Here is a 72,089-nt window from a genome sequence, read left to right as displayed (position 1 = left end):
TTAAGTGGGAGGTTGTTGGGGTATAAAGCCCAATGTGGTCGCCCAGGTAAGTGGGCGGGCCGCCAGGTATGTACACATATTCTTTGCAAAAACCTAGTAAGAACTCACTATGCTCTACACATTACAGTAGAGCGAGTTCACCATATCGTCGTGCTCTTCTTCTTGCACTCTCTCTCATGTCGCACTTCCACTCGTACTCCTTCACAGTCATCTACCACGGGACCCCTCCCCTAAACAAGCAATAGTGACCTCGCTATTGGGTGGGGGGGGGGGGGGGGGACTTTTTGACCTTGTTTTCAAAAGAGGGTGGGCGTGCGCAGGGCATTGCCCTTAGCCATGCCATGTCATCACTACAATCACTGCATGCACAGCAGGACGGCCGCTCAGATGTTGTCAACGGAAAGATCAACAAGCACCAACAGGCAACATGGCCGCCAGCGCCACAATCACCAATGCCATGGCGACAATGCCGTCACAAGCAACGCCAACCTCAAAGCCGCCATAGCCATGACCTGAAGAGCTTCTATCTTCCTCGTGATGCTAATGAAAGGCTCATGCCTTTGCCCAAATAGCCCTACCCGTAGGCCCTTGGTTCTGTCTGTGGTATAACTGCAAGCCACGTTGTCAAGAAGTAGGCGGTCTTGCCAGGAAGGCACTGGGCCTCTTGCTGTGAGAGTTTGTGAGGAAGCTCAAGGGTTATGAGAAAGAGCTAAGATGTAGATAACATAGCTTCTAGAGCCAATGAAGAAATGTAGCCAAAGAAGCCGCTCACTTGTGCACATAATTGTTTTCCGCAAGAAGGTTGTGCCCGTTACATTGACAAGATTGCTGCTTGAATACCTTCCAATGAAACAATTAGGACACAGCAAGAGAGATGAAAGGAGGAGTAAAGATAGAATTAGAGATAGATCTAAGTGTGGTGGTGGTATTAAAGATAAATAATGAGAGATAGAGAAGGAGTTAAAGACAAGTATTGGACTAGATATGCAAATGAAAGAAAAACTAGCAACATATATCTTACATAAGAGCAATCGCCACCACCTTAATGGAGAGAGAAGATGAGGCAAGACTTCAGCCTTTCTTCAAGAGAAAGTGTGGCACTAAGATGAGTGTGACACTATGGAATTGAGATATTCTCACTCACTCATAACTTGCCCCCAATGAAGAGAAGGTTGCCCTTTTTATAGGTGAGGGAGCCATGTTTTACATAATCACTTGATTAGGATAAAGAGTTAGCCCAAATCAAATGTTCTTTGGATATTTCTTAAAATGGGCAATATTAGGACTCAAAACATCATGAAATTCAGCATTTTTGGTCGTTGAGGCTCCATGTGGGTGCATGATGTATGTGGGCCCCACCTAGGCATCTTTTGTGTGGCTCCAGTAGGGGGTCCCAACTTGTGTGTCTTGTCCTTCAAGGCATCTTTGAGGTGTCACATTCACATGCTTGTGTCTTTTATCCTCCAAATATCTTATTTTATGGAAAAAGACAAAAATTACCTCTTTTCACTTGATTCACCTGTTTACCATCTCTTCTTGCAGTGAGTTGTGAGACGGTTTTTCACTGGTTTCCCTGTAACTTTTGACTTGTAACTCGGATTGACATGCTTCAAAAGGCAAAATTGGCCTACTAAAAGAGCTTGACTTGGTTTTGACCTTTTCTCCACGCCCTTAGGTAGGGATTTTCAAATTGGGATGGTCCAAGAAGCTTTGGATCTTCATTTTCATAAAGTCTTCTAGTAGGCCCTTCCCTCTTGTATGTATCCAAGAAGGTATGCATTATTGAAGGGTTATATTATTAAATAAATGTGAAAAGCAGAAAATAATTTATATATGGTAGGGTATAGCTGAGATATTAGAAGAAATATACAAATGTTTTTCCCCCAGACAAAAAGAGGCACAATCATTGATACTTCTCTTGCAGTACTTTCTGATAGTAATGTATATTTATATTACTTCAAAGGTAATACTAAGGTATGGTAGAAAGATTTTATTTATGCATATGAGTATTATATGAAGTATACTTATGCGTCAAAAAGTCACAAGATTAATCATTTAATGCCCGTTCCCACTATATACGTGCCACAACACGACATCCACCCCCTCTAAACCTGCAGATCCTCCGGTATGTGCCACATTGTCTCTTTGTAAGATCAGACCTCTTGTACGTCTTCTTGATTTCTTCTTCACTGGATAATTCCACAGCTTCATGTTCACTTTAATCTTCACCTGTGTTTTTCTTTTCTTCCTTATCAACATCTTCTAGATCATTGTCTCCTCTGCTCTTAAACATTTTAATCCTTTTTTCTTGCAATGGGAATCTTTATTTCTGTACCATCTAGTTGAGACAAGCTGTAAGTAGCATTTTCATGCACATGATTTACAACATAGATCCAAACCATCTTTTTGAGAACTTGCACATGACTGTGTGCTGGTTATCAAGGCTACTATCATACACTAGAACCCTGTCATCTTTGTCAATTGCTTTGCTCCTGAGTCGATGTCGCTTATCAAAGTAGTCCTTGTTTTTCAACCTTGCATTTTTGAGTCGTTCTTTTGCAGCTTCAATGTCTCCAGGTCTTCTCTCTAGTTGCCTTATACGCAGTGCAAGGAGATCTTCCCTGCTAAGCCCCTCTTGCAAAGGTAGTACATTCCATGTGGGAATTGTATCTTCAATCGGCATCACTGGCTTTTGACCATACATTAGCTCCGCAGGCATGTAGCCAGTTACTGAGCTATGTGTTGTACGATCAGCCCATAAAGCATATGGTAACAGTTTTGGCCACTCACCAACTCTTCCTTCACAAGCCTTGGCCAAAGCTTTGATGATAGGAGGATGCCCTCTTTCACTCTTTCCATTGCCTTCAGGGTTGTAAGCTGTAGTAAGAGAAAGCTTGATTCCTAATCTAGAAAAGAACTCCCTTGCTTCTTCGGCATCCAGCTCACCTCTATTTGCAGTGATCTTTCCCACACAACCATAACGGCAAATCACCTCATCAAGAAGGAATTTGCACACAGCTTTTGTAGTTTTAACTCTTAATGCTCTTCCTTCAACTTGGTTAGTTAGGTCCTCTCGTGCAAGAACCAAGTATCTCATCTGCCAGAGTCCTAAAGGCATTGTGACTAGATCCACAACCCATTTATAGTGCATGGCTAGTGGATATGTAGGGTGCAATCCATCACGATGTTGGACATTTGAATACATTTGACAAGCTACACACGACTGTACAAACTGAGATACATCTTTATACATACCCTTCCACCAGTATTTTTCTTTCAACTTGGAGAAGGTTGCCCACACACCTCTGTGTCCAGCCCATAGACTCTCATGAAACTCTTGCATGAGCTTTACTTGAGTCTCTTTTTTACATATAACCCGTTGTGGTGTAGCACCCTTTTGTTTAGGATGCTTCCACAAGTAACCATCCCTCAAAAAGTACCCATATGATTTCTTGCGTATCCTCTTGAATTCTTGTTCAGACAAATCATCCTGTTTTGCTAGAGTACTCAAGTAGCTTCCAATAAGAAGCCAATCACCTTCATTAAGCTCTTTCAAGAATGATTCAAGTAGATTAGTCATGCAGACATTGTTACCTTTGACATAAGAGATAGAATAAAACTTTGTGCCTACATCATCTCCCTCGTCAATCATTTGTGACTCATCTTCATACCTTGCCCTTGATAGCATATCTGCCAATGTATTGTCTTTACCTGCAATGTGCTTAAACTCAAGATTTAAGGACTTAATGTAGGCAATCCACCGCAACATAGCAATGTCTGGCATTGAGCAGCTTGTAATCATCCCAAGAAGTGGTAGACAATCTGTTTCTACGACCATACATGCACCAATTAGGTACTCTTTCCCACTTTTCAAGGCTGTAACCATACCCCGTAACTCTCTCTTTATTTGTGGATAGTTTCTTTGGCGAGCACTCAGTACCTTTGCTCCAAATCTTACCACATACCTGTGTCCTTCTTTGTCATCTTGCCCTATTGCCCATCCAATCCCTGTAGGACTGGTGTCTACTGTCACAATTAATCGCCTTTGACACTCATTATCTACCTTACTCAAAGTTGTTGCTGATTGGAGCAACTCCTTTAGCTTTTTCATGGATTCTACATGTGCTTCTGTCCATTTAAACTTCTGATTCTTTCTAAGAAGCTGATAAAGAGGATCAGCTACATGTGCATAATGTGGAATCCAAATAACATAGAAGACACATGCTCCCAGAAACCTTCTAACCTCAGTGATGCTAGTGCATGTTTCTTTCATTCTTTGGATGGTATCTACCTTTGATGGACAAGGTTTCCTACCATATGGCCCGCACATGTGCCCCACAATGAGCACTTCTTTGACACCAAACATAGACTTTTTCCCTGACAATGTAAGATTCACTTCTTCCAACCTAGACAAAATTTTATCACAATCATTTATGTGATTTACCACAAACCTGCGACATCCCTTGAGATCCAAAGCTTCATCTTTGTCACTTTCTTCACATCCTTTGATAGGAAAATCATCAATGAAAGGCATTTTGATTTGAGGAATAAAGTCACGTAAGACCTTATTCATCCCATTCATCATATGTGCAACCGAGTTGGTTGCTCCCTGTGGCAAGGCACACATCCTTACCAAACCCAAAGGTGTCCTCATGGTTGTCAAGTATCTGCTTTTGATTGCAAGCTGAAATTGATCATACCTTGAGTAGAGATCCCCCATTGAGTAGATTGCCCTCCCTGCAAACGCCTCTGCAAACTTATCCACAATTGGAACTGTACCTACATTTCTAATTGTCACCTTGTTCACTGGTTGCATATCTTGGATGAAGCGTAGAGAACCATTCTTCTTTGGAACTGTGAACCACCTGTTTGAGTATGGAGCACAAGAAGGCTCCAAGATTCCCATTTTGATTTTCTCATTCAGTAGCTCTACTAACTTTGGCAAATGAGCCTTTGGAATCGAAATAGGCCGCAGATTCCAAGGCACATGAGGTATTGTGAAAATTACCATAGGAGCTACAATAGAAGGATCAACACATCCTATCTCATGTGGCTCAAATGCAAAAGCATTACCATGCTTTGAAAGCATTTCTTTGAAGCACTTTGTCTCCTCTTGTGTTAGAAACTCCTCGCGACCAATCTGCAACTCTTGGAAAGACTTCTTTGTGAAGGTATGCCCAATCTTTTTAGGATTCCTCAAACTTGGTTGTAAAGAAGACTGCTCAATCTTTTCCCTATTGTTGGGTGGTAAGGGTGAAGCTACTGGTTTCACCTTCTTTGCTACACTCTTGTATTTAGTTTCAACATGGACTTCTGGGCCAACTGTTTGGTTTTCTTTAAAGGCTTCTATTACTTGATACATTTCCATAGAGCAAACTTCCACAATTTCATTTTCAATATGAAAACTTGACCCCATTATAGCATCAAGCTCACCCATAGTATCTACAAAAGAAACTTGTTCACACAAACCCAAAACATTTTCAGTAGGCTCTAGCAACCCACTCTTTATCATGCCTATTTGTGCATTATGCACATATTTGCCTCTCACATCTCTTCAAATCTTCAAGTTTTGTAAAACATACTGATCCATTCCTTGTTACCAAGGAGCTCATTGAGAAAGTTTCACCTATTTTTGGATCAGGCAAGACCCTTTTTCTTTCTGTACCACTGCAATCCCGCTTTACAATGGTACTTGGCCAAAACCCATCATTTCTCTATGATCATGAAACTCTTTGCTCACCTTTGGTAGAGGATGTTCTCTGAGGTTGTCATGGTTTCTTTCATGGTTTACACAAACTGTGAGAAATTGGACAACTCGTTTACCATCTTTGCTACGTATCCTAGCATATGCTGAGCCATCATCCATTACCTTTGTTTCCATTCGAACTCCCACAATGTAGGGTTGTCCAAGGATGAGATGATATGAAGATGTATCCTGTACAAAGAAGTTTTGGTCAATCTTTACATCACCTATTGTCACCTTCACACCTGGACATGCTGTATACAATTCATCGGATGAATTATTTGCCACTTTCACCATCCAACCATGATCCGTGTCCATCGGAAATTTGCACTTGTTGTAGAGACTCTTTGACATTATGTTTATTTCTGAACCATGGTCAATCAAGGCAACAAATGGCTCTTCAAGATCACCTACCTTGACCAAAGTTTCTATAGTAGCCCTTGCCCAGTGACTTCATGAATAGTAGCTCCTAGGAATAGCTTCAAATTCTTCATCATCATTTGAGAAATGCACTTGCTTCACTCTCCCACTAGATTGGTAGCATCCTACCATAGCTCCATCATCCTCCTTATTTTGCAGCTGCATTCCTTGTGTCTTCGAGGTTTCCCCTTCAACCTGTGGACGAGAAACTTCAGCAAGGGTTGCCTCTTCCTCTTGATGATGTCAATGATCTCCTCATAAGTTTATAAGTTTATAAGTTGGGCCTTTTGTCTTACCTTTTGTTGGCTCTTTCTTCTTTCCTGTTGTAGACTCCTCCATGAGTACTTCAGGTGGAGATGCTCCTTTTGTTGAGGGTGTTTGAGAAGGCATTGAGTCGCTTCTTCCCCCACTTCTAGAATCTCTTTTTGATGGTCCTTCATCAACATTCTCATGTCTGCGCTTCTCTTCTACAATTGCCTTATTTTGTTGGCATTTTGTAATGTAGGCATGCACTGACAATGAGTCCACTGGATCATTCCATCCTGTTTCTAGACATATACAATCACCTGCTTCATGTAGAATCTCTTTTGTAAGCTTTCCCTTTTTAGCTAATTGCATGACAATTGGCCAAATTTGACCATGATGGTCACTCACCTCTTCATCACAAAAATGTTTAATTTTTACTTCATAAGTAGCTGCCTCAACTGAAGAGGTGGCTTGCTTAGTTGCCATATCTTCAACTAAGGTTTGCATTCCCCCCTTCCCAAAGTTAGTTCTCAAGGGTAGACCTGTCTCTCTTAAGTGGATTTTACCATCCTTAAAAAAAACAACATCTTTTGACAAAGCATCACTAAAATCATCACAATCCCTTCTTACATGGTCTGTACTATCACACCAAATACATCTATTAACAAACCCTTCTTTGGGCTGTTGTCTTTGCCTAGGAAGTGGCCTTGATGGTTGGCCTTTTTCTTCAAGCTTTGCAAGCTTCACCTTCAAGTCACGCATTCCCTTCACAAGCTCATCTAGCATGGACTCATCAAACTTAGGAGCGATAAAAGTAGGCTTTACCATTTTGTCAGAAGTTGAGGTTGAAGGACTTGTAGTGTTTACTACCATCTTGTCCCTTCTTCTTTGTCATTTGGCAAGCAACGAGACAGCACCTTCAACTTCCTTCCAGTCGGTCTTTAGTCCCTGCTCAGCATCTTTATTTTCAAGGAGAAGCTCCAAATTTTCTTGAAACTCTTTACCTGTGGATTGTAAGAAAAGATCTGTCTACTCTGCATCTAGTGTGGCCCTTTCTGTCCTGGTGAGTTGTGCATAGCGCCGCTCAAATTCCCTAAGTAGCTCTGTTATTGATAGTCCTTGCTTTGGCTTGACTACCCATTCTAAGAATGTCCTTTTGGTCACTCTCTCCGAGTCCTCCATGAAATATTCCTCCTTTAAAGATACTTTGAGCTCTTCCCAATTTCTCCCATGCCCATCTTTAAGTGCCCTAACATGCTCCCTAATTTCTGGAGCAACAACTAGCTCAAAGCTTTGAATCATCTCACCTTCTGACACGCGATGCAGCTCCATCTCTTTCACATACTCGCGTAAGTACTTGGTTACATCTTTGCCATTGAACTCATCCATTCTGTTGACGACCACTTGTATGGTCTTCGTTACTGAAATCTCCCTTCTTTCAGAAGCATGTTGTTGTTGCATGAACATTGCAAATGCTTGAAACATTTGCATTGTTGCTGGGTCAAAATGTGTAATGGAATTTGCCTATTCAATTTGAGAGTAGCGGAATTTAATGAGAGTACTTTCAAGAAATGATTTTGTGAGCATAGCAGGTTGACATAATTGAAGATAGCAACATAATCATAGCAATTAGTTAACTTGGCATAGACAATACTTTTGCAAGAGAGAGAATTTAGAGAACATGACAACAGTTGAGGACCGGATTTATGTGGAGCCGGTCCCCCCTCCAATAGGCATTTGTATTATGATTCCTCCCATAAAGAGAGACTTGTTACAATACATTCTTTGTGTTCCTTGTGACCTAGGTGAAGCAATGAAGATGGAAAGCTTCATGCATCACCATCATAGCATAACCTAAACTTGAAGAAAGCTTTAACTATACCAAGCCTCAGTCCCAAGACCTCAAACACCTTCGAAGGTGGAGAGAGCTAGCAGGGAATGAGGGTAGGGAAGAGGAAGAAGAAACATTTCATACGAGAAAGAGCTAGTTCCTCACTTATCATAACTCTTGTGCTAGCATACATAATAGCATAGTAATGAACAAGAAATAGATGGCAAGCTCAAGCATTGAAGCATGGCTCTTGGATGGATTTGCACTCCATAGCCAAGAGTGTTGGTGTAGGCTCTCAACCTCTACTTGCTTGGAGAAAGAGAGGGAGCTCTTGCACTTTGCATAGTATACAATGAGAGTGTTTGTGAGTGTGTGTGGGTGAGTATACCCCCTAAGCACCCCCCTAGCTTGCTTGGGTCGACCCCCCCTTGTAGCTCATGCTTGAAGCTCATTGGACCCCTTCCAGGCCTATCCAATCACAAGAAGGAGCCATTACAAGCAACATGGATAGCCTTGGGACAAGTGTCCCCCTTTCCCCTTTGAGAGAGAGGACTTGATAAATGCAAAATCAATTAATTGAATATCCTTTATTATCATTGTACCCCTTGGGTGGCCAACAAATAGGTTTCAGGCACACCATGAGGGCAACATGAGGAGGAACTTGACAAGTGTCCTTGCTGCCTCTTCAAGCTGGGGCTTCCCTTGTGTGTGTGTGTGTGTTCTCTCTCATCCCCCCCCCCTTGTAGGCTCGCCCCCCTCCTTGTAGGGATCTTTTTGAATTTGGATGAGTAAGCCCCTTAGTCATCAAGCATGACTAAGCACTTGAAGTAGGGGGTGTTCCCACAAGCATCTCAGGCAAGCTTCTCAAGGCACTTCAAGCACCTTAATCATGCACCAAGTCAAGCACCTCAAGCATGGAGCCAGTCAATCACCTCAAGCATCTTAATCAATCACCTCAAGAATGACAAGCACCTCAATCAGGAAAAGCACCTCAAGCACGACAAGCACCTCGAGTTTGGGCCTGGTTCCCACCTCAAGCTCAACCCTAGCTTACCTAAGGTCAAAGGACTTTTACACACATTATTGGAGGTCTTCAATGAAGCTAACCCTAAGGTCTTATGCTCCATTGGTTAGCCTTGCTCTTGATAGACTATCTCCCATTTGGGCCCCTTTTCTATTGGCCCCGTGTTGAGATAGATCTATAAGCACATATCTATATCTTAACACTTGTTCCCGTTTATTCTCCCACATTAAGTAATCAATTTAATATGAGAAAATAATTTGGGTTGGTTAGATATTAGATTTTATGACATTACCTCTCTCTTGAAATCATAGTCGTCCTGGACTATGAGGTAGAAGAGATAAAGCCTTAGTCATTAGTCAATCGTACTTAGCGGGTAGAGGATCCCTTTTTTACCCTACGACATCTTTCCAAGATGGATGACTAATCCATTTGGTGCTTGGGAGACATAGTTGCCGCAAGCATGTCTGCTCTTTAGTCTGTTTCATTCTCCTAAAGTAGAGTGACAAATTCTACTTGGTGTTTGAGAGACGTCGTCATCACAAACATGATTCTAAGCATGCATACTAGTTAAATTTGTGCACAATTAAAAAGAGGACTAGTTTTATAAGACAAAAACATGAGTCATTTAAAAGAATTTTGTACATTTGCTTAGTGTAATGTAGCATTGTAAGCATTGACAAGGTTCATACTATCCTTAAGTTGTACTCCTTGCATCCATCTAGCATCTTCAAAAGGATAATTTTTGAACTTAATAAGATACCGTCGGATTATCTTACCATGTTGTAGTACCTTGTCTTCATGCCAAAGGATAGCTTCGGGTTGTAGCACCTCTTCTTGGTCTTCAAATTCGGGAGGGTCTTCAATAATTGGTTCAGTTGGTGGCTCTCCTTTGTAGGGCTTAAGTAGGCTTACATGAAAGGCATTGTGTATAAGCCAATGGTTGGGCAACTTGAGTTGATAAGCCGTCCCATTGATGGGCTTCAAGATTTGGAAAGGACCATAGTATCTTTTTGCTAGTTTAGCATAATACTTTTGATGGCCCGTAGGATTTTTGCCCGTCGTTTGCCTTAATCGAGCCTTAGGAAACTTGAGTAAGACCCAATCATTTTCTTTGAACATTAAGGCTCTTCTGTGCTTATCAGCAGTAGCTTTTTGCCTTTGTTGAGAGATGGCTATAGCCTCCCTAATCTTTTGAAAAGATTCTTGTAGGTCATGGCTATACTCATCGGCGGCGAAGATCTTCCCATGTACTTTGAGTAGCAAGGGACTTTTAGGTCTTCCCTCTATGATCTCGAAAGGTGCTTTCCCCGTAGAAGTATGGACAGTATTATTGTAGGCATACTCTACTAGAGGTAAATACTTTTCCCATTGTGAGCGTTGATCTACTTCGGTAACATAAGTCTTGAGTAGATCGAGTATCGTAAGATTGGCTATCTCACTTTGGCCATCCATTTGTGGGTGATAGGCCGAAGAGAAATTCAATCTTGTTCCTAGATTTTCAAAGAGACCTTTCCAGAAATTACTGGTCATTCTAGGATCTCTATCTGACACGATGGATGTGGGTAATCCATGGTGCTTGAAAATCTGAGATATGAAGAGAGTTGCCATTTGATGTGCCTTAATAGTCTTTTTGACAGGAATAAAATGTGCTTGCTTGCTAAACCTGTCGACTATTGTCCATATTCTTGTATTCCCATGGATAGACTTGGGTAATCCAAAGATGAAATCCATGGATATACTCTCCCATGGTGAATTTGGAATAGGCAATGGCTGGAGTAATCCAGGTTGCTTCCCTCTATCATACTTGGTCTTTTGGCATACTACACATTTTGAAACATACTCTTGTATGTCCACTTTCATGGTAGGCCAATAGAAATACGTCTCTACTCCTCAGAGAGTAGGTTGAATACCTCTATGCCCTGCATATGGAGGAGCATGGGATTCATACATAACCTTCTCACGAAGGGAATGGGTAACACATAGCCTATTTCCGTGGAGAAGATAACCATCCTGCAAGGTGAATGGTTCCTCTTTCTTCCCCAAAGCAAGGGCTGACATTATGTCTCTAAAGTCAGGGTCAGTAGCATACTCATCTATCATAGAGGATAGATCATTGTGAGTAGCTATAGACACCACATTAACTTTTGGTTGTCGTGAAAGTGCATCGGCAACTTGATTGTGCTTACCAGCTATGTGAGCAATATGGAAATTAAATTGCGAAAGAAAATTTTCCCACCTCATTTGTTTGTCGGAAAGCTTGGTTTGCGTCATGAAATACTTGAGACTTTGGTGGTCGGTTCGTAGGATAAATGGAGTCCCCAATAGGTAGTGCTTCCATGTGTCTAGGGCATGTAGAACAGCTAAAAGCTCTTTCTCATAAATGCCCAAGACTCGTTCATCACTATTGAGCCTTCGGCTCTCATATGCTATGGCATGTCCTTCTTGAAGCAAAACCGCTCCAAGGCAATCACCACAAGCATCACATTGGACCTCAAATGGCTTTGAGAGATCCGGAAGCACGAGGACTGGTTGGGAAGTAAGCTTCTCTTTGAGTTTTTCAAAAGCATTTTGCTCCTTAGCAGTCCATACAAACTTAACGTTCTTCTTTGTTAAGTCGTGTAGTGGTCCTGCTACTTGAGAGAATTTTGCTATGAAGCGTCTATAGTATGCACACATACCAATAAAGCTTCTTAGCTCATGTAGATTCCTTGGGTTAGGCCATGATTTTATTACCTCTAACTTTGATGGATCCATATGAATACCATCGTGAGAGATAATATGACCTAGATATTGAATCTCTTGAAGGAAGAATTCACTTTTCTTTTGGTTGAGAAAAAGTTTGTGCTCCCTCAAGGCTTGAAAAATCACTTGGAGATGTTGCTTATGTTCCTCCAAAGACTTGGAGTAGATGATGATATCATCAAAGAACACTCCAGTGAATTTACGATACGATCTAAAATTTTTCTCCATGAGACGATTGAAAGTAGCTGGTTTATTAGTCAAGCCAAAAGGCATGACTAGATATTCATAAAGACCAAATGTTGTGCGAAATGCGGACTTTAGGATATCTTCATCCACTATCCTTATTTGATGATAGCCACTCTTAAGGTCAATCCTATTGAAGTAGGTAGAGCCTTGTAGCTTATCAAACAGATCTTCTACCCGAGGCACGGGAAATCTGTTTTTGATAGTGATATGGTTTAGTGCTCGATAGTCCACACACATACTGTATGTACCATCTTTCTTTTGCACTATAAGGACTGGAGAACAAAAGGGAGAGGAACTAGGCCTCACCATCCCTTTGTCTACCAATTCCTATACTTGCCTCATAATCTCCTCTTGTTGAGCTTGTGAGACTCGATAAGGAGGTTTGTTAGGCGGTGAGCTTCCTGGAAGGAGCTCAATATGATGGTCATCATCCCCTTGTTTTGGAGGTAGGTCCATAGGGATATCATCGATGAACACATCTTGGAATCCTTTTATAAAAGTAGACAAGTCTAACTCTTCTTGATTCCTATCATTTTCATTTGATGAAACATTATTAGCTTTTAGAGACTCTTTGACATAAATCATGTACGCAGAAACTGAGCTCTTCATTGATTTATCAAAAGAAAGAGGATTTACAAGTGGAATAGTGCGACCACGCTCACTAGCATCTATATACATGTTCTTTCCCCTGTAGGTGAAGTAAATTCTCCTTTCAAGGAACTTCATGTTGGCAGCCATGCCATCAAACCATGGTGCCCCTAGGATAACATCGTGATGTTGGAGAGGAGAGATGAAGAAGTCTTTTTTGTCGACATAGCTTTGGACATGAAGCCTCAATTTCCCAATCAAGGGAGTAACGGAGGCTTGTTGTCCCTTGAAAGCTGCATCAGCTGTTACTATATCTCCCATCTCAAAAGCTTGAATGCCCAACTTGGTGGCCAACTCTATTGATATGAAGTTGAGAGTAGAGCCTGGGTCAAACAAGATGAAGGCATCCTGCTCTCTTACCTTTCCCCACGCATAGGAAAGTGATGATCTTTTGCAATGAGCATCCTCTTTTGGAGCTTCGATGGTGGAAGCCCTAGGAGTCTCATTGCGAGTATTCTTCTTGGGGCAAGAACGATAGCCATGTCCATGCTCCCCACACTTGAAACACTTATGGTCCTTGCGAAAAGCTTCAAGCTCTTCAGGAGAGAGTTTGTTTTTACCTTTGTAAACTCCCTTCTCATTGGACCGATTGTTGTTGTTGTTATTGTTGTTGTTGGAAGTGCCTTGGGAATTATTTTGAGCATTGGGTTTCCCCTTTGCATCATTTTTATCTTTGTTTTCCATGGGCTTGACATTACGTCTAGCCCCTTGATGGAAATTGATGCGTGAAGCAACCATGGTGTGGTGGATTACTTCGGTAATAGTACCGGGCCGTTGAGAGTTGATGTATTCGGCCATCTCTTCAGGTAATCCCGCACAGAATTGCTGTCTTTGCTCGGCAAAGTCTATCTTTTGAAAGATAGTAAGGCTCCCTAAAAAGAGCCATACATGCCTATACCCTAGCATCCCCTTGGTCCACCTGTCCCCAGCTGCCCTCTCCAGAAAGAATCTGCTACACACTGAACCTTCAACCTTCAATATCTTGGGCTCCATAGCTCTGTTTGATAAGCCATCTGGACCTACTCCTTTAGCACTTCAAGCTCTACATTTCTAAGCAAAACACCAACCCTTCTTGCTTTCTTTGCCTGTCAGCCCACTTAGTTCACTTTGGTCTACAAAAACCCACATAATACATACATTTATGCTAATCTGATGCCATAAACAATTCTGACATAGTGCATAGATTTGTCAAAGTTCATAAATACAAGAAAAACTCTGTTTTTAGCTTGTGCATGCAAAGCGGCACGACAACGTGTTAGTTTTTTTAACGTGAGAGCGTGTTTGGGATACTGATCATAGTGTTTCAGAGGTGTACCTCGCAAAAAACCACAAAGAGAGTTAGAGTTTTGTCAAGGTCAATGTTTGTAATCATAGAAGATGGCAATGTTAATATTTTTTTTGTTCCATTTTTTTTAAAAACATGCAAGTCTCCTTGCATGGGGGAGTTTGCACAGTCCTCCCCAATTTGTATAATACGAGGGAATGTGCCATTCCCACGCCTGTGTGCAATTTTTAGTGCGTTCATTAATTGCGTTCTTAGTGTCAAAAATAAAAAATGGTAATGCTTACTCACCTTCTGATTATCGTCTGCACATAGATTGCATTTAACCTTTCATATCACCTCACTGCTCTGAACAAACATGATAGTTGAGACAGAGTGGACATTGCAAAGCCTGAAGCTGCATCACCAAGTGTCATAAAAACTAATATCTAACCAATCTAAATGGTTTTCTCATATTAAATTGATCATTTAATGTGGGAGAATAAACAAGAACAGGGTTTAAAATATAAACATGTGGTTATGGATCTATCTCAGCACGGGGCCAAGGTTAAAGGGGTCCAAATGGGAGATGGTTTGTGGGTTGCTTCTTGCTACTCCATGGGATAACAAAACTCCCAAGGGAGAGCATGAATCTGCTGGTAGACCTGCAATTTTCTTTTTGAAGTGCACCACATTCAACATACGTATCCACCAAGGCATTGCTAAGCATGAGAATTTTTTGAAACGGCCCTTGCTGAAGTGTTCCACATTTGGCATGCATATCGACCAAGACAATGCCAAGCATGCCATCTCTTTTCGTGAGCAATTTGTATAGATCCACATGACTACAAGATGCACACGTAGGTGATAGCATCTGGAGAAAGATTGGAGAAAGGCCCTCGCTTTGCATCTTGTAACATTTAATGGCCTAATAACTTATGTGTAGCGGAAATTAGCATGAACATAGTGGGCATTTCATTAGAATATATTCCTAATGAGAATTACAAGATTGCTTGGGTGGAGAGAGCAACAAAAAGCATAACACCTAGTTAGATAGCATCGACAATACTTTCAAAAGAGAGAGCAATTAAGCTATTGACAACAGTTGAGGACCGGATTTTCATGGAGCCGGTCCCCCCTCCAAAAGGCTTTGTATTATGGTCTCTCCCATCAAGAGAGACATTGTACAATACAATTATTTGTGTTCCTTCAAGACTAGCTAGTGCAATGAAGATGGAAACTTCATGCACTAAGCAAAACACTTAACAAACACAACTTGAATTATCCCCGTTCTCAGACCCAAGACCTCACACACCTTCGAAGATGGTGAGAGCTAGCAGGGTATGAGAGTAGATTGAGAGGAAGAAGGAGTATCTTATGAGAAAAATGTACATCTCCTCACATAATCACTCATATGTAGCATAGCTTAGCTTAGTAATTAGCTTGGTAGAGGAGATGAGCATGCATTGAAGCTTGGCTCTTGGTTGGATTTGCATCCACATGCCAAGAGAGTGTTGATGTAGGCTTCTATCTCACAAGCTTGGAGTAGGTGATGAGTTCTCCATTAAAGCTTGGGAAGAGATAGTCTTCTCTTTCTTCACACATGAGCTTGTGTGAGTGTGTGTGTGATAATGCATTGCAAAAATCAGTCCCCCTCTCTCTCTTGGGCGAGCCCTCTTGCTGAAGCCTCATTGACCCTCCCCAAGTCAAGCCAATTACAATTAAGCAGCATAAGTGATAGCCTTCTGACATGTGTCCCCCTTTCCCCTTTTGTGAGAGCTTTAGGTAATTAAATAATTAAACTAAACTCTCATTGGACCCCTTTGCCTCTTGGCCAATAGGAATCAGGCAAGCCATGGGGCTCCTGAATGCTCATTGGACCCCTTGGGAGACTGCCCAATAGTCTTCTAGGAGACTTAAATCTCATTGGTTTCTTTTATTAAATGTTTTTAAATTAATTAAACTAGATTTAGTCTAGCTTAATTCTCATTGGTTCACTTCAAGGGTCATCCAATAGAAATTGGGCACACCTTGTGGGCATCTGGCCTAGGGAGCTGACATGTGTCCCTCATTCCCTTTGTGTAAAGGGAGCCTGTGTGTGTGTGTGTGGCTTTCTCTCTCATCCCCTACCTTTAGGGCTCGCCCCCTCCAATGTAGGGATGTGCAAAGACTTTTAGGTCACACACAAAGCATCTAATTTTCCCTAGGTTTGACCTTTGGACACAACCTTTAAATTTTGGAACCTTAGCATTTTGGAAGTCTTAATGGGCTGAACCTTAGGGTCTTTTTAGCCCATTGTTGCACATGGCTCTTTTGCAGATGGCCCTCCCTTTGGATCCCTATTTTCCCTCCTTTGGATCCCTACTGTGGCCGGTCTGCTAGCTTAACCAATATTCTAGCTTTTTCTCCCCTGGCCTTCCCCACATTAAATGATCAGTTTAATATGAGAAAATCATTTAGGAGAATTAGATATTGATTATTATGACACATCTACTAAAAAAGCCCAGACCTTGCTTGCCCAGCCATTGTTGGGCATACCTTGCAATTAGTGTGTTCCAAAACACATCTCACACAGAAGCACCACATCTTGCATACATATCGACCAAGGCATTGCCAAGCATGGCAATTATTTGAAACAACCCCTTACTAACAATATCAAAGTTTGCCAACCACAAAAACTTTTTGCTGAAGTGTCCCATAGTTGGCGTACATTACCACAGTCAATGCACTCGAAGAGATGGCAGTCAGGGCATGAAGCTCCTCAAGCACATTTTGTGCTTTCTGAAGTGCACCATATTCAGCACACATATCGACCAAGCCATTGCCAAGCACGATAATCTTATAAAAAAGCCCTTGTGAAAGTGTCCCACGTTTGGTGTACCTATCAACAAAGGCAGGTCCAAGCATGCCATCTCTTTTAGAGAGACTCTTGCATAGAGCCACCTGCCTGCAAGATGCACACGTAGGTGATAGCATTTGGAGAAGGTCCCCCGCTTTGCACTTGTTGAAAACAACCCATAGCTTCCTGGTCTGGCCGTTTTTGGGCATATCTTGCAATCAGTGCATTTCAAAAGACGACATGCCGCACAGGAGCACCACATTTGGCATACATATCAACCAAGGCATTGCCAGACACAATAGTTTTCTTGAGCAACCCATGACTAACAACATTAGAGTGAATTTTTAAGCCCATATCATCATCTTGCATACAAACACATGCCTTGTAGAGGAACGCGTATGTGATTGCATTTGGAGAGAGGCCCTCGCTTTGGATCCGATGAAAATAGCTAAGTGCTTTCTGTCCCTGCTCTGTCCCTGCTCTTGTTCCACATATCCTACAATCAATGCACTCCAAGAGATGGCATTGGGAATAGGAAGCTCCTCAAGCTCGTTTTGTGCTTTTTGAAGTGCACCACATTTAGCATACATATCAACTAAGGCATTGCCAAGCACGACAATTTTTATGAACAACCCTTGCTAAAGTGTCCCACATTTGGCATACATATCGACCGAGTCATTGCCAAGCGCGCCATCTCTTTTTGAGAAAAATTTGCATAGAGCCACATGCTTGCAAGATGCACACGTGGGTGATAGTGTCTATAGAAATGCCCTCGCTTTGCACTTGCTGAAAAAAGCCCAGAGCTTGTCGGCTCGGCTATTGTTGGGCATATCCTGTAGTTTGTACGTTCCAAAAGACGGCATACCGCACATGAGCACCACATCTAGCATAGATATCGACCAAGGCATTGCCAAGCATTGAAATTTTTTTCAACAGTCCCTTACTGCCAATATCGGAGTGAATTTTTAAGCCCACAACAACGTCTTGTGTGCCTTCAAGATGCGCTCTTATGTGATTGCATCTAGAGAGAGGCCCTTGCTCTGCATCCATTGAAAATAGCTGAGTGATTTCTGACCTTGCTCTTGTTCTACGTATCTAGTAATCGATGCACTCCAAGAGATGGCATTCGGGACCGAAAGATCCACAATCACATTTTGTGCTTTCTCAAGTGCACCACATTTAGCATATGTCTCAACCAAGGCATTGCCAAGCATGGAAATTTTTTGCAACAACCCTTGACTAACAATATAAGAGTGAATTTATAAGCCCATGTTGGCATCTTGCGTACAGCAACATGCCTACAAGATGCACGCTTATGTGATTGCATATGGAGAGAGGCCCTACCTTTGCATCCACTGCAAACAACCAAGAGATTTCTGGCCCTGCTCCTGTTGCGTGTATCTGACAATCAATAGACTCCAAGAGATGACACTTGGGATAGGAAGTTTTGGGCATATTATGCAGAAAACACATTCCAAGCGAAGAGCATGCCTTAAAGACATTTCATGTTTCCATGATGGCACCACATTTGACATACATATGGACCAACGCGTTACTAAGCTGCGCTAGTTGATTGTGAATTGTCTTACCCATATGAGAGTCTTGCGTAAGAACATAAGCCAAATACGACAATTTTTTGAAACAACCATATTGAAAGTGCCCTAGAGTTGGTGTACATTCCCGCAATCAATGAACTATAGGAGACGACATTCGGGAGTAGAAGCTCCGCAAGCATGTTTTGTGCTTTTTGAAGTGCAGTACATTTAGCATATGTATCGACCAAGGCATTTCCAAGCATGACAACTTTTTGAAAAATCCCCAACTGAAGTGTCCCACATTTGGTGTACGTATCGACGAAGGCAGTGCCAAGCACGCCATCTCTTTTACAGAGCATCTTGCATCAAGCCACATGCCTACAAGATGCATATATAGGTGATAGCATCTGGAGAGAGGCCCTCGCTTTGCACTTGTTCAAAACAACCCATAGCTTCCTGTCCCGGACGTTGTCGGGCATATCTTGCAGTCAATGCATTCCAAAAGACAACATCCGACACACGAGCACCACATTGGGTGTACATATCAACCAAGGCATTTCCAGGCCCGATAGGTTTCTGCCACAACCCTTGACTAACAATATCAGAGCAAAATTTTAAGCCCATATCGGCATCAAGATACACACGTATGTGCTTCTGGAGAGAGGCCCTCGCTTTGGATCCTCTGAAAATAGCCGAGAGATTTTTGGACCGGATCCTGATGCGCTTATCCCGCAATCAATGCACTAGGGCAAGAAGCTCCTCAAGCTGATTTTGTGCTTTCTAAAGTGCACCACATTCAGCATACATATCGACCAAGGCATTCCCAAACACGACAAGTTTTATAAAAACCCTTGTTGAAGTGTCCCACATTTGTCATACATATTGACCAAGACAGTGCCAAGCATGCCATCTCTTTTAAGAGCAATTTGCATTGGATTGTTTTCAGCAGGTGCAAAGCGAAGGCCTTTCTCCAAACGCTGTCACCTATGTGTGCATGTTGCAAGAATGTCGCTCTGAGCTTGCTGGCCCTGCTATTGTTGGGCATAATCTGCAATCAGTACGTTCCAACAGACAACATCCCGCACAGGAGCACCACATATGGCATACATATCCACCAAGGCATTGCCAAGCATGGCAGTTTTTTGCAACAGCCCCTTACTAACAATATCAGAGTGAATTTTTAAGTGCAAACCATCGTCTTGTGTGCTTTCAAGATGCACGTGTATGTGATTGCATCTAGAGAGAGTCCCTTGCTCTGCATCCACTAAAAACAGCTGAGAGCTTTCCGGCCCTTCTCCTGTTGTGAGTATCCTATAATCAATGTACTCCAAGGGACAACATTTGGGATAGGAAGCTCCATAGACATGCTTTGTGATTTCTGAAGTGCACCACATTTAGCATACGTCTCGAGCAAGTAATTCCTAAGCATGTCAATTTTTTGCAACAGCCCTTGACTAACAATATCAGAGTAAATTTAACCACCAACTAACAATTCGGGACAGGAAGCTCCACAAACACGTTTTGTGCTTTTTGAAGTGCACCACATGTAGCGTACTTCTCGACCAAGGCATTGCCAAGCATGGCAATTTTTTTGCAACAGTCCCTGACTAACAATATGATTGTGAAATTCATAAGCCCATGTCGGCATCTTGCATACAGCCACATGCTTTCAAGATGCACGCTTATGTGGTTGCATCTGGAGAGAGGCCCTGACTTTGCACGCTTATTTGGAGAGAGGCCCTCACTTCACATCCATTGAAAACAACCAAGAGCTTTTTGGCCCTACTCTTGTTGCATTTTTCCCGCAATCAGTGCATTCCAAGAGATGACATTCTGGATAGGAAGCTCCTCAAGAACTTTTGGTGCTTTCTCAAGCACATCACAGTTGGCATACATATTGACCAAGACAATTCCAGGCATTGCATCTTGAACTTTTTGAAAAACCTCTGACTATAGAACTCTCATCATGAATTATCTCATCCAGGGGGAGGCTTTCAAATTCCTTACACTTTGCTTTGAATCTTGTGAAAAGAACCCAAAGATTCCTTTCCACAGAATCCGGGGGATTCACCATGGAAAACTTATCATATCACGTAAGTGTAGGGGAGGGGGGTTTTTTTACGAGTTACATAAGCGTATAAGTTAGGGGTAGGACCCCAATATTTTATCTCTCAAGCTTAAAAATAAGGGAAGGGGTATCATATTTAGCGGGGGGGGGGGGGGTTGAGAAAAGGGAAAAATGAGAGAAAGTTTTTTTGTTTCAAAATCATGGCTTCCCAAAAGAGTCTTCCCTCTAACTTGTGAGTCAATAGCTACCAAGATACATGCAAGAACCAACACTGCTTTGTATCAATTGCTTGTTTTGTTATTATAGTTGATTTATTGAGGAATGAAAGCTATAAAGAGTTTGTATAGATGCAAATTTACACGGAGAACCTAACACAACTTTATAACCATGTTTTTTAAGTGATTTAGATGGGTCAGAATTGGATGAGTAGCTAGAGTGCAGGTTGAACGGGCACATAGTTTGAAAGTCAAACTAAGACACATTAAGGGTACATCTAGTTATCAACAAAAGTGGTTCCTTGGTACATTGCCAATCACTATGCTACACGCTCTTTGACTAGTTTTACTTATTTAGATCACATGAGACCTAAATTTTATATGTAAGATAGGGGTATGATAGTTTTCTGCATTGACTTTTGTATAAGTGTAGAAAGGGGGGTCATATTCCTTAATATGAGTCGTATATAGGGGTTTTATCAAAGTTGTCCACTCGCAGGTGGCGTCTTGTTTGGTATATAGAGTGAATCCCCCGGGCCACAACCATGCTGAATATACCCTGCAATCAAAGCACTACAAGAGACATCCCAAAAAGGATGCCCATCAAGAACTTAGGTGCTTTGGTGAGGGCATCACATTCGACATACATATCGAGCATACATACTCTCATCCATGTCAACGTCTTGTGAAAGGGTATAGGCCTTCAAGATGCAAGATGCATCTGGAGACTTGCCTTCCCATTCGGCAAAGTAGTATGAAAACTATTCCTTTGTGGACTCATAACCGGTGACGCTTACAAGATATTTTATCCACCCTGCAAAAATAATTTTGGAAAGGATACCCATGAATAACTTTTTGTGCTTTGGTGAGGGTCCCAAATTTGACATACATATTTGCTCAAAGCAGTGTGGAGGAATTCATGATCTCATCATGAATTCTCTCTTGAGTTGTTGATGCCCTACCTGGGATAGGTGCCTTAATTCAAGAGTTGCACCCTGCAATAGAGAGCTGCTTAGATTCAAGCAGCTTTTTAGCAGCATGAGGACCATCGCACTTGAGTCGTGAGCATTTAGCAGTTGTATGTGCACTTTCTTGTTGTCATATTAAACGACATAATAAGCAACATTGCCTATTAAAAAGCTTTGACCACGTGGACGCTTGAGAGCTCAAGAATTCAAAAGAGGCTGCTACGCTAACGAAGTAAAAGAAACTCCGGTATTAACCAAGGTGGTGCTCAAAGGACATGTAGCTTGCACCCTTCACCGTGCGACGTAATCGACCCCTTTTTTTCATAAACCTATATATATTTTTTTCATATTTTCATTTTTAAACCCCTCTCACAAGCATAATTATGTAACTATCTTGAATCAACACATAACCCCTCCTTCTTGTAATTACATATTATGCTTACATATTTAAAGTGGAGCCCTCGAGTGACCACTGCTCTTGGATAGATCTAGAAGTAAGATACATAACCTACCCAACAACATGTGGGTCCGGGGATGATGTTTGGGTTGTTGCACATGTACATGATGCCATTGTAGATCATGCTTCTCAACTAGCAATTGACGTAGAGTATGTCTTTTATCCAACCCAAAAGAGTGGGGTGGGGGGGGGGGGGGGGGGGGGGGGGGGCAATGAATTTAAATCATAAAATTGAATGGATTGAATGACTTATCCTTCATTTCATTTATAGGGGAAATTAAGGTCTCAAGATAAAGGGCAGGTGACACAAACAAGGAGAGCGACGCAGACAAGAAGAGCGTGAGCAAGTATTGAGTGAAGTGGGATGGACGAGAAGGGAGCGCACAGAGGCAAGGGGCAACAAGTCATTGCAATAGTCCTACTTTGTGTGAGGAGACATGTAATATTTTTTAATGTACACGGCTTCACATTGATAGCAGCTCATATGGTTGCTCGAGTGGTTACGGGAGCTCCTTGTAAATCTTAGTCAAGTGTGTACGGGTTCGAGTCCTTGTCCCTCCTTTTGTAAGGGTGAGAGAGAAATTTCTGAGTGGGCAAGGTTGGGATCATCTCTATGATAAATGAATAAAAATATACAACGAGCCAATAGTGTGATTAGGCACCTTTATAAAAATTGTTTTCATCTTTGCCTATACAAAGTGTAATCAAGAAATCAAATTCATCTCTCTCTCTCTCTCTCTCTCTCTCTCTCTCTCTCTCTCTCTCTCTCTCTCTCTCTCTCTCTCTCTCTCTCTCTCTCTCTCTCTCAGGGAGTTTGGAGAATCGCATGAGTGCGAAGTTTTTGGTTAAATTCAACCTGCAAGGCCGGGTTGCTCATAGCTTTTTGCAACCCAGTAAAAAGATAGTTCACAAACATGGGGGCATCATTAGTAGCACATCCATGTGCAAATCAAATCTGTCAATATTCATTCTATTCTCTTTATTATTGTCGGCCATGCTAACTAATTTTATATTATGCTACTTTTTGCTTTGGCAACTTAAAAAATTTCCTTGCTACTCTTCTTAACTTATGAAAATTAGCTCTCAAGCAGCCACACCAATGGTTTAGAGATTGCTGATTGCAAAGAGTAGTGGAGAGGGTCTAACAATGCTCAAATGATTATAGTTCTTGTTGAGCTTGCTAGTAGCTCAATTATGGTTAAGCCAAAAGCAAGCCTCAAAAGACTCCATTATTAAGTCTATAGTTCCCAACGGTGTACCTCGAACTAAGTTCATTCCAACCGGGATAATCAATCCTTGTCCCTCTTACCCTCTTGCAATGAACAGGTCCAACCTTTCATAGACAACTTAAGGACCTATCTTCTTTAGCAAGAAAAGAGAAATCAATAGCTCTAATACCAATGTAACAGAATATGGCTATAACATTGATTGTAGCAAAATTAAAGTAACAATAGTGAGCATTTCCTTAAGAGAATTCCTAAAGAGCATAAGGAGAGCACTTGATTAAAGGTAGCAAAATGAACATTATAAGTAGTTAGCTTGGCATGAACAACACTTGCAAAAGAGAGAGTGAATTAGAGAAATTGACAACAGTTGAGGAATGGGTTTACTTGGAGCCGCCGGTCCCCCCTCCAAAAGGCCTTTGTATTATAGATTCTCCCATGAAAAGAGACTTGGTACAATACATGCTTTCTGTTCCTGAGACCTTTTTGATGCAATGAAGATGGTAAACTTCATGCACCAAATTTATGCCCGTAACTACCTTGCAAAAACATTAACTTGTCCCCAGCCTCAATCCCAAGACCTCAAACACCTTCAAAGGTGGAGACAGCTAGCAGGGAGTGAGGGAAGAGGAAGAAGATGTAGCATACAGGAAAGAAGTAGTTTCCTTACATTTCATCACTCATAGAGCATAGCATAGCATAGTAATGAAGATGAAGAAGATGGTAAGCATTGCTTTGAAGCATGACTCTTGGTTGGATTTGCATTCCATAGCCAAGAGGTGTTGGTGTAGGCTCTCTACTTCTCAAGCTTGGAGAAGGAGATGGAGTTCTTGCTCAACACAATAAGAGAATGTGTGTGAGTGTGTGTGGTAGTGACGTGTATGCCAAAATCTACCCCCCTACTTGCCTTGGTTGACCCCTCCTTCTAGCTCATCCTTTTACTTCATTGGACCTTGCCAAGATCAGCCAATCACATTCTTTAGTCATAGTTAGTAATATTGGTAGCATTTGGACAAGTGTTCTCATTTCCCCTTTGAGAGAGAGGACTTCAATAATTTTTGAATAATCAATTAATTAATTTAAATTCTCATTGGACCCCCTTAAAGGCCATCCAATAGGCTTTAGGCACACTATGAGGGCAACCTTGCTAGGGGCTTGACATGTGTCCTATATGCCTCTTGTGGGAAGGGTGCCCCTTGGGTGAGTGGTAGTGTGTTCTCTCTCATCCCCTACTCTTGGGGCTCGCCCCCTCCTTTTAGGCAACATGTTGACTTCGAGAAACTCAAGCTCCTTGGTCATCAAGCATCTCAAGAATCTTAGTCATCAAGCACCTCAAGCACCTTAGTCAGTTCAAGCACGACAAGCACCTCAAGCACATGCCTAGCTTGCCTAAGGTCTAAACTACCTAAAGGTCCTAGGCCTAAGGACTTTAAACACTAACCTTTGGAGGTCTTTAATGAAGCTAACCCTAAGGTCTTTTAAACTCCATTACCTGCGCATTGCTCTTCGGTAGACCATATCTCTTTTGATGCTTCATGAGATGTAGCCTTCTCTCCCTTTGGTCCCGTGTTGAGATAGGGCTAGCAAATCATTTGGGATAGTTAGATATTAGATTTTATGATAGAGAGAGAGAGAGAGAGAGAGAGAGAGAGAGAGAGAGAGAGAGAGAGAGAGAGAGAGAGAGAGAGAGAGAGAGAGAGAGAGAGAGTGTCTACAATACAACAAAGAGAGAGTTTTTGCTATGGTGTACTATTTTCCAAGCAACTGTAGATGTTGTAGATGACATTGATCTCAGCAGCTTGCAGACGTTGTAGAGGACGATGCTATTCTCAGCAGCTTGCCTGAGAAATTGCAGATGACGATAAAGCAGTTGGAAATGATAACATTGATGTTATTACCTGGTAATCCCTCCCTCTCTCTCTCACATCCATCAATGAAGGGTTGCAGTCATTAGCACCTCACTCATCCTCAGCACACGAGTGTCATCTACATGAAAAATCACCACCTCAGATCTGCAATTGTGTCCTCTCTACTATGTACCCATGTCCAATTTCTTTCTCATAGGCGATAATGCTTCCCTTGAAGTAGAATGTCAACAAATTGGAGTACAATTTACATCCTCATCGACAAGCTAATCTTACACCTTTCCTTCAACTTCAAGTTTACGCAGGTCGATCAGCTCATGTCCTCTATTGACTTAATCATGCAATAACATCCATTCTTTGGGTCATGCAAAATAACCCTAACCCTAACTATGTTTAAGTGAAGCCGCAGTCCAACAAAATCTAAATTGTGGGTCCAAAGCCCAATATTTAGCTCCTTCCATTGTAGAGTACTAAAATTGAAAGGAAAAACAAAAAAGGAGCATTGACCCTTCCATGCCAAAGCTCTGTAGGAGAAACCCCTAACTAACGGCCATGCATGTACAAGATTTCCAAAGGAGCAACAAGCAAAAGCACTTGCTTATATTTCATTGGAGGGGTTCACATCTTGGACAAATAATATTGGAGAATAGTGCCGCATACGCATCTTTGTGACCCCAACTTTTGATCCATTTCGGTTCTCCCACTTTTGAGAGTGCACATATGCACAATGCATGTACTTTGTAGGATAATTGAAAAACTAATATTTCTCTACATCTGTTTTGCTTGGACCACTCAACCTCTCCTTGCAAAGCAAAGGAAAATCTCATCTTTGGAGACAGTCTTCTCAGAGATGGGTTTGCAAGAAGGACATGTTAAGATAGTGCACGATGAAAAGAGGTCTAAGATTGGTCCAGATGTTCCAAAGAAGTTGTCTATCGGTGGTGTAAATCTTGACTCTTTCTTTCAATGCCCAAAAATGGACCACAATGCAAAATCCATAGTCCACAAGAAAGACAAGTGTTGAGATACGTGGAAAAATTTTCACAATGCTATAGTTGATCATGTAGACAATGGTGCAGCAAGGACTCATAAGGCAAAGGTATGGAAAACCTTGGATGAAATATTCAAGTTTTGTAAATTGAACTTATAGACTGAAACCAAGTATGCCAATTTACAAGAAGCTGTGGGGCCATTCCACAAGATATTCATAAGTGCATGGAAAAATCAGCATATCACTCACTACATGGTAATGTAATTGGTTTGATGATATGTTACCCTTGTGAATTGAAAATATGTATCCTTATAATGTTTGTGCTTGTTATGTGCGGAGTACATTATCTGTAATCACATGCCTTGGTTTGCAAGGGAATATGACAGCTTGGGAATCTAGTCTACATAGGGCATGGAGAAAATATACTACCAAGCTTGTACTGGATATTTCAGCCACACTCAACATAGAGGTGGTGTAGACAAAGCCAATAGCTTAGAGGAGCTACATCAATGGACATATCAAAAATGTATCCATAGGTCATATCACAAGCAACAAGTCAAAGATAGTTAGATTGGCTATGCATTGAGGCTAGCTTAAAAAGACAAAGGAGGGAGATATGGGAGTGATCCTTTGCTGCAAGATGACATGCAGATTGGCGGCTATAGAAACAATGCAAGGGAACGGTTTGGAAAACACTGCTGCAAGTTGTGACATAAATCCATTCACAGACCTTAATGTATCTAGAAGACCTTATGTAATTTCAACTCTCCATAAAGTGAATGATGGTTGCAAGAAAATAAAATAAGTTGCAAGATTTTGGTACAAAATCAATCTCACTTGATGCATAAAACAATAACATTTTGATCATTTTTAGTCATCTCAAGAAACAATACAAAATATTGTGGCCTCTTTCCCTTATCTGAAGGGCCCTCCTCCTCTTACCTTGGTCTCTTTTAGCAACATGTTTCATCCTCAGCATGTATAATGAGCACGTTGAGGTTGGGTAATCTGGTCTCCTCATTTGTGTTGAGATGTCGAGCTCTACATCTTGAGCTGGCATCCACTACGGGTCTTGACCACTTACGACATTTACTCACTGGCACATTAGGTGACTGGCAAAGTGATGTTTTGGCTTTCTATGAGCATTACAGATGGCATGATGGGATATCTACAGGATGCTGAAACCCCTGCCATTGCATGGAAAAACTTAGGCAGAGTGTTCGAGGTGAACACCAAGGCCAGGAAGCTTCAACTACAGTCGGAGCTAAATCGGGTTAAGAGGAACAACCTCTCCATCAATGATTATGCTTTGAAGATCAAGAGTATCATCGAGGCTCTTGGATCTATTAAAGTCTCAGTGGAAGACGATGACATTGTCCATGCATGCTTGGATGGTCTAGGAGATGAGTATGTACATTTTAGGTCTTCCATGAATACAAGAGACGACATCCCCGTGTTCCAAGATTTGATTTCTATGCTTATTCTGAGGAGAAGAACCTTGACACATCTTCTTCTCATGGCAGAAATAATTCTGAACAGGCCTTCTATTCTAACTCCAACAGAGGTAGAGGTAGAGGTCGTGGTCGAGGCCCAAGGGGTATCAGGGGCCAATTTCAAGAAGGTCAATCAAATCAAAACAATACAGGTGGCAGGGGAAACCAGTCTCAAGGCAGAGGGAGTCAAAGAGGTCGTGGTGCAGGATCAAGCAGGCAGCAACATACTGCAAATAGCAGAGAATGTTGGACTTGAGGTGAAAGAGGTCACATGTCACGTGACTGTCCAAAGGGAAAAGCAAGTGGAAAGAGAGAATAGGGCAACTATGCATCTACTAGCAGAGATGCAAATGACAGCAAAAACGAGCGCATGTTTGTTATGCAGCATGTAATGAATACAATGACTACAGAGAATTCCACCCAAGATGATGTTTGGTATGTGGATTCAGGTGCCTCTAATCACATGACGTCTCGTGGAGAGTGGTTTAGAGATATGCGCAAACCAGATGTGCCAGGCTATGTGCAGACAGGAGATGACACAGCTCACCCCATTGCTCATGTAGGGGACATACCTCTAAATACGAAGAGTGGGAAATCAAAGTACTTAGCAGATGTACTTCATGTCCCAAACATTACAAAGAATCTTGTTTCTGTTGGACAAATGGTTGAGCAGGGTTTGCAGGTTCGCTTCAATCCCAATGGCTGTTATGTAGAAGATTTCCAAAATGGCTGTAAGCTGATCACAGAGGGCAAATGTGTGGGTAGAATGTTTACGCTGAATGTAGACATGCCTGAGGTAAAAACTGCATTATTTGCACAGGGCACATGTGTTGTGGCTGATGTTGACATTTGGCACAAACGCATTGGCCATGTCAATGAGCAGAGATTGTGCAGCATGCAATCAAAACAGATTGTAAAAGGTTTGCCCAAATTCAAGGTCGATGGTATGCATAAAGTGTGTGCAGTATGCCAGTTTGGAAAACAGTCAAAGGGCTCATTTCCACATGAGCGCAATGTATGTAAAAAGCCACTTGAGGTGGTGCACACAGATGTTTGGGGTCCAACCAATATTGCAAGTATACATGGTTGCAGGTATTATGTCTCTTTCATTGATGACCATACAAGGAAAGTATGGGTTTACTTCATGCGTAACAAAAGTGAAGTGTTTGGTCACTTTCAAGACTTCAAAGTCATGATTGAGAAGGAGACAGATATGCAAATCAAGACATTGAGGTCAGATGGAGGGGGAGAGTACTTCTCCAATGATTTTTCAGATTTTCTGCGAATGCATGGTATATGCAGGCAGTTTACATGCAGATATACTCCACGGCAAAATGGGGTCGCAGAAAGGAAAAACAGGCACATTGCAGAGGTTGCACGTGCATTGATGAATGAGAAGAACATGCCTCATCATTTCTGGGCTGAAGCTGTAAATATATCTGTATACATTATGAACAAGACACCTACAGCTGCGGTGCATGATGTAACACCTGAGGAAAAGTTTACAGGTACAAAGCCTGATTTGGCACACTTGAAAGTGTTTGGCTGCATAGCTTACGTGCATGTACCAGATGAGTTGCGTAGGAAATTGGATCCTAAAGCAGAGAAATGTATTCTTGTGGGATATTCCCTTGAACAAAAGGGGTATAGGTGCTACAATCCTACTACACAAGAATTACGAGTGAGCAGAGATGTAGTCTTTGATGAGATGAGCAGTTGGTACATTAATGCACATGGCACTATTGAGGGTGATGTAAAAGATGATGTGGTTGTACAAAATGTGAGGCCACAGTCACAGGTTTTGAGTGGACCACAAGAGTCCTCTTCTCGTGGCTCTGTTGAGAAGCCATGGAATGGTAGACTACGTACGCAAGTTACTCCACCAGCAAGTACAAGGAATGTATCACGAAAAGGAAAGGAAAAGGTTGATGAACCTCCCTTTATGGCTGATGCATCATCAGGTTTTTCACATGTAGACATGGATTTAGATGGTTTTGAACAAAGTCTTGATGAGGAATTTGGAATTCCGGCTGTCAGGACACCTGGTGTAAGGAAAGTACAAGAAGATGCTAGAGGGCAAAGGAGTGACCCAGGACCGCGCAGATCTAATAGAGTCAGAAATCCAGTTCAAATTAACTTATCATGGGTATCTAGCGCATCACCAAGCCTACATGGCTAAGGTGATACAGAATGTGGAGCCCACATGTTTTGAGGATGCAATTGGAAATGTGCATTGGGATGACGCAATGAATGAAGAGATGGCTGCATTGGAAGCAAACGACACATGGGAGTTGGTGCCATTTCCAAGTGGCAAGAAAGCTATTGGCTATAAATGATGGGTGTATAAAACCAAGCATAAGGCTGATGGTAACATTGAGCGTCACAAGGCAAGGCTGGTCGCAAAGGGCTATGCACAGACGTATGGCATAGACTATGAGGAGACCTTTGCTCCAGTGGCAAAGATGACGACTGTGAGAGCTGTCATAGCAGTGGCTATATCTAGAGGATGGATTATGCATCAAATGGATGTAAAGAATGCCTTCTTGAATGGTGAGTTGCAAGAGGAAGTGTATATGGATCAGCCACCTGGTTATGTCAATCCAGGTTACCCAGATTATGTATGCAGACTTCTCAAAGCCTTGTATGGTTTGAAGTAGGGCTCTAGAGCATGGTATGACAGGATTGCCACCTATCTTGTCAGTATTGGTTTTAGGATAGCTCATGCTGATCATTCACTCTATGTACGTGAGAGTGATGTGGAGATTGTGGTCATTACCATATATGTAGATGACCTTATTATTGTGGGTGACAATGCTATGGAGATTGACCATGTGAAGGGTCTTCTCAAACAGGAGTTTGAAATGAAAGATTTGGGCGAGTTGCACTACTTTCTTGGCATTGAGGTGATCAGGACTCCAGAGGGTGTATGGCTGTCACAGAGACAATATGCTTTGGACATGTTGTCAAATTATGGTATGGCTGATTGTAAGCCAATTTCTATTCCCTTGGATGTGAATGCAAAGCTGAGTGCAGAGAAGGGTGATGTTGTTGAGGATGTCAATATGTACAGGAAAATTGTGGGTAGTCTAATCTGCTTGACTATCACGAGGCCAGACTTGAGCTACACAGTAGGCTTGGAGAGTCACTTCATGCAGCTTTCGAGGTAGCCACATTTGGATGGAGTACGACGCACACTTCGGTATGTGCAAGGGACTCTTGACTACGCATTGTTCTATGCAGCAGATGTGCCATTAGCATTGTATGGGTATACAGATGCAGATTGGGCAGGTAGCATTGTTGATAGGAGATCTACGAGTGGCTTCATTTTCTCTTTTGGGAGTGCTGCTGTTACTTGGAGCAGCAAAAAGCAGCCTACGATTGCTTTATCGAGCACAGAGGCCGAGTACAGAGGTGCAACAGTTGCGGCGTGCGACGTAGCTTGGCTACACACATTACTTGAGGACTTGGGAGTGCAGGTGGACCAACAGATTGTCATCCATTGTGACAGCCTCAGCAGCATGCAGTTGGCTAGGAACCCAATGTTCCATGCCATGACCAAACACATAGAGGTCCATTACCACTACGTTTGAGAGCGAGTGTTGGCGGGAGACATCGACTTGGTCTACGTCAGCACAGAGGAGCAGATAGCGGATATCTTTACCAAGGCCCTTGGAGCTGAGAAGCTTCGACGTTTCCAGACTATGCTTGGATTCTGTGACATGCAGAGCTCGAGGGGGAGTGTTGAGATGTCGAGCTCTACATCTTGAGCCGGCATCCACTATGGGTCTTGACCGCTTACCGCTTACGACATTTACTCACTGGCGTGTTAGGTGACCGACACGGAGGATCTCTGCCAGTGATTCTACAGCTGGACTACACTTATAGTGCCAACCTAGTATGCTTCTAGCGTGTTCACACTTAGTGACCGCATGTACATATGTGCTACTTTTCAGTTTTAGCACTTAGTCATTTTGTACTCTCTTTTCTGTGCGAAGAAGAAGAAGCTTTCCATCTCTGTGTGCTTTGTGCTTGTCTTGTGTAGCTCTCTTGCATCCTCATTCTTTACAATTTGCCTCAAACTATGGGGCCCCTTTTATATGTTGAAGGACTGGCTACTTCTGTTTGAGCAGATCATTTTTCCATGTTGTGCCAACTAGCATAGGTCTATGATTCCACAAGCTAGACCATATGCAACATGTGTCAAAAAGTATTGCATAGGCCATAGATGCCAGTCCCAACGCCAAACATTGAAATTGTTGCTTGCTTCTCTAGCAGCATGCACTTGTCTGCGTTCCACTAGATGGCCATGCTTCCTAGATATCTTGAGAGTGTATTCAATAAAAAAAATAGGAAATGCAATCTTTTCATCGGAGAAGCTGGAAGGAAAGAAAAGGAAATTTGGGGCGTAAAAATTGTCCAAGTACTATCCAAGGGAGGAATTCTTTCCCAAATATGCCTTCCCTCATCCACTGGGTCAAGGAATGAACTCATCATCATAGACTACAAGCTATGCAAAAATAAATCCAAGTGTTGGTACATGCACATGAAACTCTTCATCTATGAAAATTATTTACATAGAAATATACCTATTGATTTTCATATTCTTTAATTAATGCAACATTCCATAAGTCAAGTGTGCTCTTGATTACAGAGGATGATGATGGCACAGACGTTGTTGATGGAGCAGTTCTCCCCAAATCTATGATTCCAAGACTTTCATGTATTGCCTTGAACTTTGACTCCATTGGGAGCGTTGTGGCACAAAGGGAGGTGAACAAATTGGCAGAGGAATTTTGAGAAGGCAAACCAAAGACAAATTCAAACTGAAGTGCATGGGAATGTTCCCCTCAATGGGCAGAATCCAAGCATGCAATCACAGTATGAAAATGGGGTGGAACATGGATTGCGATCTATAACCCCCCACCTCCGAATGTAGGAAAAAGTTGGGAAAAATCTTGCTAGTGAAGTCGGTAGTCCATTGATACAATCACAGTTGTCAAAAAATATTTTAGAACATGGATTGTGATTCATGTCTCCCAATAAGGCCAATTAGAAAAATTTCCGCAAGTGAAAGTTTATTGCTACCTTGGGAAACATGTCCTTCAAGTTTGGTACAAAATGGACATTTCAATCATCAAAAACCAAGGGAAATGAGGATTTCAATTCGCAAATTGTCATTTTCATCCATGGATGGGAAAATTTGACCCAAACCTTAAAAAAAAAGCACCAATAGCTTGGGAAAGATGCCTAGAAGCAATCCTTCAAGTTTCATGCAAACCCGGTGTCAAAACATGGATCGCGATCCATGACCCCTTGAAGCAAATTGGCCAAAAATAAAAATGAAATTGTTTGCAATGATCTTAAGTAATGAAATGTGTCAAATTGTGTTTGTTTTCTAACCCCAAGAACCGTAAATCTTAAAGTGAGAAAAGTCAGAGTACAAATTGAAAAAATTGGGATTTTTAAACAAGTCTGACACCAAATAGTTTGAGAACTTGGTTTGACCAAATAATTGTTGAAAAGTGCTTAAGAATGGGACTAAACTTGCCAGAGGGACTAAGGGGTCCAAGCAGATTCCAAATCAAACACAACTCAACAGGCAATTTGGAGTGGGGTGATTCTACAATTTCAAATCATCAACAAAGCTCAATGCCAAACAGATTGACCAAAATTAGAGATAAAAAGTGCCACCCAAAACCACATATGGCAAAGTCGGACCAAATCAGACCATAGATTGTGAAACTGGGAAACTAGAGTGACACTTGTCCAAATTTGAAAATGACTTCACTAGTGTGTTAGGATAGACTATAGGAACCGGCTCCCAAAGCTTCATCCTAGATGGCTGCCCAACATGGATCACAATCCATGACCCCATGAGAGGTGTACATGCAAAATTCACATCATCAAGTCCCAACTATCAAAGTCAACCTAACCCTAGGGTTTCAAGAAATGCCAAAATTCTCTAAGTCAGAGAAAATTTTCAAAATTTGGCTTGAAATCCCAACTAGTGATCCAAATTTTAAAAAAAGTGAACCTTAGCATTCCCCATTGATCAATTGGTATCACCAAAATTTCAAAATGTTGTCCAACATGGATTGCAATCCATGAACCCCTGAGCCAAAATTGACATGTAGCAGTTTGACCTAGTGCTTGTAGCTACCCTAGATACATTGGTGAAGTTTTGTCGAATTTGGGCTTGTTTTAATCAAGTTATACTCATTTTTCATTTTATGGTCAAAGTTTGCATTTTTTCAACTTTTGTCAACTTGTGGATCAATTTGGGGATCTAATTTTTGGGATGTCTGCTCACAAGATGCCTCACAAACGACCGACAAAGCAGTGGGAAGCACAACCCTATCAGGTTATCAACATTTCATCCAATGAAAAAGCACATGTGTCTGAGGAGGAGTTGGCACAAATACCTGCAAATATATTCATCGACAGGTTTGCACCCACTGACAGCACCAAAAATAAAGACAACCATCTTTCCACAAGAGCTTTGGAATTTGCATCAACAATAAGAGGTCATTGCAGGCTCAAGATGCCTCCAGATGGACACATTTTTCTAGCTCCAACCCTAGTGCATAGACTTCCAAACAACACATGAATTGATGTCATCAATTCAATACAACGAGGAGGCCACAATGACGGACAAAGATGGAGAGAAATTGCAAGTAAGAATCATGGCAAACATGATCAACCACGCCTAACATCTACCACCTAGAAACCACAATCTATTACTAGCGACCAAAGCTACGGATAGCAACAAAGCCTTTATCAAGTAGCAAGGGCATAAGCTCACCTACAAGACCTTGTATATTCAAAAATAGAATTGCCCTTGCATCTGATGAGGTCCAAAATCCACCGACTTACACTTAGAAAAATCTCCACATTGCTATGGTCATGGCTATCGGGCTATCAGAGCAAAGATTGGTTAGATGTGATCTTGTTACGTATATTTTGATGAATCTGGTAGAAGCCAACCTGAAGAGCAGTGCCAAGAACAACACCTACATGAATGGGGGAACAGTTCTTACAAGAATTACTTGACAAGCACTGGGTATGATCGACGCGCTACCCTCAGCAGAAACCCAGCTGCAAATACTCCATCGTTCAAAGCATGTAGTGAAACAATTGGTCAGGGCAGTAGTGCCACAAACTAAGAAAGCTGTTGAATAAAGCTCAAGGAGAAAGAAGACCGATCGTGAAGAAACAAAGTCTAACATACAACCCATCGGGGATAAAGCCAAAGAACAAGGATACTCCTTCGGATTATTAGTCCTTAGATGATGATGAAGAGGATGAGGAAGAAGATGAAGAATACAAACTTCAATGAGTATGTTTGAAAAGGAGACTAGCTGAGCATACAGACACCATTCCTATTTCTCAAACCCAAATATCTATGGAAGAGTCTCAAGCCCAAAGGGAGAAGCTCCACAGAAAGAGAGAATAACAAAAGAAAAACCTAGAAGTTTGTTAAGTATGGAGCCTGCTTTACCCCTTGTAATTTTATGTATTAAAAATACACATTTGTAAGGCCCCCATTATGAGGAGAAGATATCGTGCGTGAAGAAAAATCACTTGCCAAGAAACAAAATCACTCGTCGGAAACCAAAATTTTCACGGCCAGTTTCGAGCAAAGCTCGAGGCTGGATTCGCTAGAATATTCCTTTTCATCGGAATATTATGGCCGGATGGCAGCCGGAAAGTGGTCCAAAAATGGCCGATAGTTTGGCCAGTTGGCCGGTGGTCGGTAGTCAATGGACAGTGGCCAGTGGTTGGAAGCAAATTCAATGGCCGGTGGCCGAATTCAAAGGAGGACATGTCTTCTCAAGGGCGGCCACATATGGGCAGATTGGAGGGTCCAATTTGGACTAATCTACACAAGAGTGGCTACACGTGGCTGCCTCTCATGAGAGAGGGCAGCCCTTTTGGCCTATAAAAGGTGGCCATTTCTACACACATTTCATAGTGTGAAGTTGATGCAACAAGGTGGGTGTAAGGTGGTGAGAGTGAAGCAAGGCGGGAGATTCAAAAGGGTATAATCCCTTTATAACCTACTTCTTGTTTTGAAGTACTAAAGCCATTGAGTGGTTGCTTTCCCGTGGATGTAGCCCACATTGGGTGAACCATATATATCGTGTGTACTCTCTCTCTCTCTCTCTCTCTATACTCTATAATATCTTGTGTGTGAAAATTATCTCTCTCCATTAAGTAATCTACTCAATTATCTACTAAGCTAGGCCCTATTTCCTAACAACTCGTATCAGAGCAAGGTTTGCTCGTAGCTAAAGTATCTCAAGGAAAGGATTCCTTGAATTGAGTGGGAGTAACGGCGAAGCAAGGGAAGCTCAATATTGAGAAGCTCAATGGAAAAAACTAACAACATTGGAAGATGCAGATTGAAGACTATCTCTACCAGAAGGACCTCTATTTGGCACTAGGCGGTCTTGCAAAGAAGCACGTCTGCAATGATTGCAGATGAAGCATGGATTGTCCTTGATCAAAAGGCATTGGGAACAATCCGGTTAAGCTTGGCGTCAACGGTGGCCTTCAATGTTTCAGAGATGAAGACCACGGAGGACTTGATGAAGTCACTTGACGACTTCTATGAGAGACCATCGACATCCAATAAGGTATTTCTTATGAAGCGCTTGTTCAATCTAAAGATGGCAGAAAATGGTTCAGTTGCAGAGCACCTAAATGACTTTAACATAAACATAAGTCAACTTCAATTGGTGAAAATCAATTTTGATGATGAAGTGCGAGCTCTTCTTATACTATCGTCTCTATCAGATAGTTGGGACAGCCTTGTGATGGCTGTAGTTAACTCTATCTCTGGCACAAATACTCTTAAGTTTGATGATGTTGTGTGTGTTATCCTAAGCAAGGAAATGTGAAGGAGAAGCACAGGAGAATCATCAAGTGTTGCATTGTTAGTGGAAACAAGAGGAAGGCCTAAGGAGAGGTTCAAAAAACAAAAGGGTTGTGATCGCTCAAGATGGAGCAAGTCATGCACAAATTCAGTTCTTGAATGTTGAAACTGCGCGACAAGAAGGGCCACGTTAAGAAGGATCTCTAGTCCAAGAAGAAGAAGGAGTGGGAGTATCAAGAAAACAAGCCAACATCGGAGGCCAATGTGGTAGGTAAAGTAGAGCAAGATGCTCTAATTCTCTCATTAGACAATGTGTCTAATTCCTGGATAGTAGAATCCAGAGCTTCATTCCATGCGACACCACACAAGCAACATTTCTAAGATTACACCAAAGGTAATTTTGGGTATGTATATTTGGGAGATGATGAAGCTTGTGAAATTGTCGGCAAAGGTACATTTTGTGTCAAAAGTGCTAACAAAAATGAATGGAAGCTTAAAGATGTTAGGCATATTCCTTCTCTTCGAAAAAAATTGATCTCTACAGGACAATTGGACGATGAAGGTCACAACATTGCATTTGGAAACAAACGGTGGAAGATCTCAAAGGGATCTTTGGTGGCTGCCAAGGGAGAAAAGGTCCGTGCACTTTACTTGTGATATGAGTGCTAAAGGAATGCACATCCTTCAAACATTTCTACCAGGTTTGAAAGAAGTGGACTTAGAGTTCTGTGAAGATTGTGTTTATGGTAAACAAAAGAGGGTAAAAATTTAAAAATCAGGAAATGAAAGAAAAAATTAAAAACTTGAGTTGGTTCATTCTGATGTTTGGGGTCCTACAAGTACACCATCACTTGGTGGCTCATTGTACTATGTAACATTCATAGATGATGCGACTAGAAAAACATGGGTTTATGTCATGAAGAATAAGTCCGAGATGCTTTCCATATTTTAAAGGTGGAAAGCCTTTGTGGAGCATGAAACAGGTACCAAGATTAAATGCTCAGATTCGACAATGGAGGTGAATATTGCACCCAAGCTTTTGAAAGCTTTTGTGCTAGCAATGGCATTCAAAGGCAAAGGACAACCCCAAGGGCACCTCAACAAAATGGCATTTTTGAAAAAAATGAACAGAATAATCATGGAGCGAGCACAAAGCATGCGTCTACATGCAGGCCTACTGCTAGAACTTTGGGCAGAAGCTGTAAGTACGTTTGTGTACTTAATCAAAAAATCACCCTCAATGGCATTGGATGGGGGAGGTCCGAAAGAGGCATGGACAGGTAAACCAGTGAATTATGCATTTCTCGAAGTGTTTGGGTGTGAGGCTTTCATGCACATAGATAGAAGCCTAAGGTCAAAGCTAGATGCAAAGTCCAAAAAGTGTTTCTTCATTGGCTATGGAGAAGGTCACTTTGGGTATCGCCTATGGAATCCTGAAGATGGTAAAATCTTTAGAAGTAGGGATGTAATTTTCAACGAATAAAATATGTACAAAGATTACTTGAAAAGAAAACAAACAAAAGAAACAGGTGATGAGTAGATGGAGCTTGAGGACGGTGAAGACTCAAGGACTGCAAACGGTGACAATGTGCAACAACATCAACCAAATGAGGAGCCTCAACCTATTCCTCAAAGATCTACAAGAGCAAGTAGACCTCTAGAAAGGTTCATTCCATCCTTCAACCATCTATTGATCTCAGATTTTGGAGAGCCGAAATCATACGAAGAAGCTATGCATCACGAATCCAAAGAAGAATGGATCAAGAGCATGCAAGCAGAGATGGACTCATTACATTATTGCAACCAAACATGGGAGTTGGTTGAGTTGCCTAAAGGTAAGCGGGCACTGCAAAACAAATGGGTATATAAGCTGAAGGAAGAAGAAGGTGGAAAGAAAAGGTACAAGTCTAGGCTTGTGGTAAAAGGGTTTTCTCAAAAGAAAGGTATTGACTTCAATGAAATATTTTCTCATGTTGTAAAAATGAACTCAATTAGGCTTGTCTTAAGCCTTGTGGCTGCTCATGATTTAAATCTCTAGCAAATGGACGTAAATACAACATTCCCTCATGGTGACTTAGAGGAGGAAATCTACATGCTTCAACCAAAGGGGTATGAAGTAAAAGGTAATGAGAAAATGGCTTACAGATTAAATAAGAGCTTGTATGGTTTAAAGCAAGCATCAAGATAGTGGTACTTGAAGTTCGATTGATGGATGTTCGATCACGGATTCACAAGATGCAACTCAGATCATTGTGTCTACACAAAGAATTTGGGAGATGGGAAGTTCATCATCCTAATGTTGATGACATGTTGATTGCGAGTGCTAACATGCAGGACATCAAAGACCTAAAAGACGAGTTATCTAAATCTTTTTCAATGAAGGATTTAGGTGTTGCAAAGAGGATACTTGGTATGAATATATCAATGGACAAGACAAAGAAGACAATAAAGCTATCTCAAGAGGATTACATCAAGAAGGTACTAGAAAGGTTTGCAATGCAAAATTCAAAACCAGTTTCTACACCTTTGTGTAGGGAGACGTTGTAGCATGACCTAATTGCAACCCACACAAAATTATCAAATCCATGGATCGGCAACCCGGCTAGGGCATGGACGCACGAGCATCAGATGAATAGAAATAGAGGATTCAAGAGATCACCTCTCCAATGCAAGTAGAGATTATCCATGGCAAGACTAACTCTAAACCTACTCTAATCAATAATCAAACAACCCCTACACACATCAAGCCCACCGAAGTCCGACTTACCATAGACTAGAAACCCCAAGCACACTAATGATAAGCACACACTAATTACTACATGTCAATCACGGCACTTCATCAATAGCTACACACACGAGGTGAATGGTACTAGAGCTTCATAAAACCTATCTACAAACAAGCAAACAATAGGGCACACACATTAATTACAAGATTAAGACCCAACTTAATCAACCTAATTAGTGATGCTAAATATAAAAAATCGAATGCTTATGGAAGAATAGGAGTGATTACTAGAAATAAGTACATACATCTCTCAAATCTAAAATAATGAAAGTGTAATACTACTTCATGAAAAGATTAAATGTAGAGAAGAAGTAGACTAATGAGAAAATAAGGATAAGATTAACCAAGAAGAGCTTACTCTAACTACAATGGTTAGCACTAGCCTCTCAAGCATAGACATTAAGCTCAACGCTAGGCCATAGAGTGAACACTCAAGAGAGAGGGAGCTCTCAAACATGGATCCTCAAGAGTGGATACTCAAGAATGAAGCCTCCTTTCATAAAATCTTCCTTTTAAAGGCTTTCCCCACAATCCCTTCTACTATGGGTTTAAGCTTGAGCCTCTAGATAGCATATACAACTTTGGAACTCCATGTGAGCCCAAGACTTATACAAAATGAGTGGAAAATATTGTGACATCCATATCATATCGCCCGCTTGATGCATATTCAGTGTAGCTTGTGTTAGCCTCCGCTGCTAACATTCCCCCCTTCCTAATTTGGTGCACGTCCTCGTGTGCCGGTGAAGCAAAACATGATGACATGGTAGAAAGCAATTCCATGGAAGAAATGTTGAGCTGCAAAACATAAGAGCAAGTAATGAGCATCAAAGGACAACAAGGATACAAAACATGAAGTACAATGAACAATCATGCAAAGAAAAAAAAAATTCTTCTAAAAGATGGGTGAATCATAGTCAAAAACTAGACAACATAAAGCAAAAAAACACCTAAACTATCGTGAAGATTAAACCACTTGAAATTTAAGTTTTACGCCTGAAACACAAGCAAGGAATTAAGACCCTAGGCTAATGCAAGTTCATAAACTTACTAACCTAAAACCTATGTGACCAATATTAATAAATCATTCAACTCTATCATGTCTACATGCTTAAAAAAAGCTCCTAATCTATTAGTACATTGTCAAAGATTTTTGAAGCTCATGGAAGTTTTGTTTTTGTCAGTCATTGAAATAATTAAAGCACAATACAAGGCTACCACCACAAGGCAAGTCTAGGTGCAACTCTTGGCTCCTTGAACCCTCAAGCTGAAGGTGTTCCAAAAGCCTACTAGCCTACCAAGGGGACGACGAACCCTTATCAGCCCAGGGCATTGGTTTAGGGCCTTGACCAAGCGAGCCAAGGTGATTCCCCTCGCCTACCAAGTGCCAATAAGGTACTAGGCCTCACAAAGACACAATATAACATATAAATTTTCTTTTCATGTGTCTAGTAGCATTTTTGCTACTTTTTTTAAACACTTTTTTGCTTCATTGTTTCATTTTTTAGTACTTTTTTTATTGCTTCCAACATGAGATGTTTATGGCAATTGGACTAAAGGACTAAAGCCTAATCATATCCCTAGGTCATGTTAAAAGTGAATGGAGTATTAAGACTATCACTAAGAGTCTAGGACTAATGAGAAATCAACGTACATTAATCTAACGTCAAGGCCAATTACCTATGATTAGCACACATAAAACCTAATTTTTTGATGAGTTAATATTCACAAAGCAAAGTGTTGAAACTTTAGGATGCCTAGCTTTTGAACATGAAAGAACCATATCTTAGAAGCAAAAACTACTTAAGCCAAGGATAGAGAATGAAGAGATGAAAAAGAGAAAAATCATGGAAGTATTACACCTATTCATGCTCTTTGAGCATCCTTGGGCAAGCATCCCCTTTGTTTAGAGAAGTCTCTTGATCTTGTTATTTGAAAAAGAAGTTGATTTGAAGCTAAGTGTAAACACAAGCTGCAAAAGCCAATTATTGAAAAGCCACACAAAAAACATTAATGAAAACCTAAAGCTATGGTCTTGCATACCCAAATTTTCCAAAGGGAAAAAACCCAAGGGAAAAAAGTACCTTTGGTTATGCACATGATGCTCTTTGATAGCAAATTTATGCATACATATCATCAATTAGAAAGGAAAATGCTTCTACATAAGCAAATTTTACAATTTTTACAATCTCTCATGCATAACTCAAAAGTTGATTAGTTTCTAGCTCACTTGAAGTATGGAATTTAAAACAAGCCAAGAGCTGAAAATAATGCAACTTTGGTGAAATGAACTGTCTCTTGAAAGCCTAATTTAACAATTTAAAAGCTCTCCAAAAAGTTGGCTAACAACTAGCTCATGAAATTCTACAATTTTAGAGCACGCTATGAGCTAGAGATGACTGCAACTTGATAAAATGAAAATGAATGTCTCTCAATAGCCAAATTTTGTACTTGAAATCTCTCAAAATAGTTTGGTAAACACTAGCTCAAAATGAAAAAAATTATTTTTGATCAAGCTATGAGCTAGCATGTATACAACTTTTAATCCAAAGAATTTGGAATGGCTCTAAATAGCCACATTTTGCACTTTTTTTCGATCATGACCCCATCTTGAATCAATGAAATCAAACTCCTATCCACAACCCTTCAAAATGAAGCTCAAATCATTAGTGCTCTTAAGCATTTGAAAATTCAAACTCAAGCACTCAAGGAATTCACAGTCAATCACAAGCTCAAAATTTTACTGCTCTCCCATGATCATTCACAAAATCTCAACTTTAGTGCTAAGCAAGGAGTTTTCATTTAGAGCAAGCACTAAAATGCACAGTCAATGTCAAGCCCAAATTTTAGTACATAGAATGTCTCGATCAAGCATTTTGCATGTGCAATGTAACTCTCGAAAGATGCCCAAACATATAACCAAGAGTTTTTTCAGTTAGTGTAAATAGAATCTTTCAATTAAGCAAAGCACTAGATCATGCATAAGTCAAAACATTTTGTGCAATGAAGTTCAACTATGCATAGGAGTGCTCATAATATCTTCATACACATGACATTCATATAAGAGAAACAAGCGGGCCCAAATAGTATGAACGCCACACTGCACCATTGCACTGGGGTCAAGACACCCATAAAAGCGTGCACACAATCCTTTGACGATGGCATACCCATGTGTAGACCTTGTACCCGTCATAAGCGGCCCTTATTGCTTGTCTCACCGTGAGCTCATTCACACCTCACCGTGAGATCATTCACACACACACACACACACACACACACACACACACACACACACACACACACACACATGCACGTGCTCGTGATTACTGGCCCCACCTCGCCGTTGTTGCATTAGTTGGCCACTGTGTGAAAACGCCACAAAAAGAAACATGCACACACACTCTAGTTTGTTGCTTATGGTGCTTGTGAGCTTGACTTGGTGCTGATCATAGGATCATGCCCACTCACCAAGCCCACCACTTACCTCAGACGCCCAATTTTTATGCAACCATTAATGCAAGTCCACACCCACTTTTGGCAGGTCCCACTTTTTGCTGCCATTTTGTTTGCTTTTGCCTTTGTTTTTGGCTTGCAAACAAAGCACATATACTCATATCACGTGGAGTTTGGCCCACAAAATATGTACTCTTAGAAGTTAGCGGTGGCTTAACCTCTCCATTATAGCTTTTAGTAGACCTATCATCAAACACACACGCCAAATTGTTGTGACCCCGATAACCATTACCAATAGAGGTCAGAACCAAGCGAAGGGAGACATTGGGCAGCCTCTAAACCCCCTGTTTGCCTGGTCTTGACCCCGTTGCAAAACTGGTGTTTGTTTAAAAAAAAAGGTTATAACCAAGCGAAGGAAGACATTGGGCAGCCTCTAAACCCCCTATTCGCCACCCCGCTGCAAAACTGGTGTTCATTAAAAAAAAGGTCAGAACCAAGCGAAGGGAGACCTTCGGTAGCCACTCAACCCCCTATTCGCCTGGTCTTGACCCCGCTGCAAAACTGGTGTTCATTAAAAAAAAAAGGTCATAACCAAGCGATGGAGACCTGGGGTAGCCACTCAACCCCTATTTGCCTGGTCTTGACCCCGCTGCAAAACTGGAGTTCATTAGCAAAAGTCATAGCCAAGCGATGGGAGACCTTGGGCAGCCACTCAACCCCCTATTATCCTGGTTTTGACCCCGCTAATTGAAAAAACTCTTGGTGATATGTTTGGGCATCTTTTGAGAGGTACATTGTACATGCAATAATGCTTAATCGAGACACTCTATGTACTAAAATTTGGGCTTGACATTGACTGTGCATTTTAGTGCTTGTTCTAAATGAAAAAATCCTTGCATAACACTAAAGTTGGGATTCTGTGAAGAATCATGGGAGAGCAATAAAATTTCAAGCTTGTGATTGACTATGAATTCCTTGAGCGCTTATGTTGAATTCTCAAGGGCTTAAAAGCACTAATGATTTGAGTTGTTTTGAAGCGGTGTGGCAGAAGTGTGCTTTCATGGATCCAAGAAGGGGTCATCATTGCAAAAAATTACAAAGTTTGGCTAATTAGAGCCATTCAAATTGATTGGATTAAAAGTTGTATATATGCTAGCTCATAGCCTTGTCAAAAGTTAATTTTTTCATTTTGAGCTACTGTTTACCCAACTTTTTTGAGCTTTCAAGTACATAATTTGGCTATTAAGAGCCATTCATTTTCATTTCATCAAGTTGCAATCATCTTTAGCTCATAGCTTGCACTCAAGTTGCAGTCATCTTTAGCTCATAGCTTGCACTAAAGTTGTAAAACTTCATTTGAGCTAGTGTTTAGCCAACTTGTCTGGAGCTTCTAATTGTAAAGTTTGGCTATCGAGAGCCACTTCATTTCATTCAAAAGCTGCATTATTTTTAGCTCTTGGCTTGTTTTTTCCATATTTCATTGAGCTAGAAATTAATCAAACTTTGGATCATGCATGAGAGGTTGTAAAAATTGCAAATGTGCTTATGTAGAAGCATTTTTTTTGTCTCTCATTGTTGATATGTATGCATAAATTTGATACTTTAGAGCATCATGTGCATAACCAAAGGTACTTTTTTCCCTTGGGTTTCTTCCCTTTGGCAAATTTAGGTATGCAAGACCCTAGCTTTAGGTTTTCATTAATGTTTTTTTTGTGTGTTTTTGGCTTTCAATAAAAGGCCTTTGGAGCTTGTGTTTACACTTAGCTTCAAATCAGCTTGGATTGTAATAAGACTTCTCTATACAAAGGGGATGTTTACTCAAGGATGCACAAAGAGCATGAATAGGTGTAATACTTCCATGTTTTTGCTCTTTTGTTTATCTATCCATTCTCTATGCTTGGATTTGGTGAATTTGCTTCTAAATTATGATTCTTTCATGTTCAAAAACTAGGTATACTAAAGTTTCAACACTTTGCTTTGTGAATATTAACTCATCAAAAAATTAGGTTTTATGTGTGTTAATCATAGGTAATTGGCCTTGACCTTAGGTTAATGTAGGTTTGTTTCTCATTAGTCCTAGACTCTTAGTGATAGTTTTAATACTCCATTCATTTTTAACATGACCTAGGGCTATGATTAGGCTTTAGTATCTTTAGTCCAATTGCCATTAGCATCTCATGTTGGAAGCAATAAAAAAAGTGCTAAAAAATGAAACAATGAAGCAAAAAAGTGCTAAAAGAAAGTAGCAGAAATGCTACTAAACACATGAAAAGAAAATTTCTATTTTATCTTGTGTCTATGTGAGGCCTAGAGCCTTATTGGCACTTGGCACGCAAGGGGAATCACCTTGGCTCCCTTGGTCAAGGCCCTAAACCGATGCCCTAGGCTGATAGGGGTTAGCCGTTGCCTTGGTAGGCTAGTAGGCTTTTGGAACACCTTCTTGAGGGTTCAAGGAGCGAGAGTCTTACCTAAACTTCCCTTGGGGTGGTAGCCTTGTATTGTGTTTTAGATTTTCCTAAGAAATGACAAAAAAAAAACTTCCATGAGATTCAAAAAGCTATGACAATGTACTAATAGATTAGGAGCTTTTTTATAGCCTGTAGACATGATAGACTTGAATGATTTATTAATATTGGTCACATAGTTTTTAGGCTAGTGAGTTTATGAACTTGCATTAGCCTAGGGTCTAATTCATTGCTTGTGTTTCATGCGTTAAACTGAAATTTCAAGTGGTTTAATCTTCACAATAGTTTGAGTGTTTTTTTGCTTTATGTTGTCCAGTTTTTTGATTCATCCATCTTTTAGAAGCAAAAAATTCACTTGGCATGACTGTTCATTGCACTTCATGTTTTGTATCCTTGTTGGCCTTTAATGCTCATTACTTGTGTAAGGTCCCCACCTCGCCGACACCAAAAACGGGATGGGACCATTGACAGGTCTCTAGGCCTACTAAAGTCAGAGTCCTTCAACAAGAAAAACTCCAGGGAATTCACCCTTACCATTGACAATGGTTTAGGTTTATAGCCCTAGAAAGAGACCTAGTCTTGTCTCGCAGCGGAAACAGGACTAAAATAAAAACAAATTATTCCGGCTCTATAACTTCGTCATTTAGATTATGGTTTCCTTAGCCAACGCTTTTTCCCCCCTAACATATGTGAGGGCCATTGGTGGATTCCTCTTCCAAGTGAAGAAGTTTCTAAACGTTTTAGTGCGCGGGAATGGATAGTTATCTGACTAATCAGGTCCACCCATCCATGATTGACAACCTTAGTCAATCCCCACTTACCACCCCGCACTCACACATGATTTTTGTGTTGTTTAATTACTACCACATTCTTTTCAAAATTAAAACAATGATTCCTTTTAACTTTCACAACTGAATTTCATTAAGACAACCTTTGAAAATAGTATTGAAGACATTCTTTTAACAAACAAACATCTTTAAACTTAAGACAAGGTACTGTCATTCTGAAGTATCTCTGACCAGTACTAGCTTGTCTCAAGACCACCTATACAGGGGTGAAAAAACGACACCCATTCCTTATTTATAAAAACCGGGGTGGAAAAAGCCATCACCCAAAGTTCGGGCGCCCATACGCCAACCGGATGCCCATAGAACCGGACGGTTTCTCTAGGATAAACTTGAAATCTTTAGTAATATCCATAGACACAAACAAGCATGGGGTAAAGACTCCACACGCGCTGAGGAAACCGACTCATCCATGGCGGTATCGCCATCATTACTCATTACTGGAGTAAAATATTTCCAAGGAATCAAAGGTGTCTTGAGACAAGCTATCTTAACGACGGTCAAACATTTGTTTCCTAGATAAATCAATCATAACCCAATCATTTCTTTCCTATTTACAATCATTACTCGTTGATTTTGTGGAAGTTATCTTCCATTTACAGCCAGTTTATCCTTCCTAACCTTACATATGCAATGCTAACTTAAAAATGAACTTAAAAGAATTTTAAGTGAACAAAATACAAATCCACCTGGGACTACTCGTCCATGTGTTGTTGGGCGGGATCTCGTAGAATTTCCTCCATCGGCCTATGGCTAGGCCCAGCCTCATGGTCATTAGTGACTTTATTTCTTTTGTTGCTAACATCCTCTTCCTCGGTAAGAGGATTTCTCCTGGTTCTCTTTGGAGCCATGTCGGCAGCTTATAAAAAGACTTAATCCATTAGAAGTTTAATTGAATAATCTTTTTTTTTCTTTTTTACCCAAAAATAAGGATTTTTGGAGTAAGTAGGTATCTTTGATGGTTAATTTGATGAGATATTCCTCTTGTAACCTCTTTATACTATAAGTACTTTCCCATAATTACCATTTAATTTGGGAAGCCCTTTAAGTAGGTTTATCCTTAGTCTATATTCCATTTTAGCCTTAGTAAATTATAAATTTCTATCGGCTAATGGATTATTCACTTTAAATTGTAATTGGATATGTTCTATTTTTAGAAATTTTCAAAAATTTGATTTATAACCTTTCCCTCCTATACTTATGGTCTAATTTAGGTAGAACTTTACTGATAGTAATTTGTTATATCACCATTTATGCTGAGGTAATTTTCCCACCCTTCAATAGTGATTTTGGACCTCAGGTATTTATTCTGTGATTAGATAAATTCACTTACTAATTTTCTTTATATATTTCGTACGTAAAATCGATTACTTTTAATAAAGATAAATATTGAAACTATTTATCTGAGGTTGGGGTATTTATTACGGATTCTTCAAGGTGTGTTCTACCTCTGATAATTATATCAAAGGTTTTTGGATCAATTTACTATTTTTTCTCTTTTATTTTCTCCTAAAAATAATTTACCTCTGATAAATAACTCAATGCATTTTGAATCAATTTGCTAATTTTTCCCTTTTAATTTGTCCTAAAAATAAAGTAATTCTGCTAAAGTAAATAGGTAAATTAATTATCTGAGGTTAACATAATTATCATGGGTTTTGTAACATGTAATTAACCTCTGATAAATAACTCAAAGAATTTTGAATCAATTTACTAATTTTCCCTCTTTTAATTTGTCCTAAAAATAGAGTAATTTTGCTAAAGTAATTAGGTAAATTAATTTTTTGAGGTTAACATAATTATTACAGGTTTCCTAACATGTAATTAACCTCTAATAAATAACTCAAAGCATTTTGAATCAATTTACTAACTTCCCTCTTTTAATTTGTCCTAAAAACAGAGTAATTTTACTAAATTAATTAGTTAAATTATTTATTTGAGATTAAAATAATTATCACAGGTTTCCTAACATGTAATTAACCTCTGATAAATAACTCAAAGCATTTTGAATCAATTTACTAATCTTCCCGTTTTAATTTATCTTAAAAACCGAGTAATTATGCTAAAGTACTTAGGTAAATTAATTATCTGAGGTTAATATAATTATCACAGGATCCCTAACATGTAATTCACCTTTCATAAATAACTCAAAGCATTTTGAATCAATTTACTAATTTCTCTCTTTTAATTTGTCCTAAAAACAGAGTAATTTTGGAAAAGTAATAATTATCTCAGGTTAACACAATTATCACAAGTTTTCTAACATGTAATTAACCTCTGATAAATAACTCAAAGCATTTTGAATCAATTTACTAATTTCCCTCTTTTCATTTGTCCTAAAATTAGAGTAATTTTGCTAAAGTAATTTGGTAAATTATTTATCTGAGGTTAACATAATTATCACGGGTTTCCTAGCATTTAATTAACCTTTTTTAAATATCTCCGATTATTTTGAATCAATTTGATTATTTTCCCCTTTATTTTTCTCTAAAAAATAGTGTAATTCTACTAATTTAATTACAAAAATTACTCAAAAAATTATAAGATAATTTTTTTTAGCTTAATGACAGTTCAATGCAGCTCTAATAATTATCTCAATATAATCTAAACTTAGTTAATATAATTCCCATTAATTTATAGTTAATATAGACAATTTCAATCCTAATATGATATAATCATTAATTATCTTAATAACCCTAAGTTTAATTACAACATTCAGCAGAGAATATTTAATTAAGAGAGGATTTTTGAGTATACATAGGCCTAATCTTTAACTTATTAAGAAAATAGATTAATCTAGCATTGCTAATTAAGAAGGATTATGCTAATTACCGTTTAATTTAATCAACTAGAGCTTAATCTCTAGTGATTTCTATGTAGCGGTCTCTCTAGATGAGATAGAGTGTGTCAAGGATCCGAGTCTAAAGTTTTATGAAGGAAAGGGGGTCTCTTTATAGTTTTTCTAGGCCCCGGGCTATTCCTGGTAGGTTTTGACACCCCAAGCAGGCCCCCAGCTTCAAGGTGGCACCAACTGCTACTATTTCAGTCCCTGGCAGGTTCCCCCCCAGCTCCACACTACCCCCATATCTTCCAGAATCGATTTTGGTTGATTTTACTGATTTCTAATGATGAAAATTGGAATATCAGTTAATTCTAGAACCTTAGGATAAGAAAGTCTTTGTTAATAATAATTACTGAAACCATCCAATTTTTATTAATTAATTGAATTCCTAGTGTAACCTTCCAAGGTCCGTAACTTTTTCAGTTTTTTCGGATTCTGATTCTGAAAATTACTAGCCATAGTAAAGCCCTGCTTATGATTTCAAAAATACCAATATCAACCATAATTGAATCATTCAACAATGGTTTTCAAGTTAATTTTTACAAGCTTTCTACAATTTTTAAGGTTTCAAAAACTAGAAACCTTACAATCACCCCAACTTAAGGAATTGAGATGTCCTCATCTCAACCGAAATTGGGAAAATCTTTGCGCAGTGATACTTCATCCTCCCAGGTGGCGTCTTCAGTAGGGTAGTTTTTCCATTTTACTAAATGTTCTCTGATAACTATGTTTCGTAGAACACTTTACCTAGTGTCGAGAATACAATCCGATTGGAGTTCAAGAATTCCCTGCTTCTGCATCACAATCTGTCCGTCATCTAGAGTGTGATTTGGATTTGGGATCTAGGGTTTTAGAAGACTGATATGGAATAGATTATGGACCTTGAGGTGCTCAGGTAGTTTTAGTTTGTAAGCTTGATCACTGATTACTTTAATCACTTCATAAGGTCCACAATATCTGGGGCTTAGTTTTTTGTATTTTCCCAAGGATAAAGTGCTTCTCTTTGGCCATACCCTAAGGAATACTTTATCCCCTTGTTTGAAAAACCGATCAGACCGTTTTTTATCAGCATATTGTTTTTGGCGGTCCTTGGCTGCCTGAATGTCTTGTCTTATGGCTTTGGTTTGGGCATCCATCTCCTCCAACATTTGCTTTGAAGCTTCTACTCTTGTAGTAGGGTCAGAAAAGTTTAGGGGTGATATACATTCATGCCCATAAAGAGCATTAAATGGTGACATCCCAATGCTGTTATGAAAAGATGAGTTATAGGCGAATTCCACCAGAGAAAGAAATTGGATCCATTTCCGCGGTTCTCTACTACAATAGGCTCTAAGGATGTCTTCAATAACTTGATTCACTCTTTCGGTCTGGCCGTCTGTCTGAGGGTGATAGGATGTATTGAAACATAGCTCGGTACCTCAGGATTCAAATAAAGCTATCCAAAATTTTGAAGTGAATTTTGAAACTCTGTCTCACTGACTATTCTCTTAGCAAGTCCGTGTAATCTAAAGATCTCCTTGATAAATAGACGGCTTATGTCTGATGCAGTGTAAGTTGTTTTTACAGGGAAGCGTCCTTAACCTTGTTTAGGATTGGATTGTCGACTGTGGAAATAGACCCAAGAAAAACCTTACGGCTAAGAGCGTCAACAACCACATTCTCTTTCCTTGGTTTATATTTTATTTCAAAGTCATATTCCTATAAGAGTTCTATCCATCTTCTCTGCCTCATGTTGAGTGTTGCTTGTGAGAAAATCCATTTTAAACTCTGATGATCGGTGATTAACTGGAACTTCCCTCCTAGAAGATAGTACCTCCAGAGTTTTAGAGCATGGATGACAACTAGGAGTTCCAGATCATGAGTTGGATAATTCAGCTCATATATTCTTAATTTTTGAGAAGTAAAGGCGACTGGTCTGCCTTCTTGGTTTAAAACTCCTCCTATAGCAAGACCACTGGCATCTGTTACTACTTCAAACTCTTGAGTGAAGTCAGGAAGTTTGAGTACAGGGGCTGATGTGAGATTTTGTTTTAGTTTGAGGAAACAATCCTCCTGTTCTTTTCCCCAAGTAAGTTTGGATGTCTTTTTAAGTAGCTGTGTCAAGGGTGCGGCGATAACTGCATAATCTTTGACGAAGATTCTATACCATCCTGTAATGCCCAAAAATCCTCGAATCTCACTGAGCGTTTTGGGTTGTGGCCAGTCTATTATATCTTTAATCTTTGCGGGGTCTCTGAAATTCCTTCAGGGTTTATTATAAAACCAAGATAACTAACTTTGGGCGTGAAAAACACACATTTACTCATCTTGGCATATAACTGATGTTGGCGTAGAAGATGAAGTACTTTATGTACATGGCCTTCATGCTCTTTTTCATCCTTGGAATATACCAGGATATCTTTGAAAAACACCAACACAAAATCATCCAGATATTCTTTGAATATATCCTGCATGAGACAATTAAAAGTAGCTGGAGCATTCGTAAGACCAAAAGGCATCACGATTAACTCATAATGCCCATACCGGGTGTTGAAAGCAGTTTTGTAAATATCTGCCTCCTTAATCCGAATTTGATGGTAACTTGATTTGAGATCAATTTTTGTGAATATCTTGGCTCCATGTAATCTATCAAGCAATTCATCGTTGCAACGAATAGGGTACTTATTCTTTATCGATACCTGGTTAAGTCCCCTATAATTGATGCAGAGACGTAAAGATCCATCCTTTTTCTTTTGGAATAGAACAAGTGCTCCTCAAGGTGAAATGCTTGGTCTTATGAATCCCTGTTCAATAAACTGACGAAGCTGTTCTTTTAATTCAATAGCTTTAGGGAGAGACATTTTGTAGGGTCTTTTTGAAATTGGTTCACTACCTAGAAAGGTTTCTATTTCGTGGTCTATATCCCATGGAGGAGGTAAATTTGAGAGATCTTTTGGAAATATATCCGAAAATTCCTTAAGCCATTCTGGAGTTGTGTTGTCCCTCGAATCATCTGCCTTATTAAGTTTTACTACAAAGATCTGTTGCCCTTTGTGTAACCCCTTCAGAAGTCGACTAGCCTTAACTAAATGAGCCTTAGGCTTCCCATTTGATCCTTGTACTAATGTTTCTTCACCTAAGTGATTTTTGAAGGTTAAGTTCCCTTGAGCACAGTGAATTTGGGCTTTATTTTTTATTAACCAATCCATTCCTAGAATGCCATCATAGATTCCTACTGGTAGAGTCCGAAAGTAAGATGAAGTAAGGGTTCCTCCTAGTTCAAACTCAACTTCCCCAACTATAAATTGAGATAGAACCTCTTTCCATTTGCTAGTTCTACCACTAATTTCTTTGTGGGATATTGGTTCAATTTAAGTTTCCTTAAACATTTAGGGGAGAGAAAAGAGTGAGTGCTGCCACAATCTATAAGTAATTCAAAACTTTCACCTTCTCTGTTTGCAGTGGTTTGGATGACAGCATATTGTTGCCGAGCTCCAGGGTAATCAATGGTGGCAAAAAGAGTAGCTCTTTCATCTTCCTCATCCAGCAAGGTAAGCTCTCCTACTGCAGCATAAGATCTGGCTCCTCTACCTCTTCCTCTGCCTCGTCCTCTATTTCCTCTACCTCTTTGATTATTCCCTTGTCCTATCTGAGTCTGAGGAGTGGTTCCGGCAGCAACTCTGGGATTTGCCCCTCGGGGCATTGAATTCTGTAGTGTCCCATTCTATTGCATCCATAGCATCTAATGTTCGGAAAAGTCTACTCTATAATGGCTGCAGCTGACACTGCCCTTCATTGGTTTCCTTGGTTGTTATTTCCTCTTGCTCTTCCTCTAAAGTTATTGTAGTTGTAATATCTCCTTGCAGGGGGGTTTCCTTCAACTGTTGTAGGTGGTTTAGCTCTTAGAAGAGCATCTTGAATACGGATGGGTCTCATAGCTTCCAAGCAGGTACTTAAAGGTTTGTTTAGACCTTGACAAAAACGAGCAATCTGTTGTTCCATAGTCTTTGGTGGTACATAACGTCGTAAAGACACATATTTGGTGTAGTACTCTTCCAAAGTAAGCCCTAATTGTTTGAGGGCGAAGAATGCATTCATTTTAATAGCTTGGTGAGCTGGAGGAAGATATATTTCTTTCACTGCTTGCTTCATTCTTTCCCAGGAGGGACTAATGGAAGGGTTATCTCTACAGTATTGTTTCCACCAGAGTTTTGTATCTCCGGTGAGTCAAAACATTCCTAACATTGCCTGATTTTCAGAAGCAGTTCTTGCTGTCAAGAAATAATCATCTATGGCGTCGAGCCAGGCTTCGGCATCACGTTCTAAGTTGGTTCCCTCTCCCTTGAAAGTTGGGAGTTGAACTTGTTTTAACAGTAGTTTCTTTTCTTGGGTGGGAGTGTAGAGGCTTTTTGCATTTCCCTGGGTTTGTAATTAATGAAAATATTTTAGTGATAACACTACTTTTCTTTTGTTATGCAAGTTTTCTACTCTATATACTTTTAAAATTTTGAATGAAAATAGAAATTCGACAATCATTATCACCATCTCAATTAAACTACACAAGCATGTCATAAAACCATGGTATATACAAGGGTTAATACAACACTGAATCATACTATGTACAAGATGGACTCATGCTATATATAAGATGGACTCATACTATACACAAGATGGACTCATGCTATATACAATGTGTAACTCTCTAAATCAAAATCCTCTTCACCGCTGGTGGGTCTGACAAGGGATCAAAAAATATGACATCTTTTGGTCCCCTAAATTTTGGGCCTACCCTCATGGGCCTGATCCTACCTGGGTATATTACCTTGGCTACCTGATCATATACCCACTAATTTTGTGACACTTCTACCCCATCTATAATAATGGTCTGATCTGAATCTTCGGTCCCACTGAAAAAGAAAACTTCGATGGTCCGAAGTGTTTCTACCCACTTGAGTCTTTTCAGATTGAGTGTCAACCCTTCTACCTGTCCCACATCAATCAGGAAAATTCAGCCAAACTGTGACCACAGCTGATTCCCCATGTAGGAGGAGGGGAAAACATTACATCTAATAATTGCATGATGCTCTTGCGAAGTACAAAGTTATTGGAGCTGCAAGCAGCCTCGAACATGATGTTAAAACTCACAAACTTTCAGTAAGCTTGGCGGATATTTTCCTGTATTGATAGGGAAATTCTCATTTCACAATATACCATAATTAAACATGCAATATAACTTGTGCCTATTTTTTTAACTTTTTCCCTCCTAAGGTCAGGATCTTATTAAGCCATGCTCTGATACCACTTGTAAAGTCCCCACCCCGTCGACACCAAAAACGGGATGGGACCATTGACAGGTCTCTAGGCCTACTAAAGTCAGAGTCCTTAAACAAGAAAAATTCCAGGGAATTCACCTTTACCATTAACAAAGGTTTAGGTTTATAGCCCTAGAGACCTAGTCCTGTCTCGCAACAAAAACGAGACTAAAATAAAAACAAATTATTCCGGCCCTATAACTTCGTCATTTAGATTATGGTTTCCTTAGCCAATGCTTTTTTTCCCCTACCATATATGAGGGCACAGCCATTGGTGGATTCCTCTTCCAAGTGAAGAAGTTTTTAAACGTTTTAGTGCGCAAGAATGGATAGTTATCTGATTAATCAGGTCCACCCGTCCATGATTGACAACCTTAGTCAATCCCCACTTACCATCCCGCACTCACACATGATTTTTCTGTTATTTAATTACTACCACATTCTTTTCACAATTAAAACAATGATTCTTTTTAACTTTCATAACTAAATTTCATTAAGACAACCTTTGAAAACAGTATTGAAGACATTCTTTTAGCAAACAAACATCTTTAGACTTAAGACACTGTCATTCTGAAGTATCCCTGACCAGTACTGGCTTGCTCAAGACAACCTATACAGGGGTGAAAAAGCGGCACCCATTCCTTATTTATAAAAACCGGGGTGGAAAAAGCCATCACCCAAAGTTCGAGCGCCCATACGCCAACCAGCTTCCCATACAACCGGGCGGTTCTTCTAGGATAAACTTGAAATCTTAAGTAATATCCATAAACACAAACAAGCACGGGGTAAAGACTCCACACGCGCTGAGGAAACCGACTCATCCATGGCGGTATCGCCATCATTACTCATTACTGGAGTAAAATATTTCCAAGGAATCAAAGGTATCTTGAGACAAGCTGTCTTAAGGACGGTCAAACATTTGTTTCCTAGATAAATCAATCATAACCCAATCATTTCTTTCCTATTTACAATCATTACTCGTTGGTTTTGTGGAAGTTATCTTCCATTTACAGCCAGTTTATCCTTCCTAACCTTACATATGCAATGCTAACTTAAAAATGAACTTAAAAGAATTTTAAGTGAACAAAATACAAATCCACCTGGGACTGCTCGTCCATGTGTTGTTGGGCGGGATCCCATAGAATTTCCTCCATCGGCCTATGACTAGGCCTAGCCTCATGGTCATTAGTGGTTTTATTTCTTTTGTTGCTAACATCCTCTTCCTCGGTAAGAGGATTTTCCCTGGTTCTCTTTGGAGCCATGTCGGAAACCTTATAAAAAGACTTAATCGATTAGAAGCTTAATTGAATAATCTTCTTTTTTTCTTTTTTACCCAAAAATAAGGATTTTTGGAGTAAGTAGGTATCCTTGATAGTTAATTTGATGAGATAATCCTCTTGTAATTTCTTTATACTATAAGTTATTTCCCATAATTACCATTTAATTTGGGAAGCCCTTTAACTAGGTTTATCCTTAGTCTATATTCCATTTTAGCCTTAGTAAATTATAAATTTCTATCGGCTAATGGATTACTCACCCTAGATTGTAATTGGATATGTTCTATCTTTAGAAATTTTCATAAATTTGATTTATAACCTTTCCCTCCTATACTTATGATCTAATTTAGGCAGAATTTTGCTGATAGTAATTTGTTATACCAACCATTTATGCTAAGGTAATTTTCCCACCCTTCAATAGTGATTTTGGACCTCAGGTATTTATTTGGTAATTAGATAAATTCACTTACTAATTTCCTTTCTCTATTTCATACGCAAAATCGATTACTTTTAATAAGGATAAATATTTAAACTATTTATCTCAGGTTGGGATATTTATCACGGATTCTTCAAGGTGTGTTCTACCTCTGATAATTATATAAAAGGTTTTTGGATCAATTTACTATTTTTCCCCTTTTATTTTCTCCTAAAAATAATTTACCTCTGATAAATAACTTAATGCATTTTGAATCAATTTGCTAATTTTCCCCTTTTGATTTGTCCTAAAAACAGAGTAATTCTGCTAAAGTAAATAGGTAAATTAATTATCTGAGGTTAACATAATTATTACGAGTTTCCTAATATGTAATTAACCTCTCATAAATAACTCAAAGCATTTTGAATCAATTTACTAATTTTCCCCCTTTTAATTTATCCTAAAAATAGATTAATTGTGCTAAAGTAATTAGGTAAATTAATTCTTTGAGGTTAACATAATTATAACATGTTCTCTAACATATAATTAACCTCTGATAAATAACTCAAAGCATTTTGAATCAATTTACTAATTTCTCCCTTTTAATTTGTCCTAAAAATAGAGTAAATTTGCTAAAGTAATTAGGTAAATTATTTATTTGAGGTTAACATAATTATCATAGGTTTCTTAACATGTACTTAACCTCTGATAAATAATTCAAAGCATTTTGAATCAATTTACTAATTTCTCCGTTTTAATTTGTCCCTAAAATGGAGTAATTCTTCTAAAATAATTAGGTAAATTAATTATCTGAGGTTAATATAATTATCATAGGTTTCCTAACATGTAATTCACCTCTGATAAATAAGTCAAAGCATTTTGAATCAATTTACTAATTTTTCTGTTTTGATTTGTCCTAAAAACAGAGTAATTTTGCTAAAGTAATAATTATCTGAGGTTACACAATTATCACAAGTTTCCTAACATGTAATTAACCTCTGATAAATAACTCAAAGAATTTTGAATCAATTAACTAATTTTCTTCTTTTAATTTATCCTAAAAACATAGTAATTCTGCTAAAGTAATTAGATAAATTATTTATCTGAGGTTAACATAATTATCACGGGTTTCTTAACATGTAGTTAACCTCTGATAAATATCACAACACATTTTGAATCAATTTACTAATTTTCCTTTTTTAATTTGTCCTAAAAATAGAGTATTGTTGTTAAAATAATTAAAAAAATTAATTATCTGAAGTTAATATAATTATCACGGGTTTCCTAACATGTAATTAACCTCTGATAAATAGCTCAAAGCATTTTGAATCAATTTGATTAGTTTCCCCTTTATTTTTCTCTAAAAAATAGTGTAATTCTGCTAGTTTAATTATGAAAATTACTCAAAAAATTATAAGATAATTTTCCTAGCTTAATGATAGTCCAATGCAGCTCTGATACTTATCTCAACATAATTTAAACTTAATTAATATAATTACCATTAATTTATAGTTAGTATGAATAATTTCAGTCCTAATATGATATAGTCATTAATCATCTTAATAACCCTAAGTTTAATTACAACATTCAGCAGAGAATATTTAATTAAGAGAGGATTTTTGAGTATACATAGGCCTAATCTTTAATTTATTAAGAAAATAGATTAATCTAACCTTGCTAATTAAGAAAGATTAGGCTAATTACCATTTAATTTAATCAACTAGAGCTTAATCTCTAGTGATTTCTGCGTAGCGGTCTCTCTAGATGAGAGAGAGTGTGTCAAGACTCCGAGTCTAAATTTTTATGAAGGAAAGGGGATCTTTTTATAGTTTTTCTGGGCCCCGGGCTGTTCCTTGTAGGTTTTGACACCCCAAGCAGGCCCCCAGCGTCAAGGTGGCGCCAACTGCTACTATTTCAGTGCGTGGCAAGCTCCCCCCAGCCCCACATTGCCCCCATATCTTCCAGAATTGATTTTGGTTGATTTTACTGATTTTTAATGATGAAAATTGGAATATCAGTTAATTCTAGAACCTTATGATAAGAAAGTCTTTGTTAATAATAATTGCTGAAACCATCCAGTTTTTATTAATTAATTGAATTTCTAGTGTAATCTTCCAGGGCCTATAACTTTTTCAATTTTTATCGGATTCTGATTCTAAAAATTACTAGCCATAGTAAAGCTCTGCTTATGACTCAAAAATACCAATATCAACCATAATTGAATCATTCAACAATGGTTTTCAAGTTATTTTTTACAAGGTTTGTACAATTTTTAAGGTTTCAGAAACTGGAAACCTTACAACTTGTTCTTATGTTTTGCAGCTCAACATTTCTTCCATGGACTTGCTTTCTACCATGTCACCTGTTTTGCTTCACCAGCACATGAGGACGTGCGCCAAATTAGGAAGGGGGGAATGTTAGCAACGGCTAACACAGGCTACATCAAATATGCGTCACGCGGGAGATATGCTATGGATATCACAATATTTCCCACTCATTTTGTATAAGTCTTGGGCTCATTTGGAGTTCCAAAGTTGTATATGCTAACCTAGAGGGCTCAAGCTTAAAACCCATATTAGAAGGGATTGTGGTGAAAGCCTTTAAAAGGAAGCCTTTATGCAAAGAGGCTTCATTCTTGAGTATCCACTCTTGAGGATCCACTTTTGAGAGCTCCCTCTCTCTTGAGTGTTCACTCTATGGCCTAGCCTTGAGCTTAATGTTTATGCTTAAGAGGCTAGTGCTAGACTTTGAAATTAGAGTAAGCTCTTCTTGAATAATCTAATTCCTATTTTCTCATTAGTCTTATCTTATCTATATTTCATTATGTCATGAAGTAGTATTACACTCTTATTATTCTAGATTTGAGAGAGGTATGTACTTCTTGCTATTAACCACTCCTATTCTTCTACAAGCATTCGATTTGTGATATTTAGCATCACTAATTAGGTTGATTAAGTTGGGTCTTAATCTTGTAATTAATGTGTGTGTCCTATTGTTTTCTTGTGTGTAGATAGGTTTTATGAAACTCTAGCACCATTCACCTTGTGTGTGTAGCTATTGATGAAGTATCGTGATTGACATGTGGTAATTAGTGTATGCTTATCATTAGTGTGTTTGGGGTTTCTAGTCTATGGTAAGTCGGACTTCGATGGACTTGATGTATGTAGGATATTGATTGATTAGTGATTAGAGTAGGTTTAGAGTTAGTCTTGCCATGGATAATCTCTACTTGCATTGGAGAGGTGATCTCTTGAAGCCTCTATTCCTATTCATCCGATGCTCGTGCTTCCATGCCCTAGCCGGGTTGCTAATCCACGGATTTGATAATTTTGTGTGGGTTGCGATTAGGTCGTGCTACAACGCCACCCGTTGCAGTGGGGCCATAGCGTGAACACTCAAGAGAGAGGGAGCTCTCAAAAGTGGATACTCAAGAATGAAGACTCCTTGCATAAAGGCTTCCTTTTAAAGGATTTCCACACAATCCCTTCTACCATGGGTTTAAGCTTGAGCCTCTAGCTAGCATATACAACTTTGGAACTCCATATACAAAATGAGTGGGACATATTGTGACATCCATAGGATATCTCCCACTTCATGCATATTCGGTGTAGCGTCTGCTAGCCACTAGTAACACTTTGGCTGGTCAATTTAAACTAACCAAGAACATGTGTCCAAAGACACAAGAAGAGATAGCCTATATGTATAAAGTTCCATATGCTCCAGTGGTAGGTTCTCTTATGTATGCTATGGTCTGGACAAGGCCAGACATTGCACATGCAGTGGGAGTTGTAAGTAGGTTCATGGACAACCCATGTAAAGAGCACTGGCAAGCTGTGAAGTGGATACTTAGGTATTTGAAAGGGACAACAACAAATGCTTTGTTATTTGGAGGAACTGATATTTTTCTTCAAGGGTATGTTGGCTTTACCGCCAACGTTCCCCCCTTCCTAGTCTTTGCACGCCCTCGTGCAAACTATCTTTGTCTATTTGTCAGTGGTTCTAGGGTTCTGCTTTGCTCTGAGTTGATGTAGCTTTCTTTAGTAGTCCAGTGCTCGCTTCTTGAGTATACACATGAGCTCCTTGGATTTTTCTGCTTTGGATTCAATTTCCAACTTTGTTGCCAAATCTTTGAAAGGATTGTTACTTAATGCACTCTGATAGGCAATGTGTCAAGCATGTAGATTCTTCATCATGGGGTTGAAAATAGATGAATCAACCTCGAAGAACCCACGCATCTTCACATGCTTGTATGTAGTGAGAGGGCAGGAACATGACACGGGCACAATCCCACAATGACGTTTTGGCTTGGAATATCTGATTATAGATCCAACATTGTAATGGAAATTAGTAATGTTTTATTTATTGTAGCTGACATGTGGCAAAATCTAAGGCTAGGCAAGGATATCACATTTTATGCACATTTAATATTCAAGTACTCATTATGAGATATGTCCATTTAGGCCCGACCTTGAATGAACGGCTGAGTTCTTTGCAAGATGGATAGCGCTTTGGCTGTCACTATTCAAGACACAATTGTCTTGTTTGAATCCAAGCTCTTCTAAGAATCTGTGAAGCCACAAAATTTCTTTGCTTGCCTCTATCATTGCTACATACTCTGCTTCCGTGGTAGAAAGTGAGACCACTTTCTGCAGCTTTGAAGCCCAACTTATTGTTGTACCTCCAACCTTGAATACATAGCTAGTAGTGATCTTTGTCACCTGCCATATCTACATCAATACGGGAAAAACACCAATAGACATCTTCACTACCAAAAGTGGCAACAAAGGAGAATACAAAACAAAATGTAAAATTAACTCAACAATAGAAGCCCAACTCAGGTATCAACTAAAACACAACATATATAATCACTCAAGGAAGGAGAATTGTCATCAACCACAAAGCAATTTTGACAAACCGGAAGACATTAGGAAGAGAATGGGGTCTATGAGGGCCTCTTTATTTGTCACTTTAAAGGATTTAAACCTCTAATATTAAGAAAGAAATCAAAGGAAAACTTTTGAATTCAAACAGGCAAAACGATTAGTTTATTTGAAATCAAATTCTCCCCCCAAAATGAAATTTAAAATCTAGCAGGCAAAACCATATCATGTAACATGTCTACAAAAAGAGCTCGATGTGTAGATCATAATTCTATAATCTACATTCAAATTAAAGATTGTATGTAGGAGTTATGGAAAGCCAAAAATCATAAAGATAAGATAATAGTATAGTATGAAAAGGAGGCTTATCTTTTGAAGAAAGAAGAACTTTGTGTATGTACGCTCAAGCGGCCAAGTAGCTCTAACTTGTAATTAGTTTTTCTAATGATTGGGTAATCCTATTTGGATTTTGAAACTTGCATTGTGCTCCTCTTCTCTTGCTCTTTTATTCAAGTATAAGCATCTCAAGTTCTATTGTGGTTTGTGACTACACATCTACAAGCCTAATCTTTAGTTTTGAGTGCTTAAATCATTGTTTTTTGACATTTTCACCATAGGAGAGTGTTACTAGACCTTAGGGCAGCGTGCATAAATAGTTTTGTTGCAATTTTTATGATCTGGTTCATGATGGATTGCGACTTTGGTACCTTGTTAGGTTGCTATTAAATTTGGTAGACGTGTCTCTTTAGCTCCAATATAGCTTCCCTTAAAGTTTTGTGGCTAGTGATTTGCTTGTTAAACTGGTACATTGGCTTGTTAGGTTCAATTCTTGATGACTGACAATCTCAAAGAGTCTTCAAGACCTATTCAAGTCACCTGAGTATTGACATTAGTATATTAGTGCCAAATAGCTATTCTACAAGCGTCCATTGTGATGACGACCTGCTCACATATTTTCCATAGAAAGCATGGTTGTGACTCACTCTTGAATCATACAATTCATTCTTTCTACAATTGCATCATGATAAACTACCTCTTGATACGTCTCTTGCTATAAAAATTCCCAAACTCCTTGGAGATGTATTCTTCACCGCTATTAGGCCTTAAGCTTTTGATATTCTTGCCAAACTGATTTTCTACCAGTGCTAAGAATTTTTGGAAAGTAGAGAAGAACAAATCCTTATGTCGCAAAAGATAAATCCCACACCTTCCTAGTGGAATCATCTATGAAAGTCACAAAATAGCTAGCTCCCCCTAGAGAGTTGATGGCTCGCACACAAGCTTGTGTGTGTGTGTGTGTGTGTGTGTGTGGACGTGTGTGTGCACATACTCTCAATCCCCTCTCTTGATCTTTTCTCAAGCTGAAAATCTCTCCCTCTCTATCTAGTCACCTACAAATTGGGTCGTGTGTATCAAGCTCACAAAGATCCTCGGCGAAACCCACATACATTGTTGCTTTGTGAAGTGTTTGTAATGGCAATGCCCATCACATCTCAAAACGCAAAGACCAAGGGGTGCAGTGTGCCACTAGTGAAGAGTCTCTATAGCTAACATTTCAAAAGGTCAACAGTTGAAGCCACTTCAAGACAACAACACCACAAAATTCCACAAGATCACAGTAGCGCCAATCTCCTCCTACATTTCAAAATGTTGCATGGGATCAATGGAAAAATGCCAAGAGCAAAGAGGAAGCGCCTACTCTTAAGTCTTCTCAACATGTGCTAGTTCTCCCACATAGCTCTTATACCATGTCAAAGTTGATGATGCAGAAGCCTAGAGCCGAGAGAGAGAGAGAGAGAAAGAGAGAGAGAGGAGAGAGAAACTACTGAACCAATTAAGCAATGAAATAGATGATAATACAATGGGGTATTGTGTGTACTTATATACTATTCAAGGAGCCTTAAGTAATCCCTTGGAGAATCTCTCTAATAAGAATCTTGTCAAATAAGTAAATAAATACCTAAAGACAAAATAAATATTGGGCTATTCACTTGAGATGCTATAACTTTAACACCTAGGCTATATGGGCCAAAAGAGAAAGAAAACATTGGTTACATTGGGCTATTCACTTAAGATGCTATAACTTTAATACCTAGGCTATATGGCCAAAAGAGAATGAAAACATTGGTATGTTTTTCTTACTTACGTGTGTTCAATTTTTTTGCATTTTCTATGTGTGAGAATTGCATTTATGGCAAACAAGCTAGGTACACTTCATTGACATTGAATAAGAAGCATTTGTAGACACTAAAACTTGTTCATAGTGACGTTTGCAGTCCAATGCTATCCAAGTCCCTAGGGAGACCTAGCTATTTTGTGACCTTTATATACAATTCCGCTAGGAAGATGTGGGTTTATTATTACATCATAAAGATCAAGTATTCTCTACTTTCCAAAAATTCTTCGCATTTGTAGAGAATCAGTTTGGCAGCACAAAGCTAAAAAGCTCAAGAATTGATACTGGTGGAAAATACATTTCTAGGAAGTTTAAGAATTCTATAGCAAGAGACGTATTAAGAGGTACCTGATTGCTCCTCACACACCTAATTGGATTCGCATATACGCACTCACAACAAAAAGAAAAAAAAGAAGAAGGAAAGGAAACTATCGACACCAACATCAAAGGAAAGGAGTCCAACTCGTGCGTCGCCAACACCAAAACAAGAAGTGGCGCCGAAGGCATGCCTCACCCAGCACCAAAAGGAGGTAACACATAACATCTTGTCTTCTCACACTGACCGCCCAAACCATCGACAAAACCCGTGTAAATACCCTAAAACCCCCACTCTTCCCTAATAACCTAGCCATGGCTAGTGGATTGTAAAAAAATCTCCCCATCCCACTCTTTCCTCTCTCTCTATCTCTACCTTCTCTCTCTCTCTCTCTAGAGAGGCATCTAGATCTTCTACAACAACCAAGGGATACTGCAATGACCAGTAGTTAAGGACCACCTCTTAAGCCTATATAAAGAGGCCTCCGCTTAGCACAAAAGAGCAAGACAGAAGAAGAGAGACACACAAGAGACAACACTCAAGTGAAGGAGGAGCATACTAGCTCCATGCACTCTACATTGTAAGCACCACTAAGCACGTAGTGCACCCATGCTTGAGGGCTAATGGCATCATGTTTGGTCGCAAGTTTTGGCCACTTTAGCATTGGCAACATCACCATTCTCCCTGTGATTCAACACACCATGTCGAGTTACTAATCACGACCACTCTATGCACATGAAGTAGTCACTTCTCTCCCACCAAACAACATGAGCACGCTTGGATTGAAGGCATCAACGCCATGCCACCATGGCCCGCTCTCAATGTTGGTGATTGATGTCATCGGTGGCTGCATCGTCTTGCTATTTTTCTTCAACTAACCCTCCCGCTAACTCCAAACCTCGCCATGCACCATGTGGCGCTCGTATTCCACATTACATCACTAATGCCAAGAGCCAAGTTTGTAGTCGTCAAGACCATCACTTGTAAGTATCTCCATCACCAATAAAGGGTGTAATGTTGTCTTGATATTTTGAGTCCATTCTCTATTATGATTTCCCATGTTACGGGATGTTTTGTCTCTTGTATATCACCCTAATCATACTCCATCATGTGCAATCTCTCCCGCCAATCAGTGTGCCTAGTTTTAGATCTTTTCACATACCTATCTTGTGCACACAGTAATGATTAATGATTAGGCATTTTTCTACATGTAAACAGATATTACACCACCATTTCATGTCGACTACCTAGAGAGCATTTCACGTTTGCTACCCTAGGTCATGTATGTTTGCGTCCTAGCCGTATTTATGCTAGGTGGTGCCCCTTCCTATCCATAGGATCACTCCCACCTTGAGATGATGCTTGGGGATGTTCACCCTATGTGTGGTGTAGAGGCCACCCCATATGGTATGTCATTTCCGGCCATCATTTTCTTGGTGCCCGCACCGAGGATCCTTTCATGAAACCCTCCAGTTTACAAGGCTAAAACCCCTAAACTTTTGTGGATGGATGAATATCTAGCAGGGTTCACTAACTGGACAATAGAAGAAGAAGAGCTCCAAGCACAACTAGACGAACTCCGCATCTTCATCAAAGCTCGAGTGCCAGGCGCAGCGGTAATTGATCTGCAGTGGGAGAGTCAACCAGCACGCCAAAATCAGTGGATATACATAGGCCAAGTGCCAAGAAGAAGAAGGAGAAGGTCGAAACCATGTCCGCAGCCTACAACCAACCCGCAACAACAAGATGGAGGGAGCTCTACACAATAGAGAATCAACACTATTCTACTTCGAGAATTGGGTAACTCAAGTCACCGCGGTAATTATCACAGTCAGTTTCCAAGTCGCACCTGATGCTGTAGCACAGATAACAGAAGCATTTTCTCACGCTCTCACTAGAGAGACTAGGGATCTACTGAATTTGTTTCAGAAAAGAACACCACCCTTGCCCACAAGCTTGGACAGTGACTAAGCACCTCTAAGCTTCACATGAATCAGTACAACCTACCTCAAGACAGATCACACATACCAACACGAGTACGCTCAATCAAGGTAATACTGGACTTGAAGGCTCACTACCAGCACGTCATCGACACCATGCTGGGTGGGGAGCGGTTTTTTGAGGTTCTGGCATCAGATCAGTCATTTTTCTTACCTTTGGTACCAGGCAATGTACCGTTTGAAGGTTTAATCTATGTCCTAGTAAAAAGAGAAAAAAAACTTCTTTTTGCAAGCTAAGCAGTGTACTTTCTAGCTCTCTCTCAGTAATCATGGCAAGTGTAGCATTTCCAACATTTAAAGGAAAGAAGGGGGAGGATTTGGTAACAGACTTCCTAGATGACTTTGAAGTAGCATGTGTAGTGAGCAACAAAGATACGCATGAATCCTGAGTTAGAATCATTAAGCATCTCCTGAAGCTAGAAGCTAGATCGTGGTACAATGCACTTCCACAAGCAACCAAGGATGACTGGGAGCCCTTAAAAACCACTTTTAAGAGGCGCTTTGGGGGAGGTACCACTTCAGAGAAGTTGTGGGACAAGTTGAGAGACTTGAAGCAGGAGGGTCTTTTAGAATATGCCACCTATGAGTCCAAATTTGTGGATTTGTGGGAACAGTGGGTTGAGTCACTGGCAAGGGGGGAAGCTGCGCCCAATTTCCTAAAGAAAGACCGGTTCACGCATGGCTTATGGCCGCTTCTCAAAGAGAAGGTGAAGGGTAGATTCCCGGCTACGTACGAGTTAGCCGTTGAGATTACTCGCCTTAAGGACAAGAAGCTGTGAATGAAAGCCAAAGAAACCGAGTCAATAGAAGCAGGAACATCATGCAGACAAACAACCACAACAACCACCATTCCACCACCACCACCACCACCGACTGTTGGGGTAAGAGATGACCAACAAGATATGTTGGCCCATATTACTGACCAACTGCAGAATTTGTATGTCCACTTGATACAGCAAGGAAGGAATCAAGAAAGAGATCAAGACCTAGGAAGAGCATGGTGACAGAACAGGGAGTATCACTGCTACAACTGCGGAGAAGATGGTCACGGTATGTACTACTATCCCAAACCACGACAAAACTATAATAGAGGAGGTAGGAGGAACCAACTGTCACCCCTTAGAGAAAGAACACCCCCACCTCGAGCACAAGCTCCACCAACACAAATTCTATGTCCACCCCAGGCACCATCACAAGCATCCATTCCACCTCTTCCACCAGCACCACCACCTGATCACCCTGTAAACATCATAAGGCTAGAAGAGAAAGGAAAAGCCGTAGTAGTGGATCCACCCAGAGCAAAGGAGAGGGACAAGGGTAAAGAGAAGGTAACCTTTTTAGAACCATTTGAAGCCATAACTATGATAAGATCTAGGAGGGAGAAAGCCACACAATCAAATGATGAGAGAAGCATGAGAGGAGAGACTAGCAAGAGGCCATCCAGGCCACGACGCTTCGGTTGGGGGAAAGTTCTAAACCCTATGATCTAACATTGGATGTGGCAGAGCAAGGAACAAACATTACATGGCCACATCTCCTACATCTCGTACCAAAGGTAAGGCGGCAATGGTCCAAAATGGTGAGTACAAGACGCTCCAAAGCAAAGATAGCCGGAGAAATTCTGGGTTGCAACATGGACGGCATCCTTCCAACTATCGACGTCAACATAAAAGGGAAGAGAATTGGGAATACCTACATTGATGGAGGTGCACAAATCTGTGTGATGAGCAAAGCTATGATGCTTCAGTTAGGGCTTGAGGTTGACAGGCCTTCACCATGCAAGGCAAAGATGGCAAACAATGCAAAGGTAAAGTGTGTAGGTGTGGTAAGTGCTGTGAAGATAAAAGCTTTCAACATTGAGGTAGTGGTAGATATTTTTGTAATGCCTACTAAGGGGGAGGGCTATCCACTAATCTTCGGAAGGCCATGGTTGATGGCCATGAACGCAAAACAGGACTGGGGCACTAGCCTTCTACGCATGACCGGTAAGAAAGGGGAGACAATCTACTACGACATGAAGATTGGCAAGCAGAAGCAAATGAATTTGGAAACATCAGCAGATGAAACCACTAGTGAGTCTTCCACTTCTAAGGAGGAGACCACATCCACCGATGAAAGTGACAGTTCCATCGATGTGATGGGCATCATCATAAAGGATCCACAAAGGGTAAGCACAACTGGTAATCCGTCACCAGAAGGGCAACGCAATGAAAAGGAGAGCAAATCACCTGGCCTAGGAGAAAGTAGGTTGAAGGGTATGTTGTCCACGGAATTAACACTTGAGGAGAAAGATAGTTTTTTGAAAATGTTGATGGGATTTCCTGACCCGTTCATTGACAACTATGAAAGAATCACAGGCATTACAGTGGTGGAACATCATGTTAAGCTGAAGGAAGGGGTAAAACCAGTTGTGCAGAAGCTACGACGACTGGGGGTCATACAAGAAAAGGCACTCTTCGCCGAGGTAAGGAAGCTGCTGGAAGTAGGATTCATCTATCTTGTTGAAAACTCAGAGTGGGTGTCACCCGTAGTAGTGACGCCTAAAAAGAATGGTAAGTGGAGGGTCTGCATTGACTACAAACCACTAAATGCAGCTACAAAAAGATACCACTTTCCTCTCCCTTTCTTGGATGAAATTTTTAATGAAATAGCGGGTTTTGAATGCTACACCGTGTGTGATGGTTATTCTGGATATTTTCAAATACACATAGCCTTGGAAGACCAGCTAAAAACCACTTTTATCACGCCATGGGGTTGTTTTGCATATAGAGTTATGCCATCTGGTCTCATAAATGTACCTGCCACATTCCAAAGATATGTCACATATGTTTTTCAACCGTTCTTTGGAACATCCATAAGAGTGTTCATTGATGATTTTTGTATATATAGCTCTTGCATTTTACATTTAGAAAAGGTAATTGAGGGTTTGAGGCCAGGTTGCAAAGCCTAGGCAGGCAATTAAATGCGGATAAATGCCACATTGGGGAGAGTAAAGTCATTCTACTAGGCCATGAAATTTCAGAAAAAGGTATCAACGCCGATCCAAGTAAGGTATCTGCACTCATAGCCCTACCTTCACCAACAACCGCACTGTTAAAGATTTACCGGGGGCTAGTTCCACACTAATCCGGTCCACTCGGTTGGGGTGCCATCTCGGAGTTTTTGGCTCTCGACCGGATCTTGGAATGCAATGGCTGCAGGATATACTGAACAAGGTAGGACCAGGAAGCTGGCTATTTGGAGCAGATGCAAAGAGAGGAAAACTCTCCTAATGCAATCACTTATACTTGCATATTGAAGGCATATGGCACTGTCAAAATAGTATCCCGGGCATTAAAATTCTCGGTAATATTGTCATGTTTGGCAATGCTTTGGCCGAGATGTATACCATATGTTGTGCTTGGCAATGCTTTGGCCACTATGCATGTCTAATGTGGTGCCCTTATGAGAGAAGCAGGCCGCCCAAAGAACAAGGGCATGGCCACCCAATGGTTTAACACCAAGTAGGGCTTTTGTGTGAAAACAAGAAAGAAAGGAAGAGAGGAAAGCGTGCATGCAATGGCGAGGGCGCAAAGAAAGGAAAGAGGAGCTCGTGACGGGCTATGCGGAGGTCGGATGAGCGTGCTGATGAAACAAAAACTGAGCAGCAGCCCATGGCGAACGAGTTGGGAGCCATTTCTGTCAAGTTTTGAGTTGGTCAAACCACGGCCCTGCCACATCATCGGTGCCATTCCCACAACGATGGCACAGTTGTTGCATAAATTTAAAGAGGGATATTAATAGGGAATAAGAATTAAAAAAAACAAGGTTACGAAGGAGGAGGTCTCAGGAAATCAAAGCTTGGGGAAGAAAATCTTGGGAGGAAGGTTACGAAGTGAGGAGGATCTTGGAGGGGAGGGTGAAGGCGAAGCTCTCTCTCCTCTCTCTTGTCCTCGGCTAGAGGAGGGCATAACGAGGAAGCAACGGAAAGGAACGAAGAAGGGAGAAGCTCGAAGGCAGGAAGGGGTTGACGAGAAGAGCCAGAAAGGGTAAAGAAGAGAAAGAGGTTGGAAGGCAATCTTGGGGCAACTTCGCTCTCTCTCTCTCTCTCTCTCTCTCTCTCTCTCTCTCTCTCTCTCTCTCTCTCTCTCTCTCTCTCTCTCTCTCTCTCTCTCTCTCTGGACCTTGAAGCAATAAGAAAGAGAAGAAGCTTGGGAGGAGGAGCACATAACAAGGTCGAGGTCGAAGCAAGCTAATTCGAGACAAGCAAAGGAGTTGAGGAACGATGGAAGAGCTCGGACTAAGGGAGCAAGGAGTCGGCAAGGAAGGGGCACTCTCTCTTTCTCTCGTGCATGAGATAGATAAGAGGAGAGCAAGGACGAAGGAAGGAAGAAGGATGAGCTCGATGCTCTCTCTCTCTCTCTCTCTCTCTCTCTCTCTCTCTCTCTCTCTCTCTCTCTCTCTCTCTCATGGTCTCTCTCTCTCACGTTGCTTAATCAAGGGATATTGAGGAGAAAAAGGTAAGGTTGTTGTAGTTTTATGGCAGAGGAGGAGAGGATCCGGGAGCTCGAAGGGGAGAAGAAGGAAGCAAAGCATAGGGATTTCTCTCTCTCTCGTCCTCGGCTAGTGAAACAAAGGAGAGCTTAAGGGGAGAAGAACCAACGAGAGTGGAAGCGAAGAAGAGGAAGGCGGAGAGGGGTCGGAGCAAGGAGCAAAGCTCCCTCTCTCTCTCTCTCGCTCTCATGCTCGGGAAATCTTTCTCTCTCCCTCTCGAGCTTGAACAAGAAGAAGCCAAGGCTCAAAGCTTGGTCAAGGCATTTGCATGCAAGGAAGGTAGTTTGAAGGGGATTCCAAGCGAGGCTTGAGCAAGCCAAGGCAAGAAAGGAAAATCGAGGTCGAGGCTTGAGCAAGCTAAGGCGAGAAGAGTATTACAAGTAAAAGCAGAGATTGGTCGAAGCTTGAGAAGGAGCTCGATCGAAGCAGGAGAAGCACTCTTGGCCCTGAACCAAAGCGAGAGAAGAAAGCAGGAGAAGGCATGCATGGTAAACAAAGCAAGGTAAGACGCAGGAGGAAGTTACAACTAGAGAATGGAAATTAAGCTGGTCCAAAGCCTTTGACAATCGAAGCAGATAAAGTGACATAAGAAAATTTCCGTCACCATCATCAGTTTGAAGTTGGTTAAGCCTTTTGTTAGGTCCGGTTTTGTTAATGGCCCGTTTAATCCTCTAAGCGGGAGCTTAAACTCCTAGTTAGCAGATGATCCAAGTGACGGTGTTGTTAATGGCCCGCCTTGGCTAAGGATTAAGTTGTACTCAAATGTTTTAATCAATTAATTGAAGAGTATGGGAATTTACAGATTCAGTTGCATCTGTTTTTCTCATTCTCTCTCTTTCACACCTCCCACAACCAGAGGCTCGGCGCATGCCCGGCTCACGTAGCGAACACATATCCCCCGACACCGCATACATCCTCAATAGTAAAAAAAGAGTGCATACATGGGAGTGAACCATAAAATGGTATATTTTCAGCATTTTCTTGCTCATATAATTGCCTACAATGTGTGTACATATCCACAAGACTCAAGTTACCATAATTCTCAACCCTCTTGCCCTCAAGTTTCTCCAAAATCTTCCACATGTATGTGCCTTTTCTTGGACTTGAAAAAGTTGTTGCTTTACTTCCCATCTTCTTCTCTTCCTTTGAATCAATGACTTGTATGTGCAAATGACTTTGATAGTTGTCTTTGTCCATATTTGCATCAAGCTTTATCAAGGACTTTCGAGCATCTTGACATTCTTTATCAAACCATCTTTTGCATGATCTATCTTTGCTGATACCATGGAGATGCTTTATGGAAAAGCATTCTTCGGTGCAAGAAAAAATAACTTTCTTGAAAGCTTCCCATTTAGTTTCCAATGGTGCATCATATTGAAGCTTTGTCATCCATAACTTTTTCTCAACCATTTCAATGTACATTGGTGCCCGTTTGAAATCCATACATAGTGATAATTTCTCTTTTGGCTAAGATTATCATGCTTAGTTGCTTCTCCACATTAAAGGTCAATACATAAGGTGCAATGGTCGGATTTCGGGGTCCATTGGCCAAACATAAAACTCTTTATGTGATACATGATGTCTTCGGAGAGTAGCATCTAGTTAATCACAATGTCCCCATTATGTCTCCTACATGTAAATCCATTGGTTCCACTCCACAAAGATGCACCATTGGCAATGAGCATATCCGTGCTATTACACATGTGTAAAATTAACTTTCCATAGTGATCCGGCTCTTTCTCATCCATTGAAGTACGATCATACAAGTGAACTTCCTCCAACTCCCTTGAAATGTATGGCATTTAAAATTGTTGAGTATCATGTTGCAATGTTTTTGTGTGAGCATTCATATCCCCAAATACAATAACATCACCTTCACCTTTGAAATAAACAATGTCCTCTTCTAAATAAAAAAATGTCTGATCTCTATCCATGTAAGCATAAAAGGGGGAATCATGATGAGGAATGTAGCAACCGGCTACAAAAATGGGTGCTCTTTTTGGTGTCATAATTTTCAGCCATACATAACGTTTGTACTTGTCATCCTTCACAAATGATACATAGTCTTCCAGTCCTTTCTTAACCATACATGCTACCTCTCCTTGTCCTCTTCGTTGCTTCGGT

The sequence above is a fragment of the Adiantum capillus-veneris genome, chromosome 30 (genome assembly GCF_014529385.1).
Source record: "Adiantum capillus-veneris isolate H3 chromosome 30, ASM1452938v2, whole genome shotgun sequence".
In the NCBI taxonomy this organism is placed as follows: domain Eukaryota; kingdom Viridiplantae; phylum Streptophyta; class Polypodiopsida; order Polypodiales; family Pteridaceae; genus Adiantum; species Adiantum capillus-veneris.
The sequence above is the reverse complement of the archived record's forward strand: the minus strand, read 5'-3'. Positions refer to the sequence as shown.